Source organism: Salmo salar, chromosome 12 (genome assembly GCF_965601325.2).
Source record: "Salmo salar chromosome 12, fSalSal1, whole genome shotgun sequence".
In the NCBI taxonomy this organism is placed as follows: Eukaryota; Metazoa; Chordata; class Actinopteri; order Salmoniformes; family Salmonidae; genus Salmo; species Salmo salar.
Window position 1 is genome coordinate 85,704,114 of NC_138302.1, and position 68,650 is coordinate 85,772,763.

Sequence of the window (68,650 nt, forward strand, 5' to 3'; positions counted from 1 at the left end):
GAATATTGCAAAATGTGCTTTCACCAAAAAGCTATTTTAAAATCGGACATATCGAGTGCATAGAGGAGTTCTGTATCTATAATTCTTAAAATAATTGTTATGCTTTTTGTGAACGTTTATCGTGAGTAATTTAGTAAAATGTTAGCGAATTCCCCGGAAGTTTGCGGGGGGTATGCTAGTTCTGAACGTCACATGCTAATGTAAAAAGCTGGTTTTTGATATAAATATGAACTTGATTGAACAAAACATGCATGTATTGTATAACATAATGTCCTAGGGTTGTCATCTGATGAAGATCATCAAAGGTGAGTGCTGCATTTAGCTGTCTTCTGGGTTTTTCTGACATTATATGCAAGATTGAAAAATGGGTGTCTGATTATTTCTGGCTTGGTACTCTGCTGACATAATCTAATGTTTTGCTTTCGTTGTAAAGCCTTTTTGAAATCGGACAGTGTGGTTAGATTAACGAGAGTCTTGTCTTTAAATAGCTGTAAAATAGTCATATGTTTGAGAAATTGAAGTAATAGGATTTTTAAGGTTTTGAAAATCGCGCCACAGGCTGCAAGTGGCTGTTACGTAGGTGGGACGAATTCGTCCCGCCTAGCCCATAGAGGCTAGTGTCCTGTCCTGGGGATGTAGGCTACTTGTACATTAAGCAGCCTCACACTACAGAAACAGAAGATAGGCTCCTGCTCCGATGTGCCGTTCTGGTTCGCCCAAGTCTTGTGCAAGACTACTTACTTACTCGCCAACTACATTCGGGTCTAATCCTATCTATCTTCAGCAGTGATGGATAAGTGGCAGGCAGCTACAGAGGGAAATCTCTGTCATTTGCCCAGAGAAGAGAGTAATTACTGCAGTGTGTTGACCTCTGGGGTCAAAGGGCAAGCACACTGCCGCAGAAGGGGAAAGGGGATACCTAGTCAGTCGCACAACTGAATGCATTCAACAGAAATGTATCTTCTGCATTTAACCCCACGGCTGGCTGCCTTAATCGATGTCCAGGTCACCGGCACCCGGGGAGAAGTTGTTGTTGGGTGTTAACTGCCTTGCTCAAGGGCAGAACAGCAGATCTTGCCAGCTCAGGGATTCAAACCAGAGATCTTTTGGTTACTGAGAAGTAGGCCTAGTAATTAAATCTCTGTCAAAACAGAGCATACACATTCAATTAATTAATGCCTTGTATTATTTATAAGGCACATGACTTATACTGCCGGGGTAGTCCTTTGAAAAATTCCTGGGTGAACAGTATGAATTTCAGAATAACAATTCATCGAGCTCTGAGAAGGCTGCGGTTATGGGGGACACACAAGCCACTTTAAGATGAAAAACAGCTATTGTCACTTAATCAGTGTGTCACTTAATCAATGTGAAACCCCAGTGGGGAGAAGCAGCCCACAGGGCCCCACAGTCCCCAGAATGGAGGTGTCTTTAAAAATGGGCCGTAGTCTTATCCCAGTCACACTGTGCATTGGTATGTATGGAGTGGTGGTTTGTCTCTGCCTGCTCCCTGCTCTCCGGCCCTCTGCTTCTCCATCTGTGCGCTGGCTCGGGGAGCTCTTTTTTCTCAAACGAACAGCTACCGTGCTCCGCTCCACACAGAGCCGTCATCCATCTGCCTGACATGTGCTTCCTTGTTTGTTTTCGCTCCACGCCCCCGAGACGCAGGCAGCTGATGGTATTGAGCTGTGTTGACGGCACTCCTCCATTCATGCCAGATGAATCAATCACTCCTCCTGCACGCTGCGGTGAGTCCCTCGTTTAGCCACCAATCTCCTCTTCTCCAATCAATATGGAGTTTTTGTAGGGGCTTACTGTACTGCTGCCTCTATGAGCAAAAATATAAAATCTCTTCCCTGCAAGTCACCCCAGCAGCTAAACGGTACACATGAATGAACAATGACAAGTACTCAATAAGTGCCTTGAAAAGCAAATAAGATCTAACTTTGGACATTTGACTTCAGACAGTAACAATGTGTGAACATATCTGAGTTGAACCCAAAGGTTTCTTAGTGTTGACAGGGTACTAACTTTTTTGGGCGGGAAAGACACTGCATACATGAAAACTCAATGTCTCAAGATACATTTTAAAGCAGCAGCTGATATTTCCTGTTGGGGTCTGTCCAGTTTCGTTATCTCCCAACAACCACCACTATCTCTTTCCTTGAGAGGAAATGGCTGTGTGTGAATTGCATGTGCTAATCTAACAGCCTGCAAACAAAGTGCAACGCAATGACCGCGTCACCTTGAAGACACTTGAGTGATCTGCATAATTAAACACATACGTTGTATTATCAAAATGCTTAGCTTGGTATGAAAAGCCTTCATCAAAGAAACACCTGCACAGAGGCACAAAGTACGGAAGCTTTTTGAAACTCCTCAAGTAAGCTATGACACTTAACTAAAATGCCATGTATCCAATACAAAAAATGCAACATTTCCATGTTTGATGAAGTGTCTGCATGAAGATAGAAAATACAAAATTAAGAATCAAATCAAATCTAATGTTATTTGTCACATACACATGGTTAGCAGATGTTATTGGTCACATACACATGGTTAGCAGATGTTATTGGTCACATACACATGGTTAGCAGATGTTATTGGTCACATACACATGGTTAACAGATGTTATTGGTCACATACACATGGTTAGCAGATGTTATTGGTCACATACACATGGTTAGCAGATGTTATTGGTCACATACACATGGTTAGCAGATGTTAATGGTCACATACACATGGTTAGCAGATGTTAATGGTCACATACACATGGTTAGCAGATGTTAATGGTCACATACACATGGTTAGCAGATGTTAATGGTCACATACACATGGTTAGCAGATGTTAATGGTCACATACACATGGTTAGCAGATGTTAATGGTCACATACACATGGTTAGCAGATGTTATTGGTCACATACACATGGTTAGCAGATGTTAATGTTCACATACACATGGTTAGCAGATGTTAATGGTCACATACACATGGTTAGCAGATGTTATTGGTCACATACACATTGTTAGCAGATGTTAATGGTCACATACACATGGTTAGCAGATGTTATTGGTCACATACACATGGTTAGCAGATGATAATGTTCACATACACATGGTTAGCAGATGTTAATGGTCACATACACATTGTTAGCAGATGTTAATGCGAGTGTAGTGAAATGCTTGTGCGTCTGGTTCCGACAGTGCAGTAATATCTAACAAGTGATCTAACAATTCTCCAACAACTACCTAATAAACACAAATCTAAAAGGGGTGAATGAGAATATGTACATATAAATATATATATGAGCGATGGCCAAGCGGCATAGGCAAGGTGCAATAGATGGTATAAAATACAGTATATACATATGATATGAGTAATGTAAGATATGTAAACATTATTAAAGTGTCATTGTTTAAAGTGACTAGTGATCCATTTGTTAAAGTTACCAGTGATTGGGTCTCCATGTAGGCAGCAGCCTCTCTGTGTTAGTGATTGCTGTTTAACAGTCTGATGGCCTTGAGATAGAAGCTGTGCTTCAGTCTCTCGGTCCCAGCTTTAGAGAAGTCATCATCATTGATTGAATGCAAACAAGCTGTCATTCATGTACAGTACATAGAGGTAATTGCGGCATATTCTCCGCGACGCCCATCTAATGATCATCATCGATATCATCCTCATCATGATCATCACCAGTATCTGGTTTGACGATCAGCAGAGGGTTTCTGCAAGGACACTGCTCTAGGAATGTCCCTGTGCGGTTAGTAGCTGTGGCAGTAGCAGTATTGACTGTGATTGTAGCGGGCTGTGAACAGTCTCTCTCCGCCTCTCCCTGTGTTCTGCTCCTGGAATGCCTGCTGCCCACAGGCTGTGCAGAGATGCACAGCCCCTCCTTTACCCTCTCTCCCAGCTCCTGGATCAGCTGGCTGGGGCTGTCCGCAGCAGAGGGGAGGGCACTGGTCTTCCTCTCGGCTGACGTGAGGCTGGCCTCGACACTCTCTCCTCCTCTTCCCCCCATGTCAGCACAGTCAGGCTCTTGGGTTCTGTCAGACTCCTCTCTGCTGTGTGACTGGGGAGTTCTACTGAAACCTTTCTCCTCTTCCTCTACCAGCGCCACAGTTTCCAGAACCTCCAACTCCAGCTCCAGGTTCATTTTCCTTAGGGACACTTTCTGTAGGGGATCAGCCAGAGGGGTCACCTTCCTGGACCTGACAGAGAGAGAGAGGACGGGATGAGACAGTCAGGCAAGTACATCAATATTCAAATATTTAGAAATCCCAAAACCCCAACTGAAACCATTTGAAGAGCTGCTTTTCCAACACTGAGTTGTGGGTATTATGACTAACGCTGTATGTCTGACTGCATTTCCTACAAAAAATACAGCAACGAGATCTCAATCTACAAATCTAATATCCATTACCCAAATCCCAGCCTCATCTGAATGCTAAGTAGACAGCAATTCACGGAGGCCTGAGCTCAATGAAATATTGAAATAATGTTTAATAATCATGTAGGAAGATGAGTGTGTCTGATATGCAGGTTCTGCCCTGAGTCTCCGTCTGAAGCTCTCCCTGCGGGAGGTGATAAGAGAGCGAGGAGGATTACAGAGTTTACAGGACTCCATCCAGCACCGCCATCTCCTTCCCCCCACACAGACAGACTGACACAATACAAAAAGCTGCTGCAGCTGGTACTGCATGGAGCTACTGCACTCTGGCTTCTGGAGGGATAAGAGTAAGGCCTTCTGAAGAATCTGTCAAGACCCATTCTGTATGCCGACAGTGGATTTTTCATCTAGATAGGAGCAGAACGTTTATTTTTCCGGACACCAGAAAAACTGATGAAGACATCTTGTTCTTGTGTTTCAGTAATTCCCATTCTGGTACATCAAAGAGACATTTTTAATATCTCAATGGCCAGCAGGGATTGTTTTTAGTGACGATGTTGGTATTCTGTGAAGAATGCTGCTTGTCATGAGGAGAGACTCCCATTAGCATCTATATTATATACAGGTAACTGACAAAATAAAGGAAACACCAACAACGTGTCTTAATAGGGTGTTGGACCACCACAAGCCATAACAGCTTCAATGCACCATGGCATAGATTTTTCAATTGTCTGGAACTCTAATGGAGGGATGCAGCACCATTCTTCCACAATAAATGACATAATTTGGTGTTTTGTTTTGCGCCACTCCAGAATCTCCCATAAGTGTTCAACTGGGTTGCGATCTGGTGACAGACGGCCATTGCATATGGTTTACATCATTTACATGCTCATCAAACCACTTATGCCCTGTTGATGGGGGAATTGTCATCCTATGGGGGTATAGCCATGGTAGCCAAAATAATGCCCTGCCCTAAGCATTATGGGATGTTAATTGCTTAATTAAATCAGGAACCACACCTGTGTGGAAGCACCTGCTTTCAATATACTTTGTATCCCTGTGTTAGAATTAGTTTGGCAGTTACCTGTATATTAAGAGGTACTTCTAATAATAATACAATAAATCATTTATATTCTAAAGGTTTTTTGCCATCTATATTCACATTCTGTACCAAAGTCAACCTTCCGACTGCAGAAGAAAAAGGAGAGCAACAAGCTATAGAACACGGCAAGAATAAATTCAAGGGTTGGATAGAGTAAACGTGTCAAGTCACCTTGAGAATGGTCAAATAGACACCAGGCACACAACCAGCATTTACAGTGTGAATAAATGTTGGGTCAAAAAAGTCAAATTCAGACTCCTTTGAATAGATAGATGCAAATGTAGAGAGAATGGACTCATCAACTAGCACATTGAAGCATGTTGATATCATGCATCTTCTATCCCAAGGAGAGCTGCCACATAACATTGGATTTCTATAAAAGAGGAGTAGTTTTATCCCTAATAAAAGGTCTCCTCCAACACCCATAATGTAAAGCCACTGGGGAATTGGGAGTCCCGGGCCTTATACATTATTCATGAAGCTAAACCAGCACAGGCTGTTGCCAAAACTCAAGTGGCAGCTATTTTTCCACAGTGCAGCCGTGGTGATTAATAGCTGACCTTCTGCGGGTCGGCCTTCTGCGGGTCGATGTCCAGCAGGCCAGCCTCCCGCGGGTCAGCCTCCCGCTCCATTCAGGGCGAGATTAAGGACGAGCCTGCAGTTCTTCACAGCAATTGAGCTCCTTACACCTCAGCCACATTGAGGCCCCTGCTGCCCTCCTCAGCCCAATTAACCCACCGCTGAGAGCCAAGACAACTCCTTATAACCGCAAAAGCTTAATGAGCTCCCACTCTGGGGGAGGAAACCATTTACACAGCAAACATGGAGGGATGTGTACTCATTTAGGATCTCGGAAGAGACTGTCTTAACAGATCTTATAGCTAGTAGTGGTGCTATATCAAATTAAACATAAAATGTCCATTCCGGAAATGAGAGTAAGAGTATGGAGAAAGAAAGGATAAAGAAAACATGACTGACCCATGACTCAAGTCCTATAAAAAAAACAAGGAATTGAAGGAGAACAATTACTCTGACAGTGAGTAACGGATGATTAGGCATGCATATGACCCATAGTAATACCCCCACCAGTGTGTGCAGAGTCAGACCCCACATGGAGACTGTAGACGATGGGTCTATAAAAGCCCTTCCTGGAGTAGAGCAGGCTGGCTGACTGGTTCTGGCTGGAGAGCCTCCTATAGCACTGCCACTTCAAAGCAGCACCCCCCTCTTCTACCCCCCTCCTCCTGTGATCTTTTCCCCTGTGGGAAGTCATTATTGAGTTAACATTGGAGGCTCTGTGCTTGTTTTCTCGCCTCCCTCCCCTTCTCCCTCACTCTGTGCTGTGGTGGGAAAAGTCTGGCTTGCGGTGAATACAAAGGCTGCTTTTGGAGAGAGGGAATAATGTTGTACACAGTTCAGTCATTACTAAACCACTGTTGTGGGTTGCCCTTATTAACTGAGGAGGGACGGCTTTTTAAGGTTGGAAAACTTCTGTCGAGACAAACATTCTTCCATCTGTCAGACACAAAAGTTCTTGGATGAGGACGGGAATAGGGTGGTAGGGAGAAGGACAGCTAGACTGAGGCAATTACAGACATGCATTTCTTTCATCAGCCTCATGTTCAATGACATCATAAATACACATGTCCCTACTCAGTCTCCTTAGGCTTGGATTTCCTGACTTCCTGAGTTTGATGGAGTGTGTGAAGGAGAGTGTGAGTAACACTGAAGACCTGTGTCAGAGGCATTATGCTGTATAACGAGGTGTTTTGAGTCCTATCAGGTGGGTTACACAGTCAGTCACTTCCCTCCAGCCATGTGTTGGTACCCTGCTATGCTGCCCACCTTTACCTCCCCACTGACCTCACAACACCCCTCTCACAGGACTGTTGACAGTCACTGATCTCACAACACCCCTCCCACAGGACCGTTGACAGTCACTGATCTCACAACACCCCTATCACGGGACAGTTGACAGTCAGTGATCTCACAACAACCCTCTCACAGGACAGTCATCACATTCATAGTAGGGATTGTAATCTTAGGAAGTATGTCAGAGTGCTTCCTTACTGTATAGAGAGTCAATTAGTTGATGTGCAACATGAAGAGAGTTGGTAGAAGCTAGTTGTAGAGTTTGTTGTTTACCTAACTCCTACTCAAAATGAGGACTCAAGGAGAGGAAGTTCCCTCATACATTATTAGTATACCACTGATGCAACAGCACCGTCAGTGTTTCTCTCTCCCTCTGTGTGTCGGGCTTCCTGTGTAAGTACACAAAAGCTGGACGTCATGCAGAGAGGAAATCTGAAGTACTTATCCCTGTTAGCTGTGAGACAGTCTTGGCTTTGTTTAGCCCAGCGGGACACAGAGAGGATCTGCTGTCTCTGTGGTGGGGAGGGCTCAAATCAGACAGACTAGATACTATATCTATCTACTGCCTCACAGACAAGGCCCAGGACAGGACAAGCTCCTGACAGAGACGTGTCTGTAGCGTAGTTACAGTACATACCCTTCCAGAGAGTGACTGTGTCACACTAGCTGCATCACGGAAAGTAGTATAACCAAAAATCTGTAAGGAGAAAAAAAAGCTCACCTGTATTCCATTTCCAACATTTCTACCATTTCATGAAAACAATTGTCAATGCGGCCAAAGCCCTCTAATTAGCTATCTTCCGAATTTAACAAGAGACACATTTCTAGGAATTACTCAAGAGCAATTTAACATTTCTAAACTAACCTCCCACTGGGCACCACAGTGTAAATTCTTGCCACTGCTGCAAATTTTAAAACATATTATACAGTACCAGTCAAAAGTTTGGACACACCTACTCCTTCAATGGGTTTTCTTAATTTTTTACTATTTTCTACATTGTAGAATAATAGTGAAGTCATCAAAACTATGAAATAACACATGGAATCATGAATTAACCAAAAAAGTGTTAAACAAATCAAAATATATTTGATATTTGAGATTCTTCAAAGTAGCCACCCTTTGCCTTGATGACAGCTTTGCACTCTTGGCATTCTCTCAACCAGCTTCACGAGGTAGTCACCTGACATGCATTTGAATTAACAGGTGTGCCTTGCCTTAATTTGTGGAATTTCTTTCCTTCTTAATGCATTTGAGCCAATCAGTTGTGTCGTGACAAGGTAGGGGTGGTATACAGAAGATAGACCTATTTGTTAATAGACCAAGTCCATATTATGGCGAGAACAGCTCAAATAAGCAAAGAGAAATGACAGTCCATCATTACTTTAAGACATGAAAGTCAGTCAATACGGAATATTTCAAGAACTTTGAACGTTTCTTCAAGTGCAGTCTCAAAAACCATCAAATGCTATGATGAAACTGGCTCTCATGAGGACTGCCACAGGAAAGGAAGACCCAGAGTTACCTCTGCTGCAAAGGATAAGTTCATTAGAGTTACCAGCCTCAGAAATTGCAGCCCAAATAAATGCTTCACATAGTTCAAGTAACAGATACATCTCAACATCAAATCAAACTTTGTCACATGCGCTGAATTCAACAAGTGTAGACCTTACCGTGAAATGTTTACTTACAAGCCCTTAACCAACAGTGCAGTTCAAGAAGAGTTAAGTAAATATTTTCCAAATAGACTAAAGTAAAAAATTCTAATAAAAAGTAACACAATAAGAATAACAATAACGAGGCCATATACAGGGGGTACCGGTACCGAGTCAGTGTGCGGGGGTACAGGTTAGTTGAGGTAATTTGTACATGTAGGTAGGGGTGAGATGACTATGCATAGATAATAAACGAGTAGCAGCAGTCTACAAAAGGGGGGGGAGGGGGCAATGTAAATAGTCCAGTGGCGATTTTATTAATTCTTTAGCAGTCTAATGGCTTGGGGGTAGAAGCTGCTGGTCCTAGACTTGGCGCTCCAGTACCGCTCCCCGTGCGGTAGCAGAGAGAACAGTCTATGACTTGGGTGACTGGAGTCTGACAATTTTATGGGCTTTCCTCTGACACCGGCTATTATATAGGCCTGGGTGGCAGGAAGCTTGGCCCCAGTGATGTACTGGGCCGTACGCACTACCCTCTGTAGCGCCTTATGGTCAGATGCCGAGCAGTTGCCATACCAGGCGTTGATGGTGCAGTTGTAGAACCTTTTGAAGACCTGGGGACCCATGCCAAATCTTTTCAGTCTCCTGATGGGGAAAGGGGTTTGTCATGCCTTCTTCAAGACTGTCTTGGTATGTTTGGACCATGATAGTTCATTGGTGATGTGGACACCATGGAACTTGAGTGAGCATTTTCTTCTTTGCTTATGGCCTTATAGAGTTGGTTGAGAGCGGTCTTGGTGTCAGCTTTGTTCTGTGGTGGTAAATAGATGGCTACGAATAATATGGTCTACAGCTTATCATAAGGTACTCTACCTCAGGTGAGCAATACCTTGAGACTTTAATATTAGATACGTGCACCAGCTGTTATTGACAAATAGACACACACCTCCACCCCTCATCTTACTAGACGTAGCTTCTCTGTCCTGCCGGTGTATGGAAAATCCTGCCAGCTCTATATTACCCATATCGTTGTTCAGCCACGTCTCAGTGAAATGTAAGATATTAAGGTTTTTAATGTCCCGTTGGTAGGATAATCTTAATCGTAAGTCATCAATTTAATTTTCCAATGATTGCACATTAGGAAGAAGAACGGATGACAGTGGGAGTTTACTCGCTAGCCTACGGATTCTCAGAAGGCAGCCCGATCTGCGGCCCCTTTTCCTGTGTCGTCAAACAAATTACAGAGTTCTGGGCCTGTTCCAGTGAAAGCATGATATATCCTTTTCGTCTGACTCGTTTAAGGAAAAAGTTTCTTCCAGTCCGTGGTGGGTAATCGCTGTTCTGAAGTCCAGAAGTAATTTTGGGCATAAGAGACGATAGCAGCAACATTATGTACAAAATAAGTGTTAAAAAATAAGTTACACAAAATGCCAAAAAACAAAATAGCACCATTGGTTGGGAGACTGTAAAACGTTAGCCATGTTCTTTGACGCCATCTTGTTCAGAGAAGACTACGTGAATCAGGCCATCATGGTCGAATTGCTGAAAAGAAACCACCACTAAAAGACACCAATAATAAGAAGAGACTTGCTTGGGCCAAGAAACACAAGTAATGGACATCAGACCGGTGGAAATCTGTCCTTTGGTCTGATGAGTTCAAATTTGAGATTTTTGGTTCCAACCGCCGTTTCTTTGTGAGACGCAGAGTAGGTGAACGGATGATCTCCGCATGTGTGGTTCCCACCGTGAATCATGGAGGAGGAAGTGTGATGGTGTGGGGATGCTTTGCTGGTGACACTGTCGTTGATTTACTTAGAATTCAAGGCACACTTAAACAGCATGGCTACCACAGCATTCTGCAGCGAAACGCCACCCCATCTGGTCTGGACTATCATTCGTTTTTCAACAGGACAATGACCCAACAGTGTAAGGCTGTGTAAGGTCTATTTGACCAAGAAGGAGATTGATGGAGTGATGCATCAGATGACCTGGCCTCCACAATCACCCGACCTCAACCCAATTGAGATGGTTTGTGACGAGTTGGACCGCAGAGTGAAGGAAAAGCAGCCAACAAGTGCTCAACATATGTGGGAACTCTTTCAAGACTGTTGGAAAAGCATTCCTCATGAAGCTGTGTGATAGAATGCCAAGAGTGTGCAAAGCTGTCATCAAAGAAAAGGTTGGCTACTTTGAAGAATCTCAAATCTCAAATATATTTTGATTTGTTTAACACTTTTTTGGTTACTACATGATTCCATATGTGTTATTTCATAGTTTTGATGTTTTCACTATTATTCTACAATGTAGAAAATAGTAAAAATAAAGAAAAACCCTTGAACAAGTAGGTGTGTCCAAACTTTTGACTGGTACTGTATATATATTTCTGTAGAGACTCGCTGAAAAAAAACATAGGGAAACCGCTGCTGACAACATACAATTACATTCCCCAGGCGTCTGGCCGTGGCTTGACCAGCCCACTGAACCCCCCTTAACCCAGTGGCCTGGGGTGGTCAGTCTGGTTCTAGCAGCAGCTGCTTGTCCCCCGAGGGCCTCCTGGGGCTGTGGAGAAGAGAGCTCTCCTCTGGGCATTGTCGTACACACAATGTGTGTAGAGGCTGAATGGACGGCAGCGAGAGAGAGTCAAAGACAGAGAGAGAGAGAAAGACTAAAGGGAGAGAAAGATCCTCACTTCCTCCTCCTAGACTAGCGAGCCCTTGAGCTAGACACCCACAGGTTGCCATGGTTTTTGCTCTAGGATTTAATTGACCCAATTAATTGATTGTGCGGCAGACAGTGGGTAAAGAGGGGAGGAATGTGCGAATGCTGAAAGAGCAAGGGGAAGTTAGAGCCCTGCTGATTTAACTGAGGTACAGTAGCACAACACTGATCCCATGGGCTTTGGTAGAATGGCCTCAGTCAATCTACATTGGAATCCTTTTGATGAGAGAAGAGACAGATAAATAAAATGAGGACTAGGTTTTCATTTCAGTCTAACAACACTGCAGGGGTTGGGCATCAGAGGATCATCAAAACAAACCAGTGAAACAAATGGTAAAGAGGTGCATTCATTTGTTAGTGGCAGATCATTGGAGGAAATGTTCAATGTATCTGACAAATCAAAGATATGTAAATGATAGAATGTCCCTCTCTAATCTAGAATATGTTGTAAGCAACATTAATTATCCACTTTAAACCCCTTTTATCAGGACAAATACTAAATGGTGTTAGAATGATTTTCTCCACCCTGATACTACTGATCTGAGAGTGGACTGTCCACTTGTTTGTCTGTGTGTGAGTTTGTGGAACGAGAGGGTTTCACTGGTCTAAATCCCTGAAGTTTTACGATACTGTAAATTTGAGGCCGATGTCTCAGCAGTCGGAGGGACTTTAAGAGCAGGAACACATGTGGGACAGCCCAGAGAGACAGACAGTATAAATCAACCCACTGAGCAATGCATTCATTAATCACTATGTCCATCATGAACGGGCTGATCGTGTCTGGGAGTCGACTGTGGGGAGGACTGACAAGATACAGGGGATTACAGCTCATCTCATCTTACCACCGGAATCACAGAGAAAGAAAGACAACTCACTTAGCAGGAATGACAAATCCTTCACGAGGGAATATCTAACCGTGAGGAGTAGAACAATGCTTATACAATCTGTCATCAAACCTATCACTGGGACAAAGGACTGTCACAACTAACCATATGTGATAACAGAGCGCTGTCTACGGCATGCAAACCACAGCTGGTTGCTGCTCGAGGCTTGCCTGCCTGCCTAAAGAACAGACAGCTCTCCTCTCGCTGCTGCTTTCCATGGCAAGTGTACTGCGCTATTTTATTCCACATTCAGAAAGGAATGAAATGCAGTCTGAGGCACAACAATGTAGAACAGTTATGAAATGTCTACCTGGGAATAGATTGGCAGCAAGACAATGGAATGGAATGCCTGGGCTCTGGAGGTTTTCGAGCAAGGTGCCCTGAGGCAACCGCTACAACAGGAGGGTTAGTACCTCTGTCTGGACTCAGCCGCTCTCTGGCTGTCTCTACTCTCACTGTGTCGGTCTCTGCTGACACCACAGCTGAAATGAGCCATGTCTCAGGGCAGAAAGACAAAAAAGCTTTGCTTTGTTTATTACGTGACATTTTTTACCGGAAAAGGGAAATGTAACAATTCAATCACAGATCAATGCGGCAAGCACGAGGACTAATCCATTTAATGATCAATGCGGGGTTGGAACCAGTGGAAGGCAGCGTGTTGTTAGGTCAAGCTGACATTTAGCGCCGATGCACAGCGGGGGAGGAGGAGGAGAGGGAGGCGGACGGGAAAGCACTCAAACTCAGATGCCTTTCTGTCGTTTCATCTCCTTGACTCTGACTGAGGTGAGACTGATTGAGTTTTCCAGTGGCTTGACAGTGCTGCTTTGCTGCTGCTCCAAGCATACGCTGGGAGAGAGAGAGAGAGAGAGAGAGAGAGAGAGAGAGAGAGAGAGAGAGAGAGAGAGAGAGCGAGCGAGCTCAGGACCAAAACTCTCTCTGTACTCTCTTTTCCCTGTCTGCTGCAGTTTAACAGACAGATCGAAACGGACTCCAACTCTGATCTCTACCATTGATTTATTATTAATTGGCCGTCGAGGTGTTTTCTTTTCCAGAGAGAATGGGACTTCGTTGGCAAAATTTGAACCAGAGAAAGCTCCAGTAAACTCCCGGCTGTCTGCATCTGGACGAGGGGTCTACAACCTCAGGAGCACATTTCACTGTTATTTTACAGACGAGCACACCACTTGGCTAAACCCCCGCCAAGAGTAAAACAGAGCTCACTATGGAATGATGTGCTTGCAAGCTCACATTTTCAACGTGTAAGTAATTGTAAAAAATGTACAAGGGTGAGGAGCGAGCCGTGCATTCTACATCAATTAAGGAAGAAACTACACAGATCTTTCTTGAGTTAACATACAAGCACAGATCTTGTACTACACAGTGCACTGTCAATCTGCTTCTTCTCATCCTAGTACTTTCACTGAGAGAGGGCTCAGTCTCAGTATGATCTACTGGGACTCCACTGCAGCACGGAGGGAGACTGTACAGACCACACACTCGCCAGCAGCACCTTTGACACAGAAACACGTATACAAGTAGATTGCATCTCACAATAGCTCTGTCAGTCAAGTGGCCGTGCTGTGACAAATGACTCGTCTAATCCTCTCATACGGTGCAGCATCATGGGAGCTGGGAGCCACTTTCCTTGGCCCTGGGAGGTAATTTTCTTGCTGAGGGAGGGGGGTGGACTTACTTGACCCTCTGAATCAAGACACAGTAGTCTGTGATGTAGAGGTCATTCAGTAGGTAGGCCAGCTCATTCTCCTGGAAGACTTTGTGAATATCCAACAGGCACTTCAGGACGCATGCTTTCCCTGAACAAGGAAAACAGTAAGAGTAGATATATATATATATACACACAGTTGAAGTCGGAAGTTTACATATACTTAGGTTGGAGTCATTAAAACAAATTTTTCAACCACACCACAGATTTCTTGGCAAGTCGGTTAAGAAATTTACCTTGTGTGTGACACAAGTCATTTTTCCAACTATTGTTTACAGACAGATTATTTCACTTATTATTCACTGTATCACAATTCCAGGGGGTCAGAAGTTCACATACACTAAGTTGACTGTGCCTTTAAACAGCTTGGAAAATTCCAGAAAATGATGTCATGGCTTTGAAGCTTCTGATAGGCTAATTGACATCATTTGAGCCAATTGGAGGTGTACCTGTGGATGTATTTCAATGCCTACCTTCAAAAACTCAGTGCCTCTTTGTTTGACATCATAGGAAAATCAAAAGATATCAGCCAAGACCTCAGAAAAAAATTGTAGACCTCCACAAGTCTGCTTCATCCTTGGGAGCAAATTCCAAACATCTGTAGGTACCATGTTCATCTGTACAAACAATAGTATGCAAGTATAAACACCATGGGACAACACAGCCATCATACCTCTCAGGAAGGAGACGCGTTCTGTCTCCTAGAGATGAACGTACTTTGCTGCAAAAAGTGCAAATCAATCCCAGAACAACAACAAAGGACCTTGTGAAGATGCTGAGGGAAACAGGTACAAAAGTCTCTTAGCACATACATACATACATACATACATACACATATATATATATATATATATATATATATATATATATATTTATATATATATATTACACATAATATATATTAATATATATATATATATATATATATATATATATACACACACACATATTTTTTTATTTCACCTTTATTTAACCAGGTAGGCAAGTTGAGAACAAGTTCTCATTTACAATTGTAACCTGGCCAAGATAAAGCAAAGCAGTTCGACACATACAACAACACAGAGTTACATATGGAGTAAAACAAATATACAGTCAATAATTCAGTAGAAAAATAAGTCTATATACAATGTGAGCAAATGAGGTGAGATAAGGGAGGTAAAGGAAAAAACGGCCATGGTGGGGAAGTAAATACAATATAGCAAGTAAAACACTGGAATGGTAGGTTTGTAGTGGAAGAAAGTGCAAAGTAGAAATAGAAATAATGGGGTGCAAAGGAGCAAAATAAATAAATACAGTAGGGGAAGAGGTAGTTGTTTAGGCTAAATTATAGATGGGCTATGTACAGGTGCAGTATTCTGTGAGCTGCTCTGACAGCTGGTGCTTAAAGCTACTGAGGGAGATAAGTGTTTCCAGTTTCAGAGATTTTTGTAATTTGTTCCAGTCATTGGCAGCAGAGAACTGGAAGGAGAGACAGCCAAAGGAGGAATTGGCTTTGAGGGTGACCAGAGAGATATACCTGCTGGAGCACGTGCTACAGGTGGGTGCTGCTATGGTGACCAGTGAGCTGAGATAAGGGGGGACTTTTCTAAGTCAGAACCGTCCAGAGTAGTGATGCTGGACGGGCGGGCAGGTGCGAGCAGCGATCGGTTGAAGAGCATGCATTTAGTTTTACTTGTATTTAAGAGCAGTTGAAGGCCACGGAAGGAGAGTTGTATGGCATTGAAGCTCGTCTGGAGGGTTGTTAAAACCTGTTATGGCTTGATCCCGTTAGCGGGATCGATATGACGACAGCCAGTGAAAGTGCAGGGCGGCAAATTCAAAACAACAAAAAATCTCATAATTAAAATTCCTCAAACATACAAGTATTACACACCATTTTAAAGCTTTACTTCTTGTTAATCCAGCCACAGTGTCTGATTTCAAAAAGGCTTTACGGCGAAAGCAAACCATATGATTATGTTAGGTCTGCGCCAACACACACAAAAACACAGCCATTTTCCAGTCAAAGAGAGGAGTCACAAAAAGCAGAAATAGAGGGGAAATGAATCACTAACCTTTGATGATCTTCATCAGATGACAATCATATGACTTCATGTTACACAATACATGTATGTTTTGTTCGATAAAGTTCATATTTATATCCAAAAATCTCAGTTTACATTGGCGCGTTATGTTCAGTAATCTTTTTCCTCCAAAAACATCCGGTGATTTTGCAGAGAGCCACATCAATTTACAGAAATACTCATCATAAATGTTAATGAAAATACAAGTGTTATACATGGCACTTTAGATAAACTTCTCCTTAATGCAACCGCTGTGTCAGATTTCAAAAAACCTTTACCGAAAAAGCTAAAATCTGAGTACGTCGCTCAGACACAAAAACATGCCATACAATATATCCGCCATGTTGGAGTCAACAATAGTCAGAAATAGCATTATAAATATTCACTTACCTTTGATGATCTTCATCAGAATGCACTCCCAGGAATCCCAGGTCCACAATAAATGTTTGTTTTGTTCGATAAAGTCCATCCTTCATGTCCAAATACCTCCTTTTTGTTCCCGCCTTTAGTTCACAAATCCAAATTCAGGACGCGCATGTCAGACGAAAACTAAAAAATGTCCATTACAGTTCGTAGAAACATGTCAAACGATGTATAGAATCAATCTTTAGGATATTTTTATCGTAAATCTGCAATAAAGTTTCAACTGGAGAAATCCTTTGTCTTCAGAAATGCAATGGAACTGAGGTACCTCTCACGTGAGCGCGCATACCTGAAGCTCATGCCCTGCTGGCAGTGTTCTAACTCCAGTAGCTCTTATTCATCCCCACTTCACAGTAGAAGCCTCAAACAAGGTTCTAAAGAATGTTGACATCTAGTGGAAGCCTTAGGAAGTGCAACAGACACTGTAGTTTGAATAGGGAATTAATTGAAGTCCTACAGACCACTTCCTGTCTCATAATAATAATATAATAATATATATATATAATATATAATATAATATATATTATATATTATAATATAATATATATTATATATTATAATATAATATGCATATTATTATACATATCATTATTATTATATCTTAGTTTCTGGGAGTGAGTAGCAGGCAGTTTACTCTGGGCACGTCAGTCATCCAAGCTACTCAATACTGCCACCATCCATAAGAAGTTAACACAGTGTCCAAAGAAGGGCCAGAAGTATACAGAATGGTATCGTCTGTGTAGCGGTGGATCAGAGACCCACCAGCAGCAAGAGCGACATCATTGATGTATACAGAGAAAATAGTTGGCCCAAGAATTGAACCCTGTGGCACCCCCATAGAGACTGCCAGAGGCCCGGACAACAGGCCATCCGATTTGACACATTAAACTCTATCAGAGAAGTAGTTGGAGAACCAGACAAGGCAATCATTTGAGAAACCAAGGCTATTGAGTCTGCCGATGAGGATGTGGTGATTGACAGAGTCTAAAGCCTTGGCCAGGTCAATGAATACGGCAGCACAGTATTGTTTCTTATCGATGGCGGTTCGTATATCGTTTAGGACCTTGAGCGTGGCTGAGGTGCACCCATGACCAGCTCTGAAACCAGATTGCATAGCGGAGAAGGTGCGGTGGGATTCGAAATGGTCGGTAATCTGTTTGTTAACTTGGCTGATTTTAAACAGCGTTTGACATGCTTCTAAGTACGGTAATGGAACATTTTGACTTTTTGTCTCTCGTTCCGCGCTCGTGCGTTATGCCTTTGGATAAGTGATCTGTACGCACGAACAAAACTGAGGTATTTGTACATAAATATGGATTATTTCGAACAAAAACAACATTTCTTGTGGAAGTAGCAGTCCTGGGAGTGCATTCTGACGAAGATCAGCAAAGGTAAGAGAATATTTCTAATACTAATTCTGAGTTTAGGTTGCCCCGAACTCACCGTGATGGCTGAGCTATGTACTCAGAATATTGAAAAATGTGCTTTCTCCGTAAAGCTATTTTAAAATCTGACACAGCGGTTGCATCCATGGGTAGTCTATCTATAATGCTTAAAATAATTGTTATATATTTTCTCAATGTTTATGATGAGTATTTTTGTAAATTGATGTGCACATTCACCGGACATTTTGGTGGGAATACATTTTCTGAACATCACGCGCCAATGTAAAATGCTGTTTTTGGATATAAATATGAACTTTATCGAACAAAACATACATGTATTGTGTAACATAATGTCCTAGGAGTGTCATCTGATGAAGATCGTCAAAGGTTAGTGCTACATTTAGCTGTGTTTTGGGTTTTATTGACACATGTCCTTGCTTGGAAAATGGCTGTGTGATTATTTTTGTCTATGTACTCTCCTAACATAATCTAATGTTGTTGAAATGGACAATGTGGTTAGATTAACGAGAAGTTTATCTTTAAAATGGTGTAAAATAGTTGTATGTTTGAGAAATATATATATATACATGGTATGTATGTATGTATGTATGTATGTATGTATGTATGTATGTATGTATGTATGTATGTATGTATGTATGTATGTATGTATGTATGTATGTATGTATGTATGTATGTATGTATGTATGTATGTATGTATGTGTGTATATATATATATGTATGTATATATATGTATGTATATATGTATGTGTATGTGTATATATATTTATGTATGTATATATGTATGTATATATATGTATGTATATATGTATGTGTATGTGTATATATATATATATGTATGTATGTATATATATATATATATATATATGTATATGTATGTGTATATATATGTATATGTGTATATATATGTATATATACATACATACATACATACATACATATGTAAGTAAATATATGTGTGTGTGTTTGGGCACACCTACTCATCTACTCAAGGTTTTTGTTTGTTTTTACAATTTTCTACATTGTAGAATAATAGTGAAGACATCAAAACTATGAAAGAACACATATGGAATCATGTAGTAAGCAAAAAATTATTAAACAAATCAAAATATATTTTATATTTGAGATTCTTCAAAGTAGCCACCCTTTGCCTTGATGACAGCTTTGCACACTCTTGGCATTCTCTCAACCTGTCACGTCCTGGCCAGTATAAGGTTAATTGGTATTGTGGTTTGGTCAGGACGTGGCAGAGGGTATTTGTTTTATGTGGTTCGGGGTGGTGTTTTGGAAAATAGGGTGTTTGATTTAGTATTTCCGGGTTTTTGGTTTATGGTCTGTGTTTCTGTATTTCTATGTGTTATCTAGTTAGTTGTATGTCTATGTTTGGTTAATTGGGGTGGACTTCCAATTGAAGGCAGCTGTGTGGTGTTGCCTTTGATTGGAAGTCCTATATTAGTTGGGTGTGTTTGTTTGTCTAATTGTGGGAGATTGTCTTTGGATTGCTGTGTTGCCTTCAAGGCTGTCATTTTGTCGTTCATCGGTTTGCTTATTTGTTGTATACGTGTTTGTTTGGTTTTTTCCTTCTTTTCCGTTAAATAAAGAAGATGAGTATACACATACCTGCTGCGTTTTGGTCTGCCATTTCTAACGACAAGCGTGACACAACCTGTTTCATTAGGTAGTCACATGGAATTCATTTCAATTAACAGGTGTGCCTTGTTAAAAGTACATTTATGGAATTTCTTTTTCTTAATGCGTTTGAGCCAATCAGTTGTGTTGTGACAAGGTATGGGTGGTATACAGAAGATAGCCCTATTTGGTTAAAGACCAAGTCCATATTATGCCAAGAACAGCTCAAATAAGCAAAGAGAAACAACAGTCCATGATTACATGAAGGTCAGTCAATCCAGAAAATTTTAAGAACCTTGAAAGTTTCTTTAAGTGCAGTCACAAAAACCATCAAGGGCTATGATGAAACTGGCTCTCATGATGACCGCCACAGGAAAGGAAGACCCAGAGTTGTCTCTGCTGCAGAGGATAAGTTAATTAGAGTTAACTGCACCTCAGATTGCAGCCCAAATAAATACTTCAGAGTTCAAGTAACAGACACATCTTAACATCAACTGTTCAGAGGAGACTGTGTGAATCAGGCCTTCATGGTCAAATTGCTGCAAAGAAACCTCTACTAAAGGACACTAATAAGAACAAGAGACTTGCTTGGGCCAAGAAACACGAGCAACGGACATTAGACTGGTGGAAATCTGTCCTTTGGTCTGACGACTGTGGTGGAAATTCTACCCTTAATCAATAATGAGGAAAGGCAAAATGAATAATCAATCAAGATATTACTTTTATTAAAAGACTTGTTACAACAAGGAGGCTCGTCGCCCCACCCCGCAGGTGGTGGAGTGAGAGCCCACTGAGTGGAATTAACTTCTGGGTTACATACTATGTCAGGATAGGTGCAACTTCAGATATGACGTACAATGGTTCCAAACACTAACCCCACACATCCTGTGCCAGACCTTGGACCCCAAATACAAATAACTTGTTTTGTTCAGTACTAAGAACTTAGGACATTTCTTGTTACTTTGTTCTCTCCCCTAGTTCAAGGTGGAAACCGTCTCCCCCTAGGAGGTGACTGACACACAGACACTGAGGAGACAAGTGATTGGTTCCCCATTACTCACGACATCCCTTCACATGGTTTGCAATAAAGACACACAGTTCACATATGGAAACAATGTTTCCTTCTGACCTCCTTTTCCATACTCCTTGCTGATATTCTGCATAGCAACAGGGACATGTGATAGATAAGACTGACTTCTCCCCTCTCTGGACCCAAGGTTACTGAGGCCCATTTGAGGGAGGAAGTGCAGCTGCCAACACCAGAATCCGAAAGGAGACATTCTAATAACAAAGAGTTTCAACAGTTTCAACAGCTCAGTCATATAAGCATATTCTGTAGATAAATCAAATCAAATCAAATGTATTTATATAGCCCTTCGTACATCAGCTGATATCTCAAAGTGCTGTACAGAAACCCAGCCTAAAACCCCAAACAGCAAGCAAAGCATGTGAAAGAAGCACGGTGGCTAGGAAAAAATCACTAGGAAAAACTCCCTAGAAAGGCCAAAAACCTAGGAAGAAACCTAGAGAGGAACCAGGCTATGAGGGGTGGCCAGTCCTCTTCTGGCTGTGCAGGGTGGATATTATAACAGAACATGGTCAAGATGTTAAAATGTTCATAAATGACCAGCATGGTCAAATAATAATAATCATAGTAGTTGTCAAGGGTGCAACAAGCACGTCCGGTGAACAGGTCAGGGTTCCATAGCCGCAGGCAGAACAGTTGAAACTGGAGCAGCAGCACGGCCAGGTGGACTGGGGACAGCAAGGAGTCATCATACCAGGTAGTCCTGAGGCATGGTCCTAGGGCTCAGGTCCTCCGAGAGAAAGACAGAAAGAGAGAAAGAGAGAATTAGAGAGAGCATATTTAAATTCACACAGGACACCGGATAAGACAAGAGAAATACTCCAGATGTAACAGACTGACCCTAGCCCCCCGACACATAAACTACTGCAGCATAAATACTGGAGGCTGAGACAGGAGGGATCAGAAGACACTGTGGCCCCATCCGATGATACCCCCGGACAGGCCCAAACAGGCAGGATATAACCCCACCCACTTTGCCAAAGCACAGCCCCCACACCACTAGAGGGATGTCTCCAACCACCAACTTACCGTCCTAAGACAAGGCCGAGGAAAGCCCACAACGATCTCCGCCATGGCACAACCCAAGGGGGGGCGCCAACCCAGACAGGAAGACCACGTCAGTGACTCAACCCACTCAAGTGACGCACCCCTCCCATGGACGGCATGGAAGAACACCAGTAAGCCAGTGACTCAGCCCCTGTAAAAGGGTTAGAGGCGGTTCGTTGCTCCAGCCTTTCCGTTCACCTTCACACTCCTGGGCCAGACTATACTTAATCATAGGACCTACTGAAGAGATAAGTCTTCAGTAAAGACTTAAAGGTTGAGACTGAGTCTGCGTCTCTCACATTGGTAGGCAGACCATTCCATAAAAATGGAGCTCTATAGGAGAAAGCCCTACCTCCAGCCGTTTGCTTAGAAATTCTAGGGACAATTAGGAGGCCTGCGTCTTGTGACCGTAGCGTACGTGTAGGTATGTACGGCAGGACCAAATCGGAAAGATAGGTAGGAGCAAGCCCATGTAATGCTTTGTAGGTTAGCAGTAAAACCTTGAAATCAGCCCTTGCCTTAACAGGAAGCCAGTGTAGGGAGGCTAGCACTGGAGTAATATGATCAAATTTTTGGGTTCTAGTCAGGATTCTAGCAGCCGTATTTAGCACTAACTGAAGTTTGTTTAGTGCTTTATCCGGGTAGCCGGAAAGTAGAGCATTGCAGTAGTCCAGCCTAGAAGTAACAAAAGCATGGATTAATTTTTCTGCGTCATTTTTGGACAGAAAGTTTCTGATTTTTGCAATGTTACGTAGATGGAAAAAAGCTGTCCTTGAAACAGTCTTGATATGTTCTTCAAAAGAGAGATCAGGGTCCAGAGTAACGCCGAGGTCCTTCACAGTTTTATTTGAGACGACTGTACAACCATCCAGATTAATTGTCAGATTCAACAGAAGATCTCTTTGTTTCTTGGGACCTAGAACAAGCATCTCTGTTTTGTCCGAGTTTAAAAGTAGAACGTTTGCAGCCATCCACTTCTTTATGTCTGAAACACAGGCTTCTAGCGAGGGCAATTTTGGGGCTTCACCATGTTTCATTGAAATGTACAGCTGTGTGTCGTCCGCATAGCAGTGAAATTTAACATTATGTTTTCGAATGACATCCCCAAGAGGTAAAATATATAGTGAAAACAATAGTGGTCCTAAAACGGAACCTTGAGGAACACCGAAATTTACAATTGATTTGTCAGAGGACAAACCATTCACAGAGACAAACTGATATCTTTCCGACAGATAAGATCTAAACCAGGCCAGAACTTGTCCATGTAGACCAATTTGGGTTTCCAATCTCTCCAAAAGAATGTGGTGATCGATGGTATCAAAAGTGGCATTAAGATCTAGGAGCACGAGGACAGATGCAGAGCCTCGGTCTGACGTCATTAAAAGGTCATTTACCACCTTCACAAGTGCAGTCTCAGTGCTATGATGGGGTCTAAATCCAGACTGAAGCGTTTCGTATACATTGTTTGTCTTCAGGAAGGCAGTGAGTTGCTGTGCAACAGCTTTTTCAAAATTTTTTGAGAGGAATGGAAGATTCGATATAGGCCGATAGTTTTTTATAATTTCTGGATCAAGATTCGGCTTTTTCAAGAGAGGCTTTATTACTGCCACTTTTAGTGAGCTTGGTACACACCCGGTGGATAGAGAGCCGTTTATTATGTTCAACATCGGAGGGCCAAGCACAGGAAGCAGCTCTTTCAGTAGTTTAGTTGGAATAGGGTCCAGTATGCAGCTTGAGGGTTTGGAGGCCATGATTATTTTCATCATTGTGTCAAGAGATATAGTACTAAAACACTTTAGTATCTCCCTTGATCCTAGGTCCTGGCAGAGTTGTGTAGACTCAGGACAATGGAGGTTTGGAGGAATACCCAGATTTAAAGAGGAGTCTGTAATTTGCTTTCTAATGATCATGATCTTTTCCTCAAAGAAGTTCATACATTTATTACTGCTGAAGTGAAAGCCATCCTCCATTTGCGAAGGCTGCTTTTTAGTTAGCTTTGCGACAGTATCAAAAATAAATTTCGGATTGTTCTTATTTTCCTCAATGAAGTTGGAAAAATAGGATGATCGAGCAGCAGTGAGGGCTCTTCGATACTGCACGGTACTGTCTTTCCAAGCTAGTCGGAAGACTTCCAGTTTGGTGTGGCGCCATTTCCGTTCCAATTTTCTGGAAGCTTGCTTCAGAGCTCTTGTATTTTCTGTATACCAGGGAGCTAGTTTCTTATGACAGATGTTTTTAGTTTTTAGGGGTGCAACTGCATCTAGGGTATTGCGCAAGGTTAAATTGAGTTCCTCGGTTAGGTGGTTAACTGATTTTTGTCCTCTGACGTCCTTGGGTAGGCAGAGGCAGTCTGGAAGGGCATCAAGGAATCTTTGGGTTGTCTGAGAATTTATAGCACGACTTTTAATGCTCCTTGGTTGGGGTCTGAGCAGATTATTTGTTGCGATTGCAAACGTAATAAAATGGTGGTCCGATAGTCCAGGATTATGAGGAAAAACATTAAGATCCACAACATTTATTCCATGGGACAAAACTAGGTCCAGAGTATGACTGTGGCAGTGAGTAGGTCCAGAGACATGTTGGACAAAACCCACTGAGTCGATGATGGCTCCGAAAGCCTTTTGGAGTGGGTCTGTGGACTTTTCCATGTGAATGTTAAAGTCACCAAAAATTAGAATATTATCTGCTATGACTACAAGATCCGATAGGAATTCAGGGAACTCAGTGAGGAACACTGCATATGGCCCAGGAGGCCTGTAAACAGTAGCTATAAAAAGTGAGTGAGTAGGCTGCATAGATTTCATGACTCGAAGCTCAAAAGACGAAAACGTCATTGTTTTTTTGTTGTAAATTGAAATTTGCTATCGTAAATGTTAGCAACACCTCCACCTTTGCCGGATGCACGGGGGGGTATGGTCACTAGTGTAACCAGGGGGTGAGGCCTCATTTAACACAGTAAATTCATCAGGCTTAAGCCATGTTTCAGTCAGGCCAATCACATCAAGATTATGATCAGTGATTAGTTCATTGACTATAACTGCCTTGGAAGTGAGGGATCTAACATTAAGTAACCCAATTTTGAGATGTGAGGTATCACAATCTCTTTCAATAATGGCAGGAATGGAGGAGGTCTTTATACTAGTGAGATTGCTAAAGCGAACACCGCCATTTTTAATTTTGCCCAACCTAGATCGAGGCACAGACACGGTCTCAATGGGGAAAGCTGAGCTGACTACGCTGACTGTGCTAGTGGCAGACTCCACTAAGCTGGCAGGCTGGCTAACAGCCTGCTGCCTGGCCTGCACCCTATTTCATTGTGGAGCTAGAGGAGTTCTATGTTCGTAGATAAGATGAGAGCACCCCTCCAGCTAGGATGGAGTCCGTCACTCCTCAACAGGCCAGGCTTGGTCCTGTTTGTGGGTGAGTCCCAGAAAGAGGGCCAATTATCTACAAATTCTATCTTTTGGGAGGGGCAGAAAACAGTTTTCAACCAGCGATTGAGTTGTGAGACTCTGCTGTAGAGCTCATCACTCCCCCTAACTGGGAGGGGGCCAGAGACAATTAATCGATGCCGACACATCTTTCTAGCTGATTTACACGCTGAAGCTATGTTGCGCTTGGTGACCTCTGACTGTTTCATCCTAACATCGTTGGTGCCGACGTGGATAACAATATCTCTATACTCTCTACACTCGCCATTTTAGCTTTAGCCAGCACCGTCTTCATGATTAGCCTTAACGTCGGTAGCCCTGCCCCCTGGTAAACAGTGTATGATCGCTGGATGATTAGTTTTAAGTCTAATACTGCGGGTAATGGAGTCGCCAATGACTAGGGTTTTCAATTTGTCAGAGCTAATGGTGGGAGCCGTCGGCGTCTCAGACCCCACAACGGGAGGAGCAGAGACCAGAGAAGTCTCGGCCTCCGACTCCGACTCGCTTAATGGGGAGAACCGGTTGAAAGTTTCTGTCGGCTGAATAAGCGACACCGGTTGAGCATTCCTACAGCGTTTCCCTCCAGAAGCCATGAGAAAGATGTCCGGCTGCGGGGACCGTGCGAGGGGGTTTATACTAACGTTACTATCTGTACTTACTGGTGGCACAGACGCTGTTTCATCCTTTCCTACACTGAAATTACCCTTGCCTAACGATTGCGTCTGAAGCTGGGCTTGCAGCACAGCTATCCTTGCCGTAAGGCGATCGTTCTCCTGTATATTATAAGTACAACGACTGCAATTAGAAGGCATCATGTTAATGTTACTTAGCTTCGGCTGTTTGAAGTCCTGACGAACCATGTCCAGATAAAACCTCCGGGGTGAAAAAGTTGAATGAAAAAAGTTGAGTGAGGGAAAAAGTAAAAATATACGGTAATGAAAAAGTAAAACACCGTCAGGTAGCAAAGTAAGATCGGCAACAAAACGCACAGCAGCGTAAACAAGTCTGCAAGTTGTGACCGGAAACAGATAAGACATCTTAATTATATTTGTTACTTAGCTTATATGAGTTAGTTAAAGAAATTAACTCAAGCCCAATGCCTAGGCTTAAAGAAGGATATTTTAGTACACAAGCATTAGTAGGGTTAATCTCGGATAATCTCTTCATGTGTGGTTCCCACAGTGAAGCATGGAGGAGAAGGTGTGATGGTGCTTTGCTGGTGACACTGTCTGTAATTTATTTTGAATTCAAGGCACACTTAACCAGCATGGCTACCACAGCATACTGCAGCGATACACCATCCCATCTGGTTTGCACTTAATGGAACTATAATTTGATTTTCAACAGGACAATGACCCAACACACCTCCAGGATGTGTAAGGGCTATTTTCCCAAGAAGGAGAGTGATGGAGTGCTGCATCAGATGACCCTGGCCTCCACAATCACCCGACCTCAACCCAATTGAGATGGTTTGGGATGAGTTGGACCAAGAAAAAGAAGCCAACAAGTGCTCAGCATATGTGGGAACTCCTTCAAGACTGTTGGAAAAGCATTCCAGGTGAAGCTGGTTGAGAGAATGCCAAGAGTGTACAAAGCTGTCAAGGCAAAGGGTAGCTACTTTGAAGAATGAAAAATATATTTGTATTTATTAAACACTTTTTTGGTTACTACATGATTCCATATGTGTTATTTCATTGTGTTGTCTTCACTATTATGCTACAAAATAGAAAATAGTAAAACTAAGGAAAACCCTTGAATGAGTAGGTGTGTCCAAACTTTTGACTGCTACTGTATATTATTACACAATAGGGGACTTGCTGGCAGAGACTGTGGTTCCTAAAGGCTTAAAGTCTCATTGTCATTGTTCCACACATCCTTTCTTCAAATTATAGGCTAAACAGGCTACGGGAGATCATGGGAGCATTGCAAATTCATACTATTGCAGAGAACTCATGACAGAGTGAGCAATTAATCAACTTTCAGGTCCACTATATCTAGTCCAGAAAGACAACTCAAGTGGCCCTAGATAATCCAAACGGTTCATTTCATAACAGTTTAGGAACTCATTTATTTGGCCTGATTTCCCTCAAAGTGTACCATTACAAAAAGACACACACCTGAAGGGAGCCAAGTTAGATCCTTTACATTCGCTGCCACAAAATCCCTTGCTCAACCCAAGCATATAAATTGTCCCTTGGTGGGACGCAATTGGCTCGTTGCAGAGCACTGAGGTCTAGATACAATCCTTCTGTCCAGCATCCACCTCCAGGATTGGCTCACAGTAACCAGAGACATTCTGTTCTTTTCAAAACAAACAGAACACTCACTCTGAGGAAAACCTTACACAAACATTTTAGTTTTCATTTAGAATATGAGCTGTCTTACAGAGAGAGCAGAGAGAGAGAGAGCTCAGCTTCCAACTCCAGGGCCAGGACGCAGAGTACAGAGACACAGCTCTTGTCTCCCTGCTCCAAAACTCACGGTTTTACATTTCTCTCCAGCCTGAAGAGCTAGCCTGGGAGGGAGACAGCCTGGGAGGGAGAGAGCCGTGCGACACAATGAATCCTGCACTCGTCTGTTTTACACTCTGATGACAAGTTCAGCCAGTTGATCATGTTGCTGGCGAGCCCAGTGGTGAGGCCTGGATCGGGTCAGACAGACAGGCAGGCAGGCAGGCCCGGGAGGGATGTGCATGGGCACAGCAACACAGCTGCCACAGGGGCACTGCCCCCTAACATCCATCATGGCAAAGTGACAAGAGAGCATAGGCAACACACAGCTGCACATACTGTATAAGATAACTGAAGACTTTAGTGCCAAATTGAAGTAGAGTGACTGCTAAATTTCAGCTAAATGTTAAAAAGCCAAGGGAAAAGGCTCAATTAAAAACATGACAGAGAAATGTGAGTTTAGCTACACTAATTACGGAACATTTCCTGCTCAGTATAGGCTAGTGCGACAGTCAACTCCAGTGGGTCCTTCTGTCAGCTACACGACGGCAGTCGTGCTACACCCTCTTTACCCATCTCTCCCTGCCTGGCAGCCCATTGGTTGCAGCCACTTAGCAGGCAGCTGGATGAGTTCCTTGAGAATAAGCGTCCGTGCTGCCAGAAGGACCATCTTTTATTTGTTATTTGGGTTGGGTGGTCGAAATTGACCGAAATATATATATAAATACAAAAATAATGGACACAGCCGGCAGCCCATGGCCATGTTTTTTCTATGACCTTTGCACCTTTTCTCTGTTGTCATAATCATCTACACTGAGTGTACAAAACATTAAGAACATCTGCTCTTTTCATTACCTAGACTGACCAGGTAAATCCAGGTGAAATTTATGGTCCCTTATTGATGTCACTTGTTAAATCCACTTCAATCAGTGTAGGGTAGGAGACAGGTTAAAGAAGGATTTTTAAGCCTTGAGACAATTGAGACCTGGATTGTGTGTGCCATTCAGAGGGTGAATGGGCAAGACAACAGATTTAAGTGCCTTTGAATGGGGTATGGTAGTAGGTGCCAGGTGCACTGTTGTGTCAAGAACTGCAACGCTACTGGGTTTTTCATGCTCAACAGTTTACCGTGTGTATCAAGAATGGTCCACCACCCAAAGGACATCCAGCCAACTTGACACAATTGTGGGAAGCATTGGAGTCAACATGGGCCAGCATCCCTGTGGAATGCTTTCTACACCTTGTAGAGTCCATACCCTGACGAATTGAGGCTGTTCTGGCGGCAAAAGGGGGGTGTGGGGGTCCTTAATGTTTTGTACACTCAGTGTATATTGAGCATTTGGCTGGCTAGTGGGCAACGGCCGGACTCACTCCCAAGATGGGGCGGCCCGGTTTTCTGATTGGCTGAGCTGAGGTGGCGCAAATTCACATACAATTTAAACGCGCATCATCAAAGAGTATGAGAACCGCTCTCTCTCTGCCAGTCACTCAGTCAAAACAGACACCTACTTCTTTGCAAAAAGTTCTGGCTCTGCTGGTCCATGTACTTTGTCTGTGAGAAATGACAGATCAGCTGCTGTGGTGCAGTCGAGGTAGGAAGAAAACAGACGGACACACTCACTAACGCACACTGACACAGATAGGCCTAATATTTTGGTTGTATATTGTATGAAATATAGGCTAATTAGGAAAGGGGGATTCGGGTGAACATTTACACACTAGGCTACTTGCAATATAGCCTAACAAGTAGTGAGATTGGCCTTTATAACACATACAGTAGGTAAAGCAATAGCTATCTACTAGACATTTATACAGTGCTTTTTACTAAACACAAATATTTTTTACTTAACACATGTATTACAATAATGGTCTATTCGGGGACTGTCTGTGTATTTTCATTGTTTGATCAATGTTTAATCGCTTCTGAATCTGTCTCTTCAGGGTTTATGAGCTGTAGTAACAAGTGACTTTGGTGTCAGATTACATTACATAGCCACTGCCAATGAAGGCTGGAAAGTCCCTCCTATCTCCAGCTTATTTAATTTGCTGAAAGGTCCATCACTTCTTGGCAGAAAGATATGCATACACGCGCAGAACTGTCAAACTGAGCACAAAGCTGGAAATCCATTCACATAAACTAGTCCCGGCTTCATTCCTTGACAAACACAGAAGGTTGTATACTAAATTCAATAGAAGAAAACAGAGAGCGTGAAGGAGAGAGAGACTGACAGTTCCTTAATGTAGCCAATGACTATCTTATACAGCCAAACCATTAAGGAACTGTCAGTCTCTCTTTCTCCTTCTCTCTCTCTGTTTTCTTCTATTGAATTATATGTAGCCTAATATTTAAACACTAAGTGGGCAGGGGGGAACACTTGATATGCACTAATTTGAAATATGTAGTTAGGCTGTTCTAAGGTATTATATTACCTCAGTGGTCATCTACGAGGCATTTATTCAGTGATTTTGTTCTTTGTCAAATATGTGTTTATTCTTTTACAACTAGGATGGGTAACACTTTAAGAATCCGTAATTAAACATAAGGCATTTATAAATTGTGTGTTCACCATTTATTAATCATTACGCTCACAGTAATAAACCATTTACTAATCATTCGTAAGGTCTTTTTGCAGTCCCTAATCTAAAATGAGTGCTATTTATATTTTATAAATACTTTATAAATGTTTTGAGTGACCAGTGTAATTTCTCACAGAAGCAAACACAGGATGTTAAAGGAAATATATATATACATGTGTGAATAACTAGCTTACTAACATTTACAAACGTGGGAGTAATGATTAATAAATGATGAGCAAATGGTTTGTAATATATAATACTGAGCCAAAATATCAATCAACTGGCAGGTAGGGGGTTGCTGGGCCCAGCACAGGCAGTGTGGTCCCCTGGTCTTCTAGTCCCAGTGATGATAGGCACAGCAGCACAGACATCTGCTGCTGCAGCCATCAAGTATAGTGGATGTAGGGAAAAAACAGAGACCGAGTGAGAGACACACACACACTGACACATTAACCGTTAGGATAGGGGGGGACATGTATGATTGTCACGGGCGTCGTAAGGAGCGGACCAAAATGCAGCGGGTATATTGATCATCTTCTTTATTTTAATAAAGAAAAAACACTTAAACAAAACAAACGACGAAAACAGTCCAGTAAGGTGCACAGACTATACCGGAAACAACCACCCACAAAACACAAGAGAAAACTAACCCAACTAGAAATGGCCTCCAATTAGAGTCAACGACAACCAGCTGCCTCTAATTGGAGGTCCTACCAAAACCCAAACATAGAAATAGAAAAACTAGATTGTCACGGTTGTCGTAGGGTTTAGACCAAGACGCAGCGGGAAAATGTATACTCATCTTCTTTTATTAAAGGATAAAGAAGGAAAAACCAAAACAAACACGTATACAAAACACGACAACAAAGAACAGGCCGGTAAGGCACAAAGCTATACACAGCAACAATCTCCCACAAAATCCCATGACAAACACACTCCTAAATATAGGACCTTCAATCAGAGGCAACGATAGACAGCTGCCTCCAACTGAAGGCCCCAACACCAATTAACTAAACATAGAAATACAAATGACTAGACTGAACATAGAACTAAACTAACATAGAATAATAACCAAAACCCTGGACTAATAAATCAAATACCCCTCTACATACATAACCACCCCGAACCATATAAAGCAAATACCCCCTTTACATGAACACATACACAAACACACCCTAAACCACATAAAACAAATACCCCCTGCCACGTCCTGACCAAACTATAAGAACAAATAACCCCTTACTGGTCAGGACGTGACATAGATAAACACATAGAAATAGAAAATGTAGAACATAAACCACAAAACCCCGAAACACACAAAACAAACACCCCCTGCCACGCCCTGACCAAAACTACAATAACAAATAACCCCTTTTACTGGTCAGGACGTGACAATGATAGCCAGGCACTTATATTTGCAATATAAGTAGTTAGGCTTTCATAAGGCATTATGAGCCAATGGTCATCTTTTAGGCATTTATCGAGTCATCTTTCTTCATTCACAACTAGGATGTTGCTGGGCCCAGCAGAGTTAATGTGATCCCCTGGTCTGTGGGAATGGATGCTAGACTTAGCAGAGACAGCTCAGAGGTGAGTGTAGTGGATTTGATGTACTGCCAGTTCCTGAATATGTTGGCTCTATATATAATAGCAATTAACACTTAGTAGTGACAGACGGAGTGACTGACACAGATAGAGTACCAACAGAGGAGAACAAGGAAAAGTAGACAGACAGACAGACAGACAGACAGACAGACAGACAGACAGACAGACAGACAGACAGACAGACAGACAGACAGACAGACAGACAGACAGACAGACAGACAGACAGACAGACAGACAGACAGACAGACAGACAGACAGACAGACAGACAGACACCGCGCGCAGTGAGGCTGAAATGCCAGGGCTGAATTTTTATCCCAGTCTGCCCTGGCAGAGGGCAGTTCAAATATTTACCCCCAGGATAACATTTCCTTCAAGGTCTTAACCTGCCGCTCCCCCAAGACATTAATTAGTTTGTTTTCCTAATATCTACCAAAGTTTGCTTTCACGGCCGTTTAAATTAAGTGCCTCAAATTAGAGCACACATTTTCACTTGCCTTATCCTGACAAATGAATTAGCTGTGCGCAGTAATGCTGGGAGGAAACGTGTGGTGCCCTCTCAGACGTACACCAGCCAGGCTGCATTACTGTAGCTTTACAGTTTATCAACGAGAGCCTTATTACCCACACTCACTCTCTCACTCACCTGATGCTTCTGCACGGAAATAAAGACAATTACAGGCCTGAACAAAATGTTGTTGAATTTGCAGAGGGAAACTCATTCAAATGAAGAGACGCATTTGCTGTTGTTGGCCTGCTTAGACTAATATCATCAGTTAGGCTTGGTTGCATTTTCCAGCACAGAAACAACTGGGTATGTGACTGTTTATTAACAAATGTCTATCGTCAGGAGAGAGAGTGAAACGGTCCATTGTAACAGGTTGTGTGTTTGTTTCTAAAGAATTAAGGTAGATAGTGCAGTCTAGTACAAGGAGGCTTACTTCACAGTGACTAAGTGGGATTCTCTGATTCTCCCAGTCATCTGATCAACTCATCTCCTTACCTAATGAGATGCGGAAAAATGCTAATCTGGAGCTTAAAATAACCTTTAATTTGCAGACATTGACGAGCGTTCAAATCATCACAAACTGGATAATCTCACTCCACAGACATCCTAAATGTGTTGACACGGCAGAGCCTTCATCTACCTACCCGCGGGGCTTTGATTTAAAGATTACTTTGTGCTGGGAGATATCAAAGTCAACAGTTTGAGTCCGTATGGAACAAAAACACACTTCCTGCTTGGAGAGGTTGAATCAGACAGACAACTCTGTTGGAGAGGTTTCTTTTACACATATGCTATACTGCAGCACAAATGAGAGGCCTTGCTCTAGATACTTTATTCAGTGCACTGTTTTGAGCAGGAAGTATTCTGCTTGTATACGGGCTGCTCTGCTCTGCCTGTGGTGCTATAGTGATGTATGAATTTGGGTGCATGTTAGCTGTAAAGCAGTCTTTCTGTCAGTCTCCAAAGCATTGAACAGACAAGCTGCAGCCCACAGCTACCAGGCAGGCTTTGCCTTCCGACAGAAATGCATTAAACCACATAATTTCCCATCAAAACATTGGTCAGAGTAAAGAGAGTGGTACTAAATCAATGCTTTCAAATTAAGCATAACTATGCTATCACATTAATTGGGGGTAGACGAGGCCATATTGAGGCCTTTATTATTTGGGCATGACACTGAGGCCGCCAATACTGCTCTAACCAGCGTGCACAAACGGGCCACTAAGGTGTGGAGGTGCACGGCAGCCTCATGGCAGGGTTGAATGGTCACAGAGGGCATCATCTAGTCTAGACTCACCTGACTGGAGGATCCGAGCTGCATCCTGCATGGCTGCAGAGACCAGGGCAAAGTGCCTGTAAAGCAGGCAACAACACCCTCCTCCTGAAGGCCACAAGGACCTTCTGCAATGAGCTGTAAGTCTGAAAGAAAACAAACAAAGACATGCTGCATTTTCATCATGGCCAGACACTAGACATTCAAAAAGGGAAACCTTACAAAAGAAGAGTAAGGGACTTCATCTTAAAATGTTTGGCTCAGCAGCCTCTTGCTTTCCTCCTTCCCCCCAGCACTAAGCAGGCTTGCCCACTCCTAATTGCACTCTTTGGTAAACTAACAACTTCCCTTTTATAGAGGGGGAAATAGGCAAGGAACTCTTAAACACCTTCTGCAGCCGCAGCCTTTAATTGTTGGTGGTCCTTAATCACTTTTTCAGCTCAAGGCTTTTTTCTGCATCGGTGGACAAAAGAGCTGAGAGAGAACCCTCTGCTTTCCTTTTTTATTCATCCTCTCTGGCTTGTTAAGACGGTCCCTTTCTCTGAGCGCAATCTCCTTGCATGTCATCAGGGCTCATCCCCTCTCCCTCGGGGCTGTTTAGCAGCCTGGCTGTAAATAAGACTCAGCTGCACACCAACCACCAACCCTGTCTGAATGGTTAGGAGGCTGGTTAACAGCTATGCCAACCCTGTCTGAATGGTTAGGAGGCTTGTTAACAGCTACGCCAACCCTGTCTGAACGGTTAGGAGGCTTGTTAACAGCTACGCCAACCCTGTACGAATGGTTAGGAGGCTTGTTAACAGCTACACCAACCCTGTCTGAATGGTTAGGAGGTTTGTTAACAGCTACGCCAACCCTGTCTGAATGGTTAGGAGGCTTGTTAACAGCTATGCCAACCCTGTCTGAATGGTTAGGAGGCCGGTTAACAGCTACGCCAACCCTGTACGAATGGTTAGGAGGCTTGTTAACAGCTACACCAACCCTGTCTGAATGGTTAGGAGGCTTGTTAACAGCTATGCCAACCCTGTTTGAATGGTTAGGAGGCTTGTTAACAGCTACGCCAACCCTGTCTGAACGGTTAGGAGGCTTGTTAACAGCTACGCCAACCCTATACGAATGGTTAGGAGGCTTGTTAACAGCTACACCAACCCTGTCTGAATGGTTAGGAGGTTTGTTAACAGCTACGCCAACCCTGTACGAATGGTTAGGAGGCTTGTTAACAGCTACGCCAACCCTGTCTGAATGGTTAGGAGGTTTGTTAACAGCTACGCCAACCCTGTCTGAATGGTTAGGAGGCTTGTTAACAGCTACGCCAACCCTGTCTGAATGGTTAGGAGGCTTGTTAACAGCTACGCCAACCCTGTGAATGGTTAGGAGGTTTGTGAACAGCTACGCCAACCCTGTCTGAATGGTTAGGAGGCTTGTTAACAGCTACGCCAACCCTGTCTGAATGGTTAGGAGGCTTGTTAACAGCTACGCCAACCCTGTCTGAATGGTTAGTGTTAGGGTTGAACTGGCTATTTGTATGCATAACTTATATAATATACTATGGAAGCTATGTTACAATGCTAAGTACATAAACTACGAGTAAATCAACTGTTGAAGACAAGAAGAACTACAACCGGCAACAGGAAGTGCGTCACGACGCTGGGATCAGCCTGCACGCCGACGACAGGAGGAGCAAGTTTAAACCACGCTCCTCCTCCCTCGGACAGGCCAGCATTGAGCGGGAAATATCTACATTTTACATTTTACATTTTAGTCATTTAGCAGACGCTCTTATCCAGAGCGACTTACAAATTGGTGCATTCACCTATAATATCCAGTGGAACAACCACTTTACAATAGTGCATCTAAATCTTTTAAGGGGGGGTTAGAAGGATTACTTTATCCTATCCCAGGTATTCCTTGAAGAGGTGGGGTTTCAGGTGTCTCCGGAAGGTGGTGATTGACTCCGCTGTCCTGGCGTCGTGAGGGAGCTTGTTCCACCATTGGGGTGCCAGAGCAGCGAACAGTTTTGACTGGGCTGAGCGGGAACTGTGCTTCCTCAGAGGTAGGGAGGCGAGCAGGCCAGAGGTGGATGAACGGAGTGCCCTTGTTTGGGTGTAGGGCCTGATCAGAGCCTGAAGGTACGGAGGTGCCGTTCCCCTCACAGCTCCGTAGGCAAGCACCATGGTCTTGTAGCGGATGCGAGCTTCGACTGGAAGCCAGTGGAGAGAGCGGAGGAGCGGGGTGACGTGAGAGAACTTGGGAAGGTTGAACACCAGACGGGCTGCGGCGTTCTGGATGAGTTGTAGGGGTTTAATGGCACAGGCAGGGAGCCCAGCCAACAGCGAGTTGCAGTAATCCAGACGGGAGATGACAAGTGCCTGGATTAGGACCTGCGCCGCTTCCTGTGTGAGGCAGGGTCGTACTCTGCGAATGTTGTAGAGCATGAACCTACAGGATCGGGTCACCGCCTTGATGTTGGTGGAGAACGACAGGGTGTTGTCCAGGGTCACGCCAAGGCTCTTAGCACTCTGGGAGGAGGACACAAGGGAGTTGTCAACCGTGATGGCGAGATCATGGAACGGGCAGTCCTTCCCCGGGAGGAAGAGCAGCTCCGTCTTGCCGAGGTTCAGCTTGAGGTGGTGATCCGTCATCCACACTGATATGTCTGCCAGACATGCAGAAATGCGATTCGCCACCTGGTTGTCAGAAGGGGGAAAGGAGAAGATTAATTGTGTGTCATCTGCATAGCAATGATATGAGAGACCATGTGAGGATATGACAGAGCCAAGTGACTTGGTGTATAGCGAGAATAGGAGTGGGCCAAGAACAGAGCCCTGGGGGACACCAGTGGTGAGAGCACGTGGTGCGGAGACAGATTCTCGCCACGCCACCTGGTAGGAGCGACCTGTCAGGTAGGACGCAATCCAAGCGTGCGCGGTGCCGGAGATGCCCAGCTCGGAGAGGGTGGAGAGGAGGATCTCTCAGTATAAAAGAGAGAACAATTGGATGTGTCGCTCTCTTCTCTGTTTTGCCCTGCGAGGTAAAACAGCGAGACCGTATATATACGAACCACACATATACCACGCACGTGTTTGCATTAATTAAAGTACAGCTAAATCAGAAGTTACTATGTGCTGACTATTTTGTTCTGTTACCAGAAACGAACTGTCGCAACATTAACATTAGGAGGCTTGTTAACAGCTAGGCCAACCCTGTGAATGGTTAGGAGGTTTGTTAACAGCTACGCCAACCCTGTCTGAATGGTTAGGAGGCTTGTTAACAGCTACGCTAACCCAGTCTGAATGGTTAGGAGGTTGGTTAACCCTTTACGCCAGTAGGAATTGGCCTATATGGACAGGGATAAACTGAAATGTTTCTTACAGAAGAAATATGAAATGCATAACCATGGTAGCAATTGAAAGAGAACAGTTTGGAGATAATGGGAAATTGTGAGGACACAACAGTTCACCTGCCACAAGACTGAATCCAAAACATAACACTTCATTTTATGTGCACTTCACATTTATTGTAATTTGCCGCATTTGTTGATAACAAAATCTGAAAATACTCTGGATACATTCAGTAACATGATAAGACTATTCCTGAAGAATGTGGAGTAGGTGCAACATAAAATAACAAATTACAGCGTTTAAGTGAGAGGTCTAACTGGTGTCTACAAGTGGCCACACACCTCTTCAAAGTGTGTACAGTTCCTAAGCAATTTCAATGTACTTTTATGACTCAAAGAAGTCTTCAACTATAAAGTTATTTTCAAGCTCTCCTAGCTGTGCCGTTAAGTAACTAGAACAAGCACACTTTTAGTTGGTTAGTTTGGAACACAACTCTGCATCCCCGCCATCACACGATTACTGTTGTCGTTTACACAATCCAAAAACGGTCCATTATTGTTAGGTATGCGTAACTGGCTGTAAGGGAGTCAGGCGCAGGAGAGCAGAAGTTGGGTAGCCAAAGGAGCCTTTTATTTCGGCGAACAAACACACGGCACTAAGAACACTAAACACAATATGGGTTGACATAACCCAGCGCAAACCAGTTTAGCGTGTACATACACGAAACAACAAACAATTCCACACAAAGACATGGGGGGAACAGAGGGTTAAATACACAACACTTAATGAGGGAAATGAGAACCAGGTGTGTAGGAAAACAAGACAAAACAAATGGAAAATGAAAAGTGGATCAACGATGGCTAGAAGACCGGTGACGCCGACCGCCGAACGCCGCCCAAACAAGGAGAGGAACCGACTTCGGTGGAAGTCGTGACAATTATAAATCGCAATCTGGGTCAAGCGGGCATGATTTTAAAGCTTGTTCTATTGCCAGCATGACTAGCTAAGTAATAAAATATTATCTTACAGTGTTAGGCTTTCACAAGGTAATTCAGAGAAACAGATAGTAATTTTGTTGCGCATAGAAAGGAGACATGAGTGCATTCAGGTGTGTGTGCTGGCAAATTTTCGTTACAATAAACAAACCAAGGGTGTGACACCATGTCATCTTGTAACTGTACATCAAACATAGTGTTCAGAAATGTTGACACTCTAAGACATGAGTTTTATGATTTGGAAATGCACATTTGGACTCAGGGGTGTTTAGCTTGCTAGTATGACATCAAAGTCTAAAACTTAAAACACATAGTCCTCTTCATTTACAGCCTTTACCTCATTCAGACAAGAAATGTGCATAAGTTGCCCAATTACTGCAGGGATCATACAATTTTTTTCCATGACTTTTAACCAATGCTGGAAGGCTGCTCTCTGATCCCATGTACCATTTCTTGTCATTGTGCAAGGCACTTAACCCCCCACAAAATAGAATAGCTGTTAGGCAACTGTATCAAACACATGTGGTCAACCCTCAGTCTGGAGAGCTACTGGGTGTGCAGGCTTTTGATCAAGCTCTGCTCAAACACATCAGAGCCAGTTTATCAAGGTCCGGTTAAGCAGGTCATTTCGAAAATGTGGTGTTTTAGAAGGGGACTGGAATAAAAGCCTGCACAACCATTAGCTCTCCCGGAGGATGGTTGACCACCCTGATGTATATACAAAATTAAAACCAAACACGTTTTATGCCTTTTTAAATAATTTGCACATTCAATATATTAAAATATCAAATGGCTATGGTATGCTACAAATCTTTTTATTCAGCTGAAGCAACCCCACACATTTTCTTCAGGAAACATACTTTTTTCAAGTTAGTCATACTTATCTTAGCTACAGTAGCTAACTTTAGTGTTTACTTTGCAGGCTGACCAGCATCTATTGAGTTGCAACGTCCCATATAATGGATGCCCAAATAGATTGGAAGTATTTACAAAACAAGTTTTGAAGCTACATAATCCAAAAGAAAGGCTACATCAAATATTTTCCCCTGTTCATGATTCAAATTATTATTTTGATTTACATGATTCCATTCACTGCAATTAAACCGAATCTCAACTAATACAATGGCGAAGTGAATCGTTAATTTCGTCAAAAATAATCTGTTAAATTAATCATATGAATAGTTCAAAAAGTAAATCAACTTCGTATGGCCTTATTCGCGATTGTTGGTGGAAAGTTTTTGAGGACATTTCATGACGAAAACATTAATACATGATAACAATAGCTAAACAGTTTAGGGCTGTCCCCGACTAAAAAATGTTTGGTTGACCAAGAGTTGTCTGTTTTTTCGACCAATCGATTGGTTGACATTTTTTAACTTGTATTTTTCCATATACACACACCCTATGTTTGAATAAAATATATGTAGACTTCTGAGCTTGTGTAATGCTTTAAGTACTACAATTAAAAATTAAGACACAAATTACTGAAGGAGCCAGAGATCAATATAGACTAACCAGAAGAAATAAACCTGTTCCCTACCCCACTCTCCTCTGCCTTTACACTCTTGAAGTTGACGGAAATAGGCTACACCAATGGTCTGCAATCTTTTCCATTTGGAGTGTCAAGTTATCGTACAATTTCTACTGATCTGCGTGCCAGTTATGATTTTCATATGCACATTTTCGTGCAACAGTTTAATTTCATGTATAATAAAGTCTTCATATCTACTAAATCAATGGTTAATCAAAATTCTATCTAAATGAAAATGTTACAAATCTAAAAGTAACTTCTATTGCCATTGGCAAAATGTAAAAATAGCCTACATAGCGGCAACAAATAAAAACCTTGCAGCCCGCCAGTAGAAAATGTATTGATTAAAATATATATCCTATAAATCACATAGGCTACGCATGGCCTGTCTGCAAAGAACTTGAAACATTGTATCAACTATTAACTTAGTCTGGCTGAAGCTTGTGCTAGCAAACTTGCAACATTGTCTAAAATATTCTGGGCCCTCAGAGTTTCCTGTGCCAGTGAGCTCCTGACAGACAGACAGAGCTCTAAGCTATTTGAGCAAGGGATAAGAAGTAATCAGATAGGTCTTTTTTATGACGTTTCCACTGGATCAGAGCATGACCTTTTTTTCCCCTTCCCTGCTGAGTGGACTATTGTCATTCTCAATGGATGTAAAAACTGATTTTGTTTACTTGCTGTTTGAGGCGAACGCAAAACTACTTTCAGAAGTTACACAGTGATGGGGAGTTAAGACAATCAGAAAAAGTATCAGATCCACAGATGGCCACATTTATAAGCCTAGATTTGCGCGAGATTGACAGGAGCACTCTAAACAAACGGTAATGAATAAATTGACAACTCCTTAATGGAATGAAATTAACCAAAACTTCTCACAAGTACAGGCTAGGTTGTGCACTCTGCAAAACGTGTCCACTTGTACAACGAGAATGGTAAGACTGTAATAATAATAATATATTGAATGCATTAACAGAAATCACCGTAACCAAACAAACATTGTAGATGATAAATTCTGGTAATTAACGATAAATGTACTACTGGTGATACTGGTGTGCCATCTTCGCGGTCTCCGCAATGGATTAGTCCACTCAGACAGGCATGAATCAGACGTGTCTCATGTGCCATAACATTTTTTTTATATATTTGCCACTGCTGGATCAAAAGAATCTTGGTCGACCAGCAGCCTAACAACCAACCAAACAATCAACCAGTCGACTAAATGGGGTCAGGCCTAAAACAGTTACTAGAGGGTACAAGATACACTGAGTATACAAAACATTAAGAACACCTGCTCTTTTCAGGTGATAGACTGACCAGGTGAATCCAGGTGAAAGCTATGATCCCTTATTGATGTAACTTGTTAAATTCACTTCAAATCAGTGTAATTGAAGTGGAGGAAGCAGGTTAAATAATTATAAATATTTTTAAACCTTGAGACAATGGAGACATTGTGATTGTGTGTCCTTCAGAGGGTGAATGGGCAAGACAAAAGTTTTAAGTGTCTTTGAACAAGGTATGGTAGTAGGTGCCAGGCGCACTGGTTTGTGTCAAGAACAGCAACGCTGTTGGGTTTTTCATGCTCAACAGTTTCCCATGTGTATCAAGAATCGTCCACTACCCAAAGGACATCCAGCCAACTTGACACAACTGTGGGAAGCATTGGTGTCAACATGAACCAGCACCCTCTTGAACACTTTGACACCTTGTAGAGACCATTCCCCAACAAATTCAGGCTGTTCTGAGGGCAAAGGGGAGTTGAACTCAATATTAGGAAGGTGTTCCTAATGTTTGCTATACTCAGTTTATGATTTGAACTGGCTACCTAGTTAGTCTGTTCTCAATCATATTTTATAGGCTAAGCATACCTGCTGCTGCAATGTCTGACTTTCTCTCCTTGAGCAACAGCTGTCTCGCACACATGCAGGTGATGCGCGCAAACACAGACGTGCTAAAGTGTCATTCCAATCCTGGCTGATATGTAGATTTGTATTTGATTGATCAGATATTTAAAAACTGTGCCTAAAGAAATTACAATAACAGAAATTATTTAATTTATTTCCATTACTTTTCCCAAACTTTTCGGACTATATCATTTTCCAAAACTTTTCCAGACCTGGAAAACACACATTTTTAAATTCCATTACTTTTCCAGGACTTTCATAACCGTAAAAACCCTACAGGAGGGATTGTGGCAACTTCTTGTCGTGCGGTACTCAATTTCAGAACGGCTGTCAGTCAAAACCCATACAGCGCTGTGAAGCACAGAGCCAGAGCTACGAGTGTAAAGGGTTAACGGCTACACCAACCCTGTCTGTCCGGTTAAGAGGCTGTTTAACAGCTAGCAGATGGAGGGGGGGGGGTGAGAGTTAGACGGGACGGAGGACAAGAATAAAAGGGAAAGACAAAGAAAGGGAAACAGTGAAAAGATTGAGAGAAATGGAGAAAAGAGAGATAGAAAGGGAAGGGATAGTTAAATACATAGAGAAACTGGAAAATAGAGAGAGCAATACTAAGGGAGGGGATAGTTAAATAGAGAAATGGGAAAAGAGAGAGAGATCTAGAAAGGGAGGGGATAGTTAAATAGAGAGACGGGAAAAGAGACTTGGTAAAGTAGAGGGTTCGAGAGAGAGAATGAGGAAGAGAGTGGATGAGAGAGAGTGAGTGACAGAGCGGCTGAGAGACAGAGTGGATGAGCGACAGAGTGGATGAGAGATGGGGTCCCGTCAGTCTCTCCCAGGCAGACAGCTCTACTGATGAGGGCTTTCAGGCAGCTGCAGGATGTCATTAGATTACCACTTCCTCCATTATCACCATTATGGCCAAACTGCTATCTCTCAGGCGTCCGATTACCAGCCCTCACTGTCAGGTTCACAGGGAAAGGTTTAAGATAAGCCGCACACACACGTCCTTCTTCGTCCTCTGGTGCCTTCACACACACACGCCATTGATCAGGGAGCAGACGGCCACCTCGCACCCCACTCGTCTGTTTGCCAGTTGGGGAAACACACCTGAGCTTGTTCACAGCCCCGGGGCACACCCTAATACTCCTATTGTACCTACACTCTGATGCACTCAAGCCACACATGCACACACACACTGGTCTAAGAGGAACCAATCTGTCATCATATCTTTAACCTGGCCGCCTCTTCTTCTCCTAAAACAATGCGCTACCAGTGTACCAGTAGGAGATGACAATCAGTGGATATATACAGTGCCTTCGGAAAGTACTCAGACTCCTTGACTTTTTTCACATTTTGTTACGTTATAGCCGTATTCTAAAATGGATTACATTTTTTTTAAACTCAGCAATCCACACACAATGCACCATAATGACAAAACAAAAACAGGTTTTTAGAAATTTTAGCAAATGTATTCAAAATAAAACACTGATATACCTTATTTACATAATTCTTCAGGGTAGGGTCTATTTTTCTCCACTTCCTGTCTGACTGACATGCCCAATAATTGGTACCATTGGATAGAAAACACTTTGAAGTTTGTAGAAATGTTAAAATAATGTATGAGACTATAACACAATTGATATGGTAGGAGAAAATCCAAAGAAAAACCAACCAGAATTATTTTTATTTTCTTTGAGAGCCCATTCCCTTACAATGGAAAGCTATGGGGCATATGCAATTCCAGCTCCCAGATTGCAATTCCTATGGCGTCCACTAGATGTCAACAGTCTTTGTTCAAGGTTTCAGACTTGTTTATTCCCAAACGAGGAAGAATTTTGAGTTTTAGTACTGGGAGTCAGAGTTGGAAATCAGTCTGTGTGCGCATGACGAAGAGGACACGCACCTGCTAATTTTACTTTCCTATTGAACATACTTCTTTCCATATGAAATATTATAGTTTAATTACATTTTAGGGTACCTGAGGATTCAAGTTTAAGAGTAGCTTTTTGGATTCCTTTCTCTGCATGTTGAACGAGTGGATTACTCAAATCGATGGCGCCAACTAAACAGACTTTTTGGGATATAAAGAAGGATTTTATCTAACAAACCGACCATGCATGTTGTAGCTGGGACCCGTTGGATTGCAAATCAGAGGAAGATTTTCAAAAAGTAAGTTAATATTATTTATTTTTTTAACCCCCTTTTTCTCCCCAATTTCATGGTATCCAATTGTTAGTAGTTACTGTCTTGTCTCATTGCTGCAACTCCCATACGGACTCGGGAGAGGCGAAGGTTGAGAGCCATGCGTCCTCCGAAACACAACCCAACCAAGCCGCACTGCTTCTTAACACAGCGCGCATCCAACTCGGAAGCCAGCCGCACCAATCTGTTGGCGGAAACACCGGAAAGCTAGCGACCTGGTCAGCGTGCACTGCGCCCAGCCCGCCACAGGAGTCACTAGTGCGCGATGAGACAAGGATATCCCTGCCGACCAAACCCTCCCTAACCCGGACGACGCTAGGCCAATTGTGCGCCGCCCTATGGGCCTCCCGGTCGCGGCCGGCTGCGACAGAGCCTGGGCTCGAACCCAGAGTATCTGGTGGCACAGCTAGTACTGCGATGCAGTGCCTTAGACCACTGCACCACCCGGGAGGCAAGTAAGTGAATATTTAATCGCTATTTGTGATTTTATGAAGCCTGTGCTGGTCGAAAAATATTTTGATGTGGGACGCCATCCTCAAACAATCGCATGGCATGCTTTCGCTGTAAAGCCTATTGTAAATCGGACAATGCAGTTAGATTAACAAGAATTTAAGCTTCTTAAGACACTTGTATGTACCTAGATGTTTAATATCCATAATTTTTATGATTATTTATTTGAATTGCGCGCCTTCCAATTTCACCAGAAGTTGTCGACAGGTGTCGTTTGGAACCACCAAGTTTGGAACCAGTTTGGAACCACCAAGACTCTTCCTAGAGCTGGCGGCCGGCCAAACTGAGCAATTGGGGGAGAAGGGCCTTGGTCAGGGAGGTGAGCAAGAACCTGATGATCACTCTGACAGAGCTCCAGAGCTCCTCTGTGGAGATGGGAGAACCTTCCAGAAGGACAACCATCTCTGCAGCACTCCACAAATCAGGTCTTTATGGTAGAGTGGCCAGACGGAAGACACTGCTCAGTAAAAGGCACATGACAGCCCACTTGGAGTTTGCCAAAATGCACCTAAAGACTCTCAGACCATGAGAAACAAGATTCTCTGGTCTGATGAAACCAAGATTGAACTTTTTGGCCTGAATGCCAAGCGTCACGTCTGGAGGAAACCTGGCACCATCCCTACGGTGAAGCACAGTGGTGGCAGCATCATGCTGTGGGGATGTTTTTCAGCGGCAGGGACTGGGAGACTAGTCAGGATCGAGGCAAAGATGAACGGAGCAAAGAACAGAGAGATCCTTGATGAAAACCTGCTCCAGAGCGCTCAGGACCTCAGACTGGGGCAAAGATTCACATTCAAACAGGACAACGACCCTAAGTACACAGCCAAGACAACGCAGGTGTGGCTTTGGGACAAGTCTCTGAATGTCCCTTTGCAGAGTTCATTTTTCCATGGTAATGTACAGAACAGAGGTGTTTGTCCCGCTTATACCACAGTTGCCAAAGAAAGCAATATGAAATCAGAAATTTACTGGTAGAAATACTTTTTTGTTTGTTCATACTTTCTAATCTTCATACTTCATAAATTCATACTTTCTAATCTTTTGGTTGCTAGAGACACGACCCAGTCGTTCGTTCGATTATGTCTCTGCAAAAACAAATCAATGCTAGTTAGCTAAGTTTTTCCTTTTTGGACCTGCCGTTTACAATGTATCCAATTTCAGTTTGTGCAGTTGTTGGTTTATCTTTCTGTAACTTTGTAGCTGGTATGGTCTGCATGTGTAGGTGCATATTATTGCAAGGTGTCCCGATATCTTTTCCAAATGCCCCATTATCTGGTTTTAATGTCCATTCTAGAATGCCCTTATAGCCAATCAGAAACAAGTATTAAACAATGCTGTAGTATAATCAATGATAATTACGGACTGCCCCCCTAATACTTACCTCAAGCCAGCAGAGAGTGCCACTGAGTTTTCCGATGGTCCACGGTGATTCAACCTACAGTCATACATTGAGAGATCAGAGGTCAATGTCTTCAGAGAATCAAGGTGTCAAACACACAACATGTGTCTACAATAAGCAAGGACGCTATGATACCAAGAACAGGCAGGTCCAGGTCACACACTCTTAAACACTCAGTCTCCAGTGTCCATTATAGATACTTTATTTTAGATGAACACAATCTCTGGAAAAGTCTACTTTGTTCCAGAATCTCTATGGAGTATCTGGCCATAACACCCCAGATGTTAATAGAGCGTTCATAGATGACTTCACAGGTAGCTGTCTAAAGTATGTGTTCATGGCAGTACTAAGAATTACAGCTCTGGGTCTGACCCAATTCTGTACAGTACCAGTCAAAAGTTTGGACACACCAACTCATTCAAGGGTTTTTCCTTCTTTATTTTTTTACTATTTTCTACATTGTAGAATAATAGTGAAGACAACAAAACTATGAAATAACACATATGGAATCATGTTGTAACCAAAAAAGTATTAAACAAATCTAAATATATTTTAGATTCTTCAAAGTAGCCACCATCATATATTTTGATACATTGAATGTTAATATTGTGAACCTATGTTATACATTTTTTACCTCCTGTTTCCTCCTGCCCCTATATATAGGACCTTCCACCCCCACCTGTGATATGGATGCCTGATGAAGACCTAAAGGTTGAAATGTTATGTCATGACGTGGCCCTCTTTGGGTATAGCGAGTGCCTTCCCCCGCTCTCCCTCTTACACCCAGGTTCTGTTATCTCAGGTCGTAAATTCCTGGAGGAGACTCTCTCCCTCATGCAGTATAGAGAGAGGGTTCACAGTAGAACAAAGGAACTTCTACCTCACAGAACTTGAGAACTGAACAATATCCATGTTTTGGAGAATGTGTAAACGGTCAGTGGAGAATCCAGCTATGACCGGTCCATTTTGTCTAATATTTGTGACCTCATGAGAGACAATACAGCCACATTACCATAACTCTGTTTATACAAGAGTCTCCGTCATGAAATGTGCATCTAATTATTTTATAAAATGAATGAGTAAAGATGAAACTATTTGTGAAATTATGTAATGTGATTTTAAACTGTTTAATGAAAGAGAATCCAATTCCCTTTCAAATTTAACTAAGTCATTGGCCCGCCCCATGAGCACAGACATTGATCTGGTGTCATGAGACAGCCCTTTTCTGCTGTTCCGAATATAAACCCCATCTGGAGAAGCCCACTGCAGACCAAGCGTACCTCGATTACCGAGAGGGCTAAGGTTTGAGTAGAGACCATGCATTCCTCGGTTGTTGAATTCCTAACCAAACCACGTGGAACATTGGCTACACTGGTGGAAATGGTTCAACTCTGAGACTATCGATACCGACAGAATAAGAGCAAATCTTCGATACTAATTACTAGTTTGCAGCTAGAATTTATGTTGACTGAATGCGAAGACCGACAACCGCCGAAACCACTATTCTATAAGAACATTTCTGAATGGGACTCTGAAGTATCCATTCTAACAAGGAAAGACTTCATGGGAGAGAGAGAGAGAAGTTCAGATTAACTTTCCAACAGAAAGACGGACGATTCCAACAGAGATCATGACGACACACTGAGCGTAAATATATATATTGATTGCAATTATTCCCGAATGAGTGTGCTTTCATGTGCAAAGGGTTAGTATTTCAATTGTTATAATTATCAACTGTGTAGTGTCTTTTGTCTTTCGCGCCCTTCTCAGTCCCTTTGTCTACCATACCGGTTTAGCCCACTAGGGCACATCCCCTATCATTTCCTTGTAACCATATCTACTTTGTTTGTTTGTTTATGCATTTCTGTGATTATTTAGTTAGTTAGTAAATAAACGATTAGGACAATTGATGTATGGATGATTCATAGTGAAGGCTGGGTTCGTGCAGATAACCAACAATTTATGATGTTTGGAATGAGACTAACGTGAGGTAAAGAATAATTCATTAATTAGAAAACTAATTGATCAGATATTAAAATATCTGAAAAGTTATATTAGGAAAATTATAACTTTGTAATCTGAAGATTTTTCTTGGTGCCCCGACTTCCTAGTTAATTACATTTACATGATTAGTTTAATCACGTAATAATAATTACAGAGAATTGATTTGATAAAATAACAGTCTTCACTTTAATGATGCCAAAGACACAACAGTTAATATAAATACATATCACCTGGGAGCATGAGCAGCAGTGTGCAGAATTTCCTTTCTGTTTTCCTAACCAGACAATCTCTCATAGTAGACCTTTACTCTCTTATGTCTACCTCCATCTGTGCCACAAAGGACTGTAGTAGGGGTTAGTGACATTAAGACAACATTGAGCTCTCAAAATCCCTACAGGATATTGGTGTAAGCCCATGTTAAAGCTTTGACATGGTGGAGGATGAAGAGATTTGCCACTCAAGTCCAACTGCAATGTGACAATCTCTTGTCGGTCGTTGACTCACATTGTGCTCTCCCTCTGTAGTGCGCACTTCGTAGCAATATGCTAGGATGATGTCCACCAAGCTGAGCCACACCTGGACACAGGCCTTCTTGTCCAGGAAGTAGGAACGGTTGGTGAACTTCCTCAGTTGCTCTTTCTCATCATCAGTGAAGGACACTGCTGCAAAACAACAGTCCACACTTACACTCACTGGGTTTTACAAAGGCCTAATCATCCTGACCTGTTTTACAAATGCATTCATTTGGAAGCCCATGTCCTGTAGTGTGGGAGGAGAACACTACTATGTTGTCAGTTCATTTGGAGAGAATCAAGTCCCTAATGAGTTTCTTCCTCAGTAACTGATCAAGATACCCTTCGACCCAAATTATATTGGTAAAGTTTTATCTGCAACTTTCAGTGCTGAAAACCAAGCTGAAAATCTGCAAGAACAGACTCAAGTCAGCACTTTCTCTGCAGCTTATGGAACAGCTGAAAGCAATCCTTCCCTTTGCCTGTTGTGTGGGGTGCAAGTGGGGAGGGGGGACAGCCCCTATGTTGAGCCCCTGATGTGAGAGGGGCGCTGGGTGTGTGGGCTAGCGCGCAGGCACGCAGAGACCCACACACCGCAGCAGCAGTTTCAAATGATCCTCTTGGCTGCACTGGGCTCTTGGCTCTGCTGGGAACTGGATTCCTGCTGCATTACGTCAGGGCTTAGATCCCTGCAGACGGTACCGGAGTCCCTCGCCAGTGCAGCTGCAGCATCCCAGCCTGGCCAAGCAGAGCACACGCACCTCCCCCCCACCACACCTCCCCTACCGCCCGGGAGATCAGCCAGGACCCTGGGGAGAAACTCTGTGCCCCACTAACCCACATCCAGCTGTCTGCCTCTGTGTAGAAAACACACACTGACCTGGTCCATTTAAATGATCAGGGAAAAGGATACGGCTGCTGGCAAACAGGTTCCTTTGTCTATTTATTAGAACAGCATTAATACAGTCCAACATATATCAAGATGCAATAAAAAGTGTATACATGCACATTGTCATTCAGTGATATCTAGCCTAAGACTTAAGAGGGCATCAGCAGCTATAACTCCTGTTTTTTTCCCCACATGTAACTGAACTAAAGAGTTACGTATTTAAAACAGGATGAATGTGGGATTACTGCTGACCATTAAACTGTCAAATCACAAGCTAACTAGGCCTACATAATGCAGCCGCAGCGCTCCATCCATCCAAGAGACATAATATGTCCCATTAGATCTTCCATCCAATTGTATCCAATCTCCACGGCACTCACTAATCTCAACCTTGATCCTAGCCAATCAAGTGTGAGGGGGGAGGGAGGGTGGGGTAAGATGAATGGAAATGAATTTGTGACATAGTTCCTCCAGTCTTCTGAGCAGTTTGCCCCATGGCATGGCCCTAGCCCGAGCTTCTGACGTATGACTTTGGTAGTTCAGAATAATGTGGGGCACACAGGGTCCTCAGAAACTTTAATAAAGCTTATGTTGATTGCCTTATATTCAAACATCATGCCTTGAAATGTAACTGAAAACACAATTGTTTGAGATTTTCATTTTCTGCAGTGAACCTGCGAGTCAATGCAATGAATATAGTGATGAATCACTAAACCAGCCATAAGAAGTGCTGCAGGTCGAGACAGGGCTGTCATGTCCGATCAGCCCTGGCCACTCAGGTCATTTGGACACAGTGGACAGCTGTGGCCTGTCAGTGCTCTGGCCTCGACACAGGGGAGAGAGAGGGGGCACACAGGCCCAGGGTGGGGGTTTCTACTTCATTAGCACTAGTGCCTACACCCATCTGTCAGCTGACAAATACAGGTAACTGTCTCATTACTCAAATGAGGCATTCAAAGCGTAATGAAAACAGGTGCTTCCACACAGGTGTGGTTCCTGAGTTAATTAAGCAATTAACATCCCATCATGCTTAGGGTCATGTTTAAAAAATTATTTTGGGCATTATTTTGGCTACCATGGCTATGGCCCAATAGGAAGACAATGCCCCCATCCACAGGGCAGGAGTGGTCCCTGAATGGTTTGATGAGCATGAAAACAATGTAAACCATATGCTATTGCTGTCTCAGTCACCAGATCTCAACCCAACTGAACACTTTTGGGAGATTCTGGAGGTTCGCCTGAGACAGAGTTTTCCACCACAATCAACAAAACAACAAACGATGGAATTTCTCATGGAAGATGCCGAGGTGCATCGAAGCTGTTCTGGCTCGTTGTGGCCCAACGCCCTATTAAGACACTGTTGGTGCTTCCTTTATTTTGGCAGTTACCTGTATATCTTTGTCTTAGGGGAGGTGAGGGAGGGAAAAAAGCTGAAGAAGGTCAACATGTGAAAGCATAAGAAGTTAGCCTTCCCACATGACATGTGATCAAACATTTAAAATCCTAAGCATGCTATCAAGATTTTACTGCAAACAGCAACATTTGCTGACCAACACTCTACTCGACAGGCAGGGGAAGGCTGAGTGCTCTATCTCAGAAAGCAGAATGAGAAGAGGGAGTCCACAGAGCTGCAGGGAAATGTAATGTTCTTTAGAGGGCTGGATTCCTCCTGCTTGCCTGCCGCTAATGGGCTGTGTATCAGTGCTGCGTAGCATTGACTGATGGCTGTTGGTCATTATGTGATCTCTCCAGAGCTAGGCAGACAGGGATCCTGGCACTCTCAACCCAACGCACCCTCCTGTCATAATGCTATCTGTTTTTATCTAAATCCTTTCCCGAGTGTACCGTACGACATCCTGCACTGACTTAAGCTGTGGCTACTGGCCATGTGTTTGTTGAGGCGGTGGGAGCAGAGGAATAAGTAGGCTGTTAGGTGAGCTGGATGGCACAACTGAATTGTCTCACAGTGGAGCAGTGAGGCTCCATACACCCTTATCGCTCTCATCTGAGAAAGAAGAGAAAACAAACAAACCTGGGGGCCTAGCCAACCAGCCAGCCCTGGATCACACCTTTTAAATGACTCATCAATTTCATATGTCATGGACTGACAGAGAAAGAATAAAGAGAAAGAGGATTTGTGGGAGAGTGAGGCAATGGAGATATATACTATTTGCAAGATTCCCACTCGACCTATGTCACAACTCTCCTTCCCTGGCAATAGATAGGAGTCTGGATAGTGGGATGGCTGGGAAGAAAAGGGCAAATGTGTTGAAATATACATTTTAAGGAAAGCTCTAACAGTTGAGAACTGAAATGAGGATCTATTCTAGAGAGAATACATTCTAAAAACAACGGCAACCAAATGAACCAATACAACAGGGACACATTTCCAAATTACCTTTAAAGAACCAACTCTGTAGTCTTAATGTCAATCTCATCATCAATCCAGTGAAATGTTATCACCTACTGTGAAAGCACAACCTCACAACTAACAGTACCCAGAAAAACTATTTAGAATACTGAATATACAATGTTTAGTACAAACAGTACTAATTGCGTATACATTAACATACTTTATCAAGTCAAGTTCCTTCTTTGTTGTCTGTATTTTTACACCACCTGCTGGTGGGAATCTTACTTTGTCTGAGCTGAGCTACAACTATAGGTTACTATATTAATTACAGCATACCACAGATATAAGATCAAATGAAGGTAAAGTGTTGGCACCTGATTTGGGGATGAACTATCCCTTTACATGTAGTGCTTTTTGAGGAGAGAGAAAGGATGAGCTCACCTGCCTCTCCCTGCAGGGTGGAGTCTGTGCTCAGACCAGACCACCATGGGCAGAACTTCAGCTGACCCTGGATCATTTCGTCTTCAAACAGGTCAGCACTACAGAGACAAACAGGTCGGTGTCATGACAGATTATAATGTAATAAAACGTATATAATCCGTGCAGTAGTTAAATGTCATATAATTACTAAATTATGGGGTCCTATTCTTTGGATAACTCACAGGTAGGTAATGGTCATGGCAGAATATGGACGTCTCGGCGTCTAGCCTTTCCCGTCTCCTCTCTGACGCTGTGGTCCTATCTGGGTTTCGGACATCGATGACATCACTCAACTCCTCCTGATTGGACAATCCTCCATTAGATTTTCACATGATGTACTTGATGTAATGTTTTCCTGCTTATATGATCAGGAATAACTCCTGGCCTTTCTTATGTGAACTATAACAATCACATTCTAAACCTACTAGCAGTGATTCCAAAAGAAACCATTCCACTACTCATTTCTAGTATTCCAAAATAAACCATTCCACTGCTCATTTCTAGTCATTGTATTATTTAAAAATATATATAATAATTATTGGCCCATCCACCTCTTCAGAGGACAAAAGTAACTTTGTTTTACATTTTAGTTTTTTTTACAGTTATTTTGTTACATATACATTATTCATACAAGCCAATGACCTTACCTGCAGTCCAGTGAACTCCGGACCTCTGATTCCCAAAGCCATACTTCTGCAGTTCTATCAGCTGCTCCTTCGAGGTCTCCATGTCCACCTGCTGCTCAACCTGCCAGTCAAACCCATCTTCATCATCCTCTTCCTCACTTTTCACACTCCCACTGCACGCCTCTGTAATGTAAAGCATCAATGTCTTCCTGAGAAACCAAACCATTCAGCCAAATTGAATTACTAAAATCACCAATGACTAAATCCAGTGGGGTTTTCTGTTCTCAGTGATGTGCTTACTCAAGCAGTTTCATTGGGCTTAATTTAAACATCAATAAGGCTTCCAACCACATACTGCTAAATTAATCTAATCTAACAGTATCATCAACCAGGGCCCAGTTTTTCGAAAGTTATCTATCTGGATTTCGCCTATTGCATAAGATTAAATGTATACAATTAGAATGAATAAAACAGGGGTCCCCATTCAAGTCAATGATTTGTCCATTCTATTTAATCTATTTCTATGCATTTAATCCTATCCGATAGGAGAAATTCAGATAGATACCTTATGAAAAACTGGGGGCAGGATACTCTTCAACATACCCAGGTCTTCCAACAGAGGCTTGGGTGAGCGGGAGCCGTTGGGACCCAGGAGACTGGTCAGCATCTGGAGCCCTTCAAAGTGCTCCCCTGAGGTCTCCTTGGGGACGCGCAGGGTAAGAAGACCTGAGACATATCACAGAGAGAACATCAGGGAGCAGGTGAAACAAGTGGCACCAATAGAATGTTTAGCTGTACAAGGTGTATAGATGTAGACAATGTGGAAGCAAATGGGATAGAATTGTCTTCCTCTAAACTGTCCTGAAGCGTCAGATAATTTTTGGTAATCAATTAGATATGGCTCCTTACATGTACTGTAGTACAATAAATGTTAATGATAAATGCATGATTGAATCTCTGCAGAACAGACACCTATCCAGTCTAAAGCAGAGGTTTAGTTCTCTAAAAAGAGCAATTAAAAAAGAGAGAGACTACACAATCTATAAAATGTGTGACCATTCCTTCCCGTCTAGCCAAGGAGATCATTTTTTAACATTTTAAAGAACTCATAAAACTTTCAACATGTTGGAGTATTTATCTTAAAAATGCTTTATGCTAGTTGGCTAATTGCCTTGGCTGTGTGCCCCTAAAGAGGCATCTTAATGATTTCTAATTGCGAGTGCAAACGCGGATACCCATTAGAGAAGGTTTATTACCAGCAGTTAGTGGCTTATTTAGACAGTTTGTCAAACAGGGCATCGCTGATCGAGGGCCAATGAGGTGTAAGTGTACAAAAGGCTAACGCTCCACCAACCCAACATAATTAAGAGATCATTGGAAATGAAACTCATTAAAGAGAGACAGAAGTGTTCCATTCCTAACTGATAAAATTGCTTTGCCACTTACACTAGTAACAAACACTTTGAATCAAAGTAACCTCACGAGCTGGTAAATAAAATAAATACATGAATAAAAAAAAAGGCCAAGTCTCACTAAGTAGGCATTCATTATTACATCACTGACAGCTCAAATTGCCATTCATATCTAATAGTATAGCCAGCGATTAAGCCTGGGTGACTGACTGACTTTAGTATGACTTAAAGAGCCCCAGTGATCAATCCCACTGACTGCTATCAGCCCCATGACTCCGGGTCCTGCTAGACTATCTCTGACTAGCTGTAGTAATAACCGCACACTGTGGAGTCTAGTGAGAAAAGAGAACATCCTCCTAATCACCAGTAAAGCAGATCTGATTACTAGCAGGTCAAACGCACAGACAGGGATAGGGTCACATTGCTTTTGAATGATTGTTAGTTTTCCCCTATATTCAATTAGCAGCTAAATTGTTTCTGATAATCCAAAAAATATATTCACATGTATGTGTGTGTATATACATATACACACTGCTCAAAAAAATAAAGGGAACACTTAAACAATACAATGTAACTCCAAGCCAATCACACTTCTGTGAAATCAAACTGTCCACTTAGGAAGCAACACTGATTGACAATACATTTCACATGCTGTTGTGCAAATGGAATAGACAACAGGTGGAAATTATAGGCAATTAGCAAGACACCCCCAATAAAGGAGTGGTTCTGCAGGTGGGGACCACAGACCACTTCTCAGTTCCTATGCTTCCTGGCTGATGTTTTGGTCACTTTTGAATGCTGGCGGTGCTTTCACTCTAGTGGTAGCATGAGACGGAGTCTACAACCCACACAAGTGGCTCAGGTAGTGCAGCTCATCCAGGATGGCACATCAATGCGAGCTGTGGCAAGAAGGCTTGCTGTGTCTGTCAGCGTAGTGTCCAGAACATGGAGGCACTACCAGGAGACAGGCCAGTACATCAGGAGATGTGGAGGAGGCCGTAGGAGGGCAACAACCCAGCAGCAGGACCGCTACCTCCGCATTTGTGCAAGGAGGAGCAGGAGAAGCACTGCCAGAGCCCTGCAAAATGACCTCCAGCAGGCCACAAATGTGCATGTGTCTGCTCAAACGGTCAGAAACAGACTCCATGAGGGTGGTATGAGGGCCCGGCGTCCACAGGTGGAGGTTGTGCTTACAGCCCAACACCGTGCAGGACGTTTGGCATTTGCCAGAGAACACCAAGATTGGCAAATTCGCCACTGGCACCCTGTGCTCTTCACAGATAAAAGCAGGTTCACACTGAGCACGTGACAGACGTGACAGAGTCTGGAGACGCCGTGGAGAACGTTCTGCTGCCTGCAACATCCTCCAGCATGACCAGTTTGGCGGTGGGTCAGTTATGGTGTGGGGTGGCATTTCTTTGGGGGGCCGCACAGCCCTCCATGTGCTCGCCAGAGGTAGCCTGACTGCCATTAGGTACTGAGATGAGATCCTCAGACCCCTTGTGAGACCATATGCTGGTGCGGTTGGCCCTGGGTTCCTCCTAATGCAAGACAATGCTAGACCTCATGTGGCTGGAGTGTGTCAGCAGTTCCTGCAAGAGGAAGGCATTGATGCTATGGACTGGCCCGCCCGTTCCCCAGACCTGAATCCAATTGAGCACATCTGGGACATCATGTCTCGCTCCATCCACCAACGCCACGTTGCACCACAGACTGTCCAGGAGTTGGCGGATGCTTTAGTCCAGGTCTGGGAGGAGATCCCTCTGGAGACCATCCGCCACCTCATCAGGAGCATGCCCAGGCGTTGTAGGGAGGTCATACAGGCACGTGGAGGGCACACACACTACTGAGACTCATTTTGACTTGTTTTAAGGACATTACATCAAAGTTGGATCAGCCTGTAGTGTGGTTTTCCACTTTAATTTTGAGTGTGACTCCAAATCCAGACCTCCATGGGTTGATAAATTGGATTTCCATTGATTATTTTTGTGCGATTTTGTTGTCAGCACATTCAACTATGTAAAGAAAAAAGTAATTTTAAGGGGGTTAGCCATCAGTGATATTTTTGCATCTAAAAATAAAATATGGAAAATTATTAATTTGAAAATCCCCAATAAAAACATAACTATTCTATCAGGTCTTTCACCACTCTGACGGAGACATAAATGTGACAGTGTTTATGTTTTACCGAGTTGACAAAAATGTCATTTTTTTTTCATCCATGTGGTATACAGTAGCAATTTAGTTTTTCCTCAGTTGCTTTATGACTCTAAAACCTAATTAAATGTAACCTATTTTAACCAAAATTCATATTCTATTTTAATCTCAGGCAGATGGAGTTGACAAGTTTATTGGTTGTGACCATGGTGATTCCAATATTGTTTGTTTAAATCAAAAGCAGAGAACTTCACAGAATATGAGTGGTCGTTGCACTACAGTACATGTAATGAGGACATGAATAAGGGGTCCTTATGGTATAAATGACCCTCCTCATTAACTGATGGTCAGTCACTCACCTGAGAAAGTAAGGCTCGGCGTAGAATTTGAAATCATCTCCATCGATGTAGAGATCGAACTCTGATGTTCTACTGCAGGGCACATGGAGGTTTAGGATAAGGAAAGCTGGGTCCTGGCTTAACTCAAGCGCTGGAGTGATCATAATGAGCAGAACACCCGCAGGTACAGTATATAGATCTACAGAAGTCTGAGAGAGCTGTAGAAACAGTAGGGGAGTTTGATTAGCACACAAGATATTATACACATTTCACAATGTTTAGCACTGCTTGACATCATACTACTCTTGTCTTGTGGCCACTTATTTCTTCTTATATCCTGGAATTGGGGACTCACAGAGTTTCAATACTTTTGTACCAGTAACACACGCCAGGGTCTGGTTATCCTTATCATTTATTTTAAAATGTTCACGGCTTTAGCCACAGGTTGCGCACCTCTCTGTATCTGGTTCTCCCTCTTAGTGGGTGTTGTCATTGTTTATTGGAAATGTTCATGTTTGTGTTATAGCCTATTTTGTAGTGTGTTAAGTATTAATCATTATGTGAAATGTGCATTAGTGCTATTGCTAATGAACAATTTACCTGTTTAAAAGGTGTGAATTGTTTATGCCAGGTTAGGGCAGGTCTATTTGGATGCCCATGCTCCTCATTCTAGGTCTTGGAGTCTGACAGCTGCTTGTCATAGTAACATACGAGTTACTAGCTCTTTTTTTATTCTATTGACACTGGCTGCTTATACACAGGCAACCCAATTCACGTCTGTTTTTTGTTATGCCTTTTTTACTCTAGTTATTTGGACTAAGTAGCTAAGTTTATTATTTTGCAATCATACTTTGTCAAGTATCATCATCATCAGTATATCTTGTAAATAATCTTTGGCTCCAGTCATCACCTGCACTATCATACCTATTTTTGCACCTGATCTATTGATTCACCTGCTGCTCCAGAGCCTCCTAAATAGGCTGCCGGGTCCTCTTTAACAGCCACTACTGGGCTGGAACAAAACCTGTGCTCCAGGCCTATGAATCCACAAGACCACGTTAGAAAAATGGCAAACAACTCCACCGTGTGGTCGGTTTTGTAGCACAGTGTGACGTGATGTTTACGTTCCACGTGCCAATGAGCCCGTCTGTTGCCTACCATGACCGTAGGTTAAATTACCTAACGTCACAAAGATCACGTTGAACTGTTACAGTAGCACCCTGCTAAATATTTCAAATACATTTCAATGATTGGCCAAAGACTGATTTAAATTGTGTAGTGGTAAGATTCCAAGTATATTTGTGACTGAGTAAGCTAGCTGCCTAGCCTAACGTTATGTTTATTAAAACTGATGCTAGCTAACGTTAGTAGCTAGGGTAGCTAACTAAGTTAGCTAATTTAGCCAATTTAATTTCTGTCCAGATAAAATTAAAGCCTGTAGCTATTAACTGGAACGTTAACGTTACTCAAACGATAGCGATGTAGGCGGTGTACGTGTATTAACAATTCAGTCACTTGCGGTAATTTCGTGTTCTTTTTTAATGAGCCTCATAAGAAATTAAGCCTATGTCAGAATCCGAGCGTGAAATACTACACTCGTCTCTATTTAACATGTAGGCTCAGCATTCCGGTGTTGTGCCGAAAAGCTCACCCCTGCCAGAACAATAATAACAGTAATAATTATAAAATGTGTACTCTGAAAAAAAGAAAGTTCAAATATATAAGTCAACATGTGTGCATATCCATAATCACATTAAACTGTTATAATAGAAGAAAGAAAAAGAAATGTATAATATGATAAACAACTATGACTGAATGTGCATCCATGAAGAATCCTCTCCCCCAAAAGGTCCCGTCGCCCTCAATATGTAATTTTTTTTACATTTTAGTCATTTAGCAGACGCTCTTATCCAGAGCGACTTACAGTAGTGAATGCATACATTTCATACATTTTTTCTCCCTAATGGTCCCCCATGGGAATCAAACCCACAAACCTGGCGTTGCAAACACCATGCTCTACCAACTGAGCCACACGGGTCACTCGTGATGATGGGGTGGTGAGTCGGAAGCAGGTGAAACATTTTAATAAAACAACAAGACAATTACATAAGGCAACAAGACAATTACATAAGGCAGCACGCCAATAAACAAGAACAATACCAACTCTTGAGTGAACATGGGAGAGTGACATATAAAGGGGAGGAAATTATGAAGGTAATAGGGTGCAGGTGTGAATCATAATGATTCACAGGTGCGCGTAATGATGAGTGCCAGGTGTGCGTAATGATGAATCCCAGGACTGGTGGTTAGTACTCGGGTGACTTCGTACACCGGAGGGGAGGAGCAGGAGCAGACTTGACACAATAGGACACCCCCAGCACCTCCACCATCCCCATCAACCTTAAAAGACAATAATGATAATAGAAGTGAAAATGTAAACAAATATGATATATATATATATATATATATATACACATACATAGTACATATACATAAACATATTCACAGGACACTCAACTTATCTCTTTTCCTACATCAGATATGCAGGTGACATTTCCACCTGGATGACAGGACATAATCAGCAAGACAGAGATGCTCTTCATCCGAGGGAATGCCTGCCCATTCTCAAATATTAGATAATCCGAGCTGATCACGTCATTTACATTCCAGCCCTTGTCAGCTCCATATTTGACTACTTCAACTCACACCCTGCTGGAATCCCTGCATTCTCAGATTCCCCTCTGTTATTAATCTCTATATTGTAATCAAACTGTTTCAAAATGCTGTACTTTTATTAACATATGTTAAGATCATTCCTGAGAGAGAAGGGGTGTAATATCTCCAGATGGGCACGTGGTACCCTTCCTCACCCATGCCAACAAGATGTTACTTCCTGTGGGGTCTTTGACTTGAAAGTAAGTACAAGAGTATAAGTAATGTACAATTAAACTACTGAAAGTATACTGACTAAAAGGAAAAACAGAACTGTCAAATTATATTATAGCTGTGTCGTTGTATACTTGCGAATTAGAATCTTAAGTGTGACAATTTTGTTGGGGAAAACTGAATTGCACATCAAATTTCTTCCCCAGTTTCCCGAATGTGTTCTGAAGGAGGAATCGATTGTCTTTTCAAATACGGACAAAGATGTTAACATCATGAGAGAAGAAATAGCAGTCACTCTCCTCAAAGTATGTTCAATTTGTAATTTAATATAATTGTAGATAAAACATTTTTTAAATGTATGGATCTTTCAAGGTTATCTTTGATCCAAATTCTGACTAGATGGCCACTAAAACACATGTATTTAAATAATTATGTTACAAGAAACCTATACTGTTCCCTGTTCGCTCAAAAAAATACATGAAAAGATGTATAGACTACTTGACATTATGTTTTGCTAGATGACCTGAGCCAACTGTGCCACTTCTGTGGGGAGATGGACAATAATGAGGAAGACACTAACTGGGTAATTGCTTGTTCACTTCAAAAGGCACATTTTTACAAATTTGTATAAGCAGTAATATTTCTAGAGGTAGTATCATCCACTTTGTCAGATAATTAAATAATTGTAATTCAAGAATATGTATTTAAAGTTTTTAAATGAACATTTTATCATAAATTTCAGATTGGTTGTGACCGCTGCCCACGATGGTTCCACCAATCCTGTATGAAAACCATCCCATCATTGGAAGATTATGACTGCGCTGCCTGTTAGGACTAGGTTAGGCTTGAGTTCCAGGTGATGGTATTATCTGGGAAAACTTTCCATAAAAAGTGGATTAAATGTTAATGTCACACCCTGATCTGTTTCACCTGTCTTTGTGACTGTCTCCACCCACCTCCAGGTGTCACCTGTTTTCCCCATTAGTCCCTGGGTATTTATTCCGGTGTTCCCGGTTTCTCTGTTGCCAGTTCGTCTTGTCAACCTGTTTTTTTCTTATCTATCTTTTGCTAATACTCCCGGTTTTGACCCCTGCCCGCCTTGACTCTGAACCCGCCTGCCCAGCCCAGCCCAGCCCAGCCCAGCCCTGCCCTGCCCTGCCCTGCCCTGCCCTGCCCATCCATTCTGTACCTCCTGGACTATGACCTTTTTTTTTAATCTTTTGCCTGTCCACGACCATTTTCTTGTTTGTCCCTTGGTTTATAATAAATATCAGAGACTCGAACCATCTGCCTCCTGTGTCTGCCTCTGGGTCTCGCCCTGTGCCCTTATAGTTCAGTCGAGCTGTTGCAGCTTTCCAATATTTGTTTATTTCTTTTTATATTTGATTTATTGTAATTTTATCTTATTGTGCAAAGATTGAAATTTGTATTTTAAAGTTTGTTAACAAACTTAACTTCTGTGTTTTTGTTACTGTCTGATTATTTGTGTATTTAATTCAACATTAAATGTGTCTAAAGAAAATGTTTCTTTATACTCTAATTTTGCTTTGTGGCACACACTACTGGTTAACATGAGCTAAATAAAATATTCTGAAGTGTCAGGCCTTGCAGTCCCAAGATAGGGGGAGGGGCCCCCAAATACTTTCTGTGGCACACATCAGAGTCAAATACTTTCTATAAAACAAATTTCACATCAGGATAGGCCACCCAAATTAATAACTAATGTGTTATATTAAACAGAGGGAGTAAAATGTAGGCGAGCAATAAACATTTCAGAACAACTACTGGGTCGAGTAAGACAATGGAGAGGGGACGAATTTTGGCAAATAGATTTATTTATAGACTAATACACTTGAAACAGCCAAACCGAAAATTGCTGACATTACTAGTGCCTCCCGCGATCAAACCGACATAAAAAATAAAATTAAACGCAGCCTATTGTGATCAGAAATCTCAACTAGCAATCAAGTCGCAGCAATGAAGAATTGCGTGCGTGGGCGTTCCCGCGAAGGGCGGGGGGAGAATTCTGTCAACACCGGAACAGTCCCATTACAAGTCAGAATGTCGAACACACTTCATTTCAATGCACTTTACCTGTTGCCCGCGGATTTTGTCCCGATGTAGGAGGTAATCTGATACAACATATTAAAAGGGAAGCATTATCAACCCGACATTCGGTTTGTATTTCTGCTAAATTATAAATAATCATGACAAACTTGTGTACGAACCACTGAGCTGAACAGCTCCACGGGAATGCAGGCGTGATGCTTTTTTTTTTTTTTTTACTGTTGGAAAAATATTTATATTTGCAGTTTCCTCAATGAAAGGGAACATTTGGTGTTTGAATATATTTTTATGTAGTCATAGAAGATATTGTTTGCTAGGGGTTTTAGTGACGCCTGGGAGACTGCAGGGATTATCCAACAGTTGCCACCAATGTAGCAATTGAGAGGGTGCAGTTAAATCTGGGTTTGAAACATATTAATAGTGTGCCATACGGTCCAAACTACTTTCCAGGGGTATTTTTAGACCAATCACACTCATGGAGGCTACAGTCACAGTATTCCCCTGGAGTTGCACTGTTCCATGAAACACAGTGATGTGTGAACATTTGAAGTGTTATTCATCTTCAACGACCCAACCAAATTCACATGGAAATTTGAGTTATAGATCTGTCATTCTCATTGAAAGCAAGTCTAAGAGGTGGTAGATCTGTTCAACCAGGTCGTCACTAGTTACCACAGCAACAAAATCATAACCCCGTCTATTTCTTCCATTTATCTTCTTAAAATTTGATTTCAAAGCTAACCCTAACCCCACTGCTAACCTAATATTAAGACCAAAAAGCGAATTTTTGTTTTCATGAATTTTTACGACATAGACAATTTTGACTTTCTGGCTATAGTTACTAGTTGAAACTGTTCGGGTCGACATGGGTGGATATTTTTTCGCCTAACTTTCTTTATTGTGACAAATTATGATGGAAACAGTGTTTTACGAATAAATGATGATTGACGAATAATTTTCAAGATATGCGGGTCACTAGTCTAATTTATAATCCGAGAGTGAAATACTTACACTCTCTTCAATAACATTTAGCATTATCAACCCAACCTAAAGTATGCTGTTCTGTATATTGTTTGTATTTCCGGTTTTCTATTTTCAGTCTTGACAATTCCCATTAGACAAACACTTGCACAATATGGCTGAGCCTAACCGAATAACAGACCGAACATTGTCCCAGACAATCAGATGCCAAATAAATAAACATAATTCAACTGATTGAGAGGAAACGCGCTTTGATCGACTATGTTCGATTACATTTGGCAATTGTTTAAATATTGTGCATCACGTAAGGAGATTGCAAATAGACAGAACCTACCGGTGCGCAAAAAGTCGCACAACAAAAAAATTGAAAAACAACACTTTCCTGTGGGTACCCTATCTCCACCTCCAATTGCCAAAAGGACCTACAGCACGGACAACCGGTAAAGTAAGTGTAAATATCATTTTATTCAACATTCCGGCTTGTAGAGACTTTCGTCTTTTGTAGTCAGACTTCTTTCAAAATGAATAGCCAGCCATGGGGTAACCATGGTAACAGCCTGATGTTTCGGTAAGTGGGGCATGTGATGTCGACACTTAACTATGAAGCTCCACTCCACATTTAATGCTACAGTGCCTTCAGAAAGTATTCACACCCCTTGACTTTTTCCACATTTTGTGTTACAGCCTGAATTTAAAATAGATTAAATTGAGATTTTGTGTCACTGTTCTGTGTCATGTAAAACATCTTCCCAGCGTGAAATAGTTCCCAATTGTTCTGATTGTGACGTCATGTTGTATATTTTCTCCCAGCTTGAAAACGTTCCCGTATCAATAATTGCACGCGCATCTCTTTATGTGCATGGCTGAGCTTGTGTGGCTGTTTCAGCATATAAACAAAATGCTGAGGGTTGAGGTGAGGAGAGATTTTTGCGATTGCAAAAACATTGGCGCTACGAGAGGGTGTGAGAGAAACATCAGCACGAGCTCAGCCATCCACATAAAGAGACGCACTTGCATTTATTATACTGGGAACATTTTCACGATGTGAGAAATTTTACAACATCACGTCATAATCAGAACACAATCAGAACGAATGGGAACTACACAACGCTGTGAATATTTTTACATGAGAGCCTGCACACAATACCCCATAATTCCAGTGGAATTATGTTTAGAGAAATGTTTACAAATTAATAAAATAAAATTATTTATCTTGAGCCAATAAGTATTCAACCCCCTTGTTATGGCAAGCCTAAATAAGTTCAGCAGTAAATATTTGCTTATCAAGTCACAAATTGAATGCACTCACACTCTGTGTGCTATAATAGTGTTTAACATTAAAAAAAATGTATGCCTATGTCATCTCTGTACCTCACACATATAATTATCTGTAAGGTCCTTCAGTCCAGCAGTGAACTTCAAACAGAAAGTGAACCACACAGACCAGGGATGTTTTCCAATGCCTTGCAAAGAATGGCACCTATTGGTAGATGGGTTTATAGAAAAGCAGACATTGAATATCTCTTTGAGCATGGTGATGTTATTGATTACTCTTTGGATGGTGTATCAATACACCCAGCCATTACAAAGATACAGGCATCCTTCCTAACTCAAATGCCAGAGAGGAAGGAAACCACTCAGGGATTTCACCATGAGGCCAATGGTGTCTTTAAAACAATTACAGAGTTTACGGCAGTCATGCATTAAGTGTAAAACTAATAATGATCCAATAATCTATGCTTTCTGGGAATGCTATGAAGTCCAAAAATGTTGGGCGGAGCTAGAAAGTTGTCTGTCAGAAGTACTATGATGCTAAACTTACTTTTAATCTGTCTGTTTGTATATTTCAAGACATGGCATATTGGGGTGTAGTGGGTTGGACGATTCTCTTCTCATCACTGATCTTGAAAAAACAAATACTAAAAACTTGGAAATGAATCAATCCACCATCAAGAACGCAATGGAAAAATCTAATAATTTATTATTTAAATATTGAAAGAGCATGGGCGACCAAGTAAAAACAAATTGGTACAATTTATGGCCAAGTGGCAATCAATAATACAGGCACTAGGGATGGTGGTGTGAGCTTGCGGGTCTGGGCAGATGAGATGTAGTCATTGTTTGTGTGAATCTGTAAGATGTTGTTTGTATGTATACATTTGTGTTTGGAGTAAAACATTTTTTTTACAAACAGTTACAGAGTTTAATGGCTGTGATAGGAGAAAACTGAGGATGGATCAACAACATTGTAGTTACTCCACAATACTAACCTAAATGACAGTGAAAAGAAGGAAGCCTGTACAGAATACAAATATTCCAAAACATGCATCCTGTTTGCAATAAGGCACAAAAGTAAAACTGCAAAAAATGAGTACCACTCTTCATATTTTCAAGCATGGTGGTGGCTGCATCATGTTATAGGTATGCTTGTCATCGGCAAGGACTAGGGAGTTTTTTAGGATAAAAATAAATGGAATAGAGCTAAGCACAGGCCAAATCCTAGAGGAAAACCTGTTTTAGTCTGCTTTCCACCAGACACTGGGAGACAAATTCAAAAGTAAAACTGCAAAAAAAGAGTACCACTCTTCATATTTTCAAGCATGGTGGTGGCTGCATCATGTTATAGGTATGCTTGTCATCGGCAAGGACTAGGGAGTTTTTTTAGGATAAAAATAAATGGAATAGAGCTAAGCACAGGCCAAATCCTAGAGGAAAACCTGTTTTAGTCTGCTTTCCACCAGACACTGGGAGACAAATTCACCTTTCAGCAGGACAATTACCTAAAACACAATGCCAAATATACACTGGAGTACCAAGATGACATTGAATGCTCCTGAGTGGCCTAGTTACAGTATTGATTTAAAATCGGCTTGAAAGTCCATGGTAAGACTTGAAAATGGATGTCCAGTTATGATCAAAAATCAACTTCACAGAGCGTAAATAATTTTTTTAAGAATAATGTGCAAATATTGTACAATCCAGGTGTGCAACGCTCTTAGAGACTTACCCAGAAAGACTCACAGCTGTAATTGTTGCCAAAGCTGATTATACTATTTAATATTTAATCCATTTTGAATTCAGGCTGTAACACAACAAAATGTCGAATAAGTCAAGGGGTATGAATACTTTCTAAAGGTACTGTAAATGCCTACTGCCTCAACTATAAAAAATAATGTATCTTTGGAGGATTCTTTTCAGTCCTGACTTTCAAGAATGTCTGAATTGCTTCGACTTGCTTTTCTGATAGGCTGAATGCAAGTTTCACCATTCAATTATTTCAGTCTATAGGAGTGCAAGTTTCATTATGGCACAGATCATGGCGATACATTGGCACATGATAATTATTAGAATATGGCAAATAGAAGTTAATTATTGCATTCTATCCATGTTGGCTTTTGCGAGCTACCTGAGACAAGGAAGCATGGTGGTGGCAGCATCATGCTGTGGAGACGTTTTTCAGCGGCATGGACTGGGAGACTAATTAGGATCGAGACAAAGATGAAGGGAGCAAAGTACAGAGAGATCCTTGACGAAAACCTGCTCCAGAAGGCATAGGACCTCAGACTGGGGTGAAGGTTCACCTTTGTGATAGAAAAATTACATATTTACCTGATTTGTTGGATATTTAACAATTATTTACTTCACAAACAGTAGATATTTTTGTCCTGCTAATGCTGTGTTTTATGGTCTCCAATCTAGCAGCCTGCAGCTAATCGGGGCATATGGTTTTACAAAGAGATAGCTAGAGCTGACAATTGATTGATATCTTAGTGATAAAAACCAACAGCCAAATTCCATTCTATGATTAGTGGTGCATGTGAGACATATGTCTCCGGTCTGATTGTGCCTGCATTCCATAGACAAAATATGGTGTATGTTTAGCCGAAATAGAGAGAGCCTGGAGGAGCAGAACAAAGGCCTCAGTATTCCTAATTATCCTGGCATCTGGGAAACTAAGATGAGGTGGGGTTAAAAATAACACCAAAGGCAGATAACCAGGAGATGAACCAAGAATGGATTATGATGGCCCTTGGTCTGCATGGGAAGGGTGGAGCCAGCCATGACAGCATTTTAGGTCTACTATATATACATCTCTGCATTGCTGTAAAAGTTAAGCTCTCGGCAACATACACACTTCAGAGTGTGTTGTCAACGGTTTCATTATTGCAATAATTAATCGATATTAAATAAAGATGATTGTTTGAAGAAATGACCAAGTCTCTTTCCGTACTGAATTTCCATGACATCTTCCAACAAGACAACAACCCTAAGCACACAGCCAAGACAACGCAGGAGTGGCTTCGGGACAAGTCTTTGAATGTCCTTGACGGGCCAAGCGAGAGCCCGGACTTGAACCCGATCAAACATCTCTGCCGAGACCTGAAAATAGCAGTGGAGCAACGCTCCCCATCCAACCTGACAGAGCTTGAGAGGATCTGCAGTGAAGCATGGGAGAAACTCCCCAAATACAGGTGTGCCAAGCTTGTAGCGTCATACCCAAGAAGACTCTATGCTGTAATCGCTGCCAAAGGTGCTTCAACAAAGTAATGAGTAAAGGGTGTGAATACTTATGTAAATTAAATTTAAAAAAATTAAAAATTAAAAGTAAATTAGCAAAAATGAGAAAAAAATACTGTTTTTGCTTTGTCATTATGGGATATTGTGTGTATATTGATGAGGGAAAAAAACTTTAAATACATTTTAGAATAAGGCTGTAACGTAACAAAATGTGGAAAAAGTCAAGGGGTCTGGATACTTTCCGAAGGCACTATATATTAACATGTCTAGTTAGACACTTTGCTTTGAAGTAGCCTACCTTATCCATTTAATCCCTGAGTCATTGAATGAGGGAATAATTTTATAAAGACAAAGATATTTGGTTGTAATGTTGAAATATCCTATATCAAGGATGGCAGCCATCCTCCAGGATAGCTACTGGGTTTGCAGGCTTTTGTTCAAGCCTTGGTCTAACCACATTGTAGCCAAAACATCAGCTGCTCAACAGGATTTTGATAAGCAGACTTGGTTGTTTCAGGGCTGGATCAAAAGCCAAGCCTGCACACCCAGGAGCTCTCCAGCTGGAGGGTTGACCACATGTTGACAATATGTGACTAACCGCGCAGTTCTACTTTGTGGGGGGTTAAGTGCCTGTATCAAGGACACAACAGCCCAACAGTAGCCCTACATGGGATCAGACACAGCAGCCTTCCAGCCTTCCATGTGGTTAAAAGTCACGGAGAAGTCATGGGAAATGTATATGAACCCTTAACAGTGAATAATCAGAGGTATTATAGCATAATGTAATTTGTAAATTTCAGTGGACATAGTCTAATGGACCGACTTGGAAAAAGACAGCTCCTGCACTTCTTTCATTTTACATTTTAGTCATTTAGCAGACGCTCTTATCCAGAGCGACTTACAGTAGTGAATACATACATTTCAATCGAACCCACAACCCTGGCATTGCACACACCATGCTCTACCAACTGAGCCACAGGGAAGTCAAGCACTGGGTAAAAAGTTATATAAACAGCTAACCAACATTTAAGTAATTTAGCAGATGCTCTTATCCAGAGTAACTAGGGTTAAGTGACTTGCTCAAGAGCACATAATCAGATTTTTCACCTAGTTGGCTCTGGGATTCAAACCAGCAACCTTTCGGTTACCTGCCCAATGCTCTTAACCGCTAGGTTACCTGCCACCCAATGACCTGACAGTATCCATAAAACATAAAGGAAAGTTATATTTACAGCTCGTGCCAGCATAGGGGCTATGAAAGGAATGACAAAAACAGTAGCTAGCTAAAAACAAGGAAAGGGACACTCTACTTCCTGTTTTGTATTTTCTGCGGTCACGAAAAGCCTGCGTAGTCTGGCTGTAGGGTTGTGATACATATTTACTACCAACATCAAGTGGTATAAATCTCTACCTGATTCCAACTGGAAACACTACTGTTTCCCTACTGAACACTACAAAACTATACTTGTGTATATTGAGTAACAGTTCAACCACTACATTTTTATTCTACACTGGGTTTTTTAGATTTAAAAGGTTTCTTTAGGTGTGACGTGATTACGTCTAGCAACCTAGCAGGCAATCATCACATCTATTTTCTATGCAAACTTTTTTTTAATGTTGACAAAAAAATCACTGGACAAGTTAAAGCTGCAATATGTCACTTTTTGGGCAACCTGACCAAATTCACATAGATCTGTCATTCTCATTGACAGC

At 42.1% G+C, this 68,650-nt stretch overlaps 1 pseudogene; it reads right to left on the reverse strand.

Annotated features, from left to right (window-relative positions):
• Positions 1 to 3,651: 3,651 nt before the first annotated feature.
• Positions 3,652 to 54,261, reverse strand: LOC106565924 (protein SHQ1 homolog; annotated as a pseudogene).
• Positions 54,262 to 68,650: the final 14,389 nt, after the last annotated feature.